The sequence below is a fragment of the Tachysurus vachellii genome, chromosome 11 (assembly GCF_030014155.1).
Source record: "Tachysurus vachellii isolate PV-2020 chromosome 11, HZAU_Pvac_v1, whole genome shotgun sequence".
NCBI classification, from domain to species: Eukaryota; Metazoa; Chordata; class Actinopteri; order Siluriformes; family Bagridae; genus Tachysurus; species Tachysurus vachellii.
In genome coordinates this window covers 22,730,673-22,791,620 of record NC_083470.1, presented here as the reverse complement: position 1 = coordinate 22,791,620, position 60,948 = coordinate 22,730,673, and the positions used below count along the sequence as shown (strand labels likewise).

At 38.6% G+C, this 60,948-nt stretch overlaps 1 protein-coding gene across 4 annotated transcripts; it reads right to left on the bottom strand.

Annotated features, from left to right (window-relative positions):
- Nucleotides 1-214: 214 nt before the first annotated feature.
- On the bottom strand, nt 215-40,890 carry vps13a (vacuolar protein sorting 13 homolog A). 4 transcript variants are annotated; one of them, XM_060880914.1, is made up of 72 exons: nt 40,665-40,890; nt 38,615-38,658; nt 38,429-38,471; nt 37,343-37,438; nt 36,784-36,885; nt 36,570-36,679; nt 36,404-36,463; nt 36,100-36,159; nt 35,051-35,131; nt 34,895-34,952; nt 34,682-34,809; nt 34,468-34,574; nt 33,201-33,372; nt 32,722-32,784; nt 31,960-32,092; nt 31,415-31,509; nt 31,048-31,190; nt 30,476-30,674; nt 30,267-30,381; nt 29,976-30,112; nt 29,500-29,632; nt 29,298-29,415; nt 28,075-28,219; nt 27,819-27,903; nt 26,632-26,807; nt 26,278-26,434; nt 26,111-26,190; nt 25,969-26,028; nt 25,484-25,676; nt 25,141-25,257; nt 23,932-24,035; nt 23,457-23,624; nt 23,016-23,323; nt 22,768-22,915; nt 22,531-22,672; nt 21,588-21,715; nt 21,257-21,426; nt 20,925-21,151; nt 20,445-20,776; nt 19,993-20,346; nt 19,725-19,826; nt 19,461-19,613; nt 18,707-18,968; nt 18,371-18,531; nt 18,091-18,194; nt 16,170-16,455; nt 15,622-16,041; nt 15,427-15,531; nt 14,974-15,120; nt 14,289-14,420; nt 14,062-14,195; nt 13,377-13,451; nt 12,276-12,405; nt 11,764-11,993; nt 11,203-11,356; nt 10,252-10,398; nt 10,074-10,155; nt 9,924-9,993; nt 9,700-9,814; nt 9,415-9,528; nt 8,403-8,548; nt 7,548-7,629; nt 7,350-7,463; nt 7,178-7,253; nt 6,911-7,074; nt 6,435-6,480; nt 6,217-6,340; nt 5,351-5,465; nt 3,403-3,488; nt 3,188-3,311; nt 2,579-2,653; nt 215-1,588 (listed from the first exon to the last, which is right to left on the bottom strand). In XM_060880914.1, exons 1-72 carry the CDS (start codon nt 40,762-40,764, stop codon nt 1,541-1,543), a joined length of 9,714 nt encoding a protein of 3,237 aa, XP_060736897.1. In that variant the 5' UTR covers nt 40,765-40,890; the 3' UTR covers nt 215-1,540. The 4 variants fall into 4 exon arrangements, with proteins under 4 accessions (XP_060736897.1, XP_060736898.1, XP_060736900.1 ...); XM_060880915.1 differs by having other exon boundaries at nt 21,588-21,712; XM_060880917.1 differs by having other exon boundaries at nt 20,445-20,773; nt 40,665-40,884.
- Nucleotides 40,891-60,948: the final 20,058 nt, after the last annotated feature.

Sequence of the window (60,948 nt, the reverse complement as noted above, 5' to 3'; positions counted from 1 at the left end):
AGGCTTATCATGCCAAATACTGACTTTGTTTAGTTTAGTTCTGTTATGCTCTTTATCCATGTTTTATTTTACATATAAAAAGTTTTAATTCGCTATTTTTAAAGGTATTTTAAAATACCTATTTTTCAGTACTGTTCACCACCAATAAACAAAATAAAAAATCTAAATAAATAGTTAATAAGTTTGTATGACTGAATGACTATAAAATGATTAATAATAAAAAGACATTTTTTTATTTTCTTGTTTTTGTTTTTTTTAACCCACTGTTCCAGAACAGACTCCGGCTCCTATATATATAAAATAAATAAAAAAAGTAAACAAAATGCTTCTACAAAATAAAAGTGTCCATGCTTGAATTTCAATCAGTATAACTGATCAAAATACATTTATTTATTATGTATATCCAATTTAAAAAACAAAAACAAAAAAAAATAACAGGAGACCGTTGTAATGATCGATAAATACTTATTAAACAAATTGTACATTAGTGCCGCTGAAAGGCTAATAGGGCTCTTATTGCATATTATATTTCAGAGTCAGTTTCAGTGTTAAAGGTTTAGAGAAGGAACAGTAGAACTTCAGCATGAGCTGCACAGAACGACTGAGAACAAAATCAACAGTACGTCCCAAAGTCACTCAATATTTACAGTACAATACTGTGGAGAAGCTGTAAACAGTTAATTATACACGCTCATGGCTGAAGGAAAGGCTTCATGCAAAAGCTACAGGTACAAAAATAAACTTGTTTGTAGAGGATGACATGCTGATATGTTAAGCTTTTTTTTTACTTAACAATTTATAAAATACATAAATATATTGGTCTTTTTTTTTTTTTTTTACCTATTTGACAAATAAAACCCATAAGATGTGCCTTAACCGGAGCAACAAGCAGCGTTTCCTGACAAAGCGTAAGATGAGAAATGTTTAATCATGGTAGCGGTGGAACGCAGCACTGATTTCAGAGATTACTGAGCGGACTAAAAAGTTTTTCTGTTGTAACGACGAGCAAAAAAGGACACAAACATATGCTTTTCCCAGATGGCTTTGGGAAATGAATGAGATGATCTGCTTCCATATTACACACTACTCTTATATATATATATATATATATATATATATTATATATATATATATACACACACACACACACACGGGTGAGGCATGTGAGGGAGCCACATGAGGCAGTGGCTAAAATGAAGCTGTAAACAAGAACACACACACACACACTTTTTTTATCAGTCACTATAACAGATGTTAGCTCTTCAGTCTTTTCTGAGTGACCGATGCACAACCCTATAAAGTATAGTGTTGTATAGTTTTGCATATATGTGAAGGCACACACTAAGGATAGGGGACTCTCTGGGTGTGTGTGTGTGTGTGTGTGTGTGTGTGTGTGTGTGTGTGTGTGTGTGTGTGTGTGTGTGTGTGTGTGTGTGTGTGTGTGTGTGTGTGTGTGTGTGTGTGTGTGTGTGTGTGTGTGCGTGCGTGCGTGCGTGCGTGCGTGCGTGTGTGCTTTTTTAAGGCTACCAGAGACACAGGCTTATTTCTGTAGGCTGTCCCTGGCATCCTGAAGCTTGGTCAGAACCCACTGTGGAGGGGACAAAAAGAAAACAAAAAGTTTGATTGATTATCACACAAAGTTGAGAAGTCACAGCGCATTCAAAATATCCACTCGAAAAATGTCATGCAGCGCAGGGTCTTTGCTAGAGTTGGAAGGGATGAGAGATTTAGCCCCCTAAGACTATGACTCACCAACAGTTGCATCATTATTACCTCAACAACTCTTACAATGAGAGAACGACAACTGTCCAGTTGCAGTATACTAACAACAGTGCCACCTGCTGACCACAATAGGTATTCTGTTTAACAGCTCGACACGCAAGTTTTAAAACTGCGTACGGTGGAATGAACTCATAAAACAAGCGCTAAACTGACAGACGTGTTTCTGGTCCTGCCGAGTCTTGTACATTACTTGTGGTGTAAAATGATTTCAGTCTTCAAAAGGGGCTTTTAATGGTACATGAGGGGTTTAAACCCCAGAAGTCCCACACTAGCAATGGAAGTGGTTCGGCAGCTCTAAAGGGCATCACAAAGTGCCAAGCATTTTGGGGTAAGTTTGTGTTGGCTGATTTTCTAACCACCAGCCAGATCTCTGACAGTGTAAAGACTTGCAGTCGCCCACGATCGCCTCGGGTCACTGTGATGACCATGAGACAGTGTGTGACATCCCTCTTCTCCACAGAAGCCTGTGTATTATATTTTTTTTTTACCTTTCTGACCTTCATAACTTTTAGCAGAATACAAGGGACCTAAAAGAAAATAAACTTGCGTGTTGGTTATTGAGCTCAGGAAAAGATTTGTGGACAATTTGTGGACAGTAAATGGTGTCTGCTAAAGAAAGTAGCCGGTTCTTAGCCATGTTAAGCTTTTGTACTCCTAGTTTTAAGTTGAAATCCGCGATGCCTTTGATGCTTGCATATTTTGTATTTAGCAACTGTTCTGTGTTTCTTTTTTGCCCCTTATTTAGCTGGATGTGTGGATGATTCTGGTCATGAGCACAACTGTTATCATACTGTACCTTGGCTATTTCTGGAGTCTTGAAGTTGATAATCTTCCCAAACTCTTTGGCATGAAACACAGACTTCACCCTTTCCTGTAAAGGTGATATTAAAAAAAAAAATAAAAAATCCCATCTTTAGTAACTTTCATAAGGCACGATCACAGTTTATAGAATGATTAGAGTGCTCATGTATAGATAATTTACTCCTTAAAGACAGAAAGTAAGAGTCATTATTCATCATTTTATATTAATAAGGGTTTTAGTGCATTTTGTTCAATTATCTTTGCTAATTCCCTTTACATTTACATTTCCGCCATTTGGCAGATGCCCTTATCCAGATCGACTTACAATCTATCTAATTTCATAAACCTGAGCAATTGTGGGTTAAGGGCCTTGCTCAAGGGCCCTGCAGCAGCAGCAGCAGCAGCAGCTTAGTGGACCTCGGATTTGAACTCACAACCTTCCGATCAGTAATCCAGCTCCTTAGCCACTAAGCTACCGCAATCTCCCTTTTGGTTAACAAATCTGTCCTGGCTAAAGGTCAGCCCATGAAGACAGGTTTGTAATGTAACCTTGTTGTTAATTTAGTAACCTGACCACACAGCCCTGGTGAACTGGATGCTGTACCTTTGCCTCAATGCGCAGTCGTCTGTCCTCTACAATCATGGGATCTTTGGTGAACTCATCAAACAGATACTGCCACTCGCATGTCAACTGCCCAAAAGTGCCTCTAGTAACAAAAAATATGCCCCTGCAGATAGAGGAGGTGGATGATGTACAGCTAGAATTATGCTTTAATTTGATAATAGGTACTGTTATACTACTTCAATTTATAGACAAACCTTTTGGTGATCATCAAGAAATCAGACTCGTTCACCTTGGCATGAGCAAAGTATCTGTACTTCGCAAAGCGTCCATTTTCAATTTTCTAAAATATAAGAAGGAAACTGGTTACACAAGGAAATTCGCCGCAAACCGTCGGAAATCCAAAGAAATCACGTGACACATTCAATCAGAAATGAATATTCGATCAGAATAAATCATGGTGTTGATTGAACATGGCCACTGATTAAGGAGTGATGGTGATATGGAGACCAGAAGAATGCAGAGAAGTGTGATGTCACACAAACAACAATCACAAACACGTGCATGAGAAAGGGGAAACTTTACGAATCTTCATTCATTATCAGCATTTAAAATGCAAGACAGCAGAAGCACACACAAAAGTTCTTACAGTCAAAACCAAAAGATTATCGCCTTTTTAACCCGAATCGGTTCACGCACTCGTATCAGACCCGTGTCGAGATATTCGGCATCTCGCACGGACTTATCTAGAAAAATTATCAAATGGCGTCACATTTCTTTTTTCCTCAGAATCCCATGGTTTCAGTCTGCATGAGAATCAGATTCAGGAAGGAGGTCAGAAAGCAAAACAGTACTTTAGAGGAGAGTCGGATAATAATAATAATAATAATAATAATAATAATAATAATAATAATAAAAATAATAAAAGCACTGGATACTTTATGAAACTAAAACTGATCATGTGGTCAATGCAGTTCGTCTGACACTAAACTGGAGATACAGTAAATATTGTCATACAGCTTGAGTGGAAAATTAAAGACACCAAACTTGTCCTGGTTGATTGACTGCCTTTGGTGTGTAGGAGAAAAATATTATATTAGCAGCAGCAATTTACCAATGAGGAATGTTGACATCGGGAAAATGACAAGACATGAATTTTGAAGTCATTTTATTTCAGAAAAGGGAGGGAGAGAGAGAGAGAGAGAGAGAGAGAGGGAGGGAGGGAGGGAGGGAGAGATGGATGGATGGATGGATGGATGGATGGATGGATGGACGAATAAAATATGAATTTAAAACAATCGGATAAAATCTTTAGAAAGGTTATAAAAGAACAAACATCATTTATAGGCTATTCATTATGTATCTAGTTCACTGAAAAGAATAGAATCAGTTTTAATGGCACTTGGTTGGCCTGGGTGACTGTCTAACAGGCCTAATAACACAACTTTAACTTCACTAGCTGTCCTGATTCTCATCCTCATCACTGTCAGTGCTATTCCATGCAGAGAGGGCCACTCTTTTCTGCAAACACGATAAGACAGAGGAAAGCTACAGTCAGGTTAGCTTCGAAAGTAAGATGTACTACTGTATTTCTACGCACATCAAGAACATTATGTGTAATCAGATTAAACTTCAGGAGAGTTAATGATTGGTTCGTTAAACATAAAATATTCAGAGGAACATCGCTAGCGCTACTAATGAATTTGCAAAATTAAATCATTTAATAACAAGAAAGTCAAAAATAATATTAAAATAAAACTATACTAATAATAATTATTTGCCACTTTCAGATCTTCATTTTAGAGAATGAAATACTAGTTCAAAATGTTTTGTGAAAGACTGTCACTCACTCATGATTAAAAATAAACCCTGAAATACAAACAATTTAAATCTAATGTAATCTACAATCTTAATATCATGATGCATCACGTGTTCATCTTTACCTCATTTAAGGGTCTTAACATAAATAAATAAATAAATAAATAAATAGCTCAATGCCAGCAAAGCAATAAAGGGTGTTTTCAAGATCATACTTTTAAGTAATGTAATTTGGATTTATTTCTAATTTAAAAAAATTTAAGCAGTTTGTCTTTGGATTTATTAATAATTTTAAGCAATGTGTTTTTGTCCGAGAGATTAGACCTTGAATACACCCTGTATGTGGGACACAGAGATTTTCAATGTGGTTGGAAGTGAAAGGGTCACCTGTAACATCTGGCTGCCGATGCCCTCTCTCTCTTTATAAGGTCTGATGACGCCGTCCTCATGAATGAAACGTGGAGGTCGCAAACTCTCCACGTCCTGAGACGTTTCTGCCGCTCTGAATACACAGAACACATTACCACAGTGGTGTTAGAACTAAATGAATTGAAATTAATTAAACATCAGTAATATAAAAATTGACTGGAAAGAAGAAGTACAACAACAAATTGAAATATGATGCATTTGGAAATTTCATTTCTATGTGAATAACACAAAGTGTTTAAAGTCCACTGGCTTTAGAGTCCTGATTTCTTCCATAGGCTTGAGGTGGACTAATTTACACAACAACCTACAGTTTACAGGAAACACAACAAACTCCTGCTGTAAAACACTGAAAATATGACTGTGGTACATAAACTAAAGTATTCCTTTAAATGGCTGATCTTTCGTGTTTGTGTGGCTTTACTAAATAAAACAATTCATTTATTTGTAATAAAAAAAAAACACTCTCTTGCGCACTCACACGTGCTCTCTCACTCTCTGTCACTCACACTCACTCACTCACTCTCACTCACTCACTCACTCTCACTCACTCACAATTACTCACTCACAATTACTCACTCACAATTACTCACACACACACACACACACACACACACACACACACACACACACACACACTCACATACTCACACACACACATACTCACACACACACATACTCACACACACACATACTCACACACACACATACTCACACACACACATACTCACACACACACATACTCACACACACATATACTCACACACACACATACTCACACACACACACACACACACACACACACACAAACACACACACAAACACACCTCTTGATGCCCTGGAAGGTGCTGCTTGCCATATCAATGATGCCACCTGTTGGTCGAGTCACAGCTCCTACAAGACCTTTACCAAAACCTTTAAAGAAACCTGCTGCTCCCTCCTTCTGTGCACCTGCATGCACACACACACACACAGACACGTTTAGCTATGTAGAGCTAGTCCCTTAACTGAAATATAAAGACACACTTTTTACACATTTTCCTACCTTTGATAGGTTTAGTAACGATGCCTGTAATACCACTCACAAAGCCCTAAATGGGAACAGGAACCAGAGAGTTACTCAAGAAAGTAAAAAGGACATTTGAACATCATTATGATTAAAGATGGAATCCTGACTAGATATCAACATCAACACTATGACTAGAGTTTATAAAAAGACTAACAAGTGTTTAAAGCTGCTATAAGTGATAAAAGCAACTACAAACGCAATGCTAATGAACAGATAAAAAGTATATATATAGAACAGAAAAACACAAAAGAAAATTGATGAAATGTGGTAAAATAGGAATAAAACACTTTGGGACATGCTTTTATAGAAAAAGAATGAACTCTGAGGTGGCAGGTGTAACTCTGCTTCACACCGGGCCTCATTACACATATCTGGTGTTGATTATCTTCCTATAGCTGCACTGATGTGTTTCATCCCTTACTTATTTTATTTCTAAACTGTATGTTACGCACAGAGACGAGTCCTTTCCCTCCTCTTGTGAGACCCTCTTTCAAGCCGCTCGGTTGCTTATTCATGGCCTCTCTCCTTTTCTGCTGATACTCCTCATCCATCGTCATGGCAGCCACGCCTTTAGCCATCGCACCCGTGATGCGAGATGCTGCTCCGGCTAAACCCCCTGAAACACAACGTATGAAGAAAACAAGTTAGAGGATATAACTGACTAATAAGGAGACATTCTGTCAATGTAAAAAATATATATATACACATAATACTCTTACCTACTGCACCTCCAACTAGAGCCTTCATACCCAAAGCCACACCCTCCATGAACTCCTCAGGTCCCTGAATTGCTCCCTGAGGAACACCAAAACAAATAGATATTTATAAATCATTTTAAGTAATCTCTGAAATTCCAATAGGACTGTTTCCCCAATAAAAGTAAAGCTTCACCTGATACGGCTCATAAAAGAAGGCCTCAACTCCCTCTGACAAACCCCGGATCAGACCAAAAGGGTTTCCAAGGACGTCTAACCCCAGCACCAGTACATACATTTGTTTGATTGCCTGAAGTTAACAAACAAAGCAGATAAGTGTACATGTTCACATGTGTTAGAAATGTGGAAGATAGGAGGTTAAAGGTTAAAATACCTGTTTGGAGTAATGTCGGATGACCTCCCACTGAAGCTGCTGTGTGGTGCGGAACTGGAATGTCAGCTCAAAGAAAGCCAGTCTGGAATCACACACAAAATCCTGAGATCTAACACTTTCACTATACTCATTAAATAACATAAATACTTGAGGGTTTAAATGTAAGTAAGCATGCCTGTAACGGGTTAATAGCATAATACATAGAAATATACAAGTTTACTTTCTTAACATCCACTAGATGGCAGCATTGCCAAAACTGCACCAAATCCCTGGGGTCTGGCTGTGACACCATGTGTGAAATCCAAAACTAACCGCATCTCAGTAGGAAGGAAGTGTAGTTAAAGAGACAAGGCAAATAAAGAAATTTGAAATACAGCCACCACAGCTGAAAGTTGTAAAACACACACGCACGCACGCACACACAGTCTGACTGTTCTTTATATCTCTTGCATATAAATTCATTCTGGTGACACCAGAATACCTGATTTAGAAGATACCTGGTTTATATTATATTCCGTCAGACTGAGGTAATTATTGCACCGTATTTTTCTCACTGGCAATGTGGAATGTAATGCACACAGTTCTAAACAAAATCAGGCGGCATGATTATTTACTTACCAGACTGAACTTATAGAGCTGTATTAAGAATATAACGAGTAAATATCGGAAAAGGTGTTGCATTTACAATATTTGCAGGTCTTATGTTTAATGCGAACTAAAACTTTCCACGATTGTCAGATTCCTGAAAGCGGTAATAAAATCAAAACAGTGACATTTTGCACATTTGATTGCACACTCTAATCAAACGAGCGGGTATTCTTCTGTAGTGAAGAAGAACCGAGCGAAGGTAATTACTTGAAGACGACGTCCTGCACGTCAGTCAGTGTTGCTCCTATGCTCTTCAGCAGCAGGTTAAGAGACTGCACAGGGATCATCTCAGTCTCTCTCTTCTCCTTGTTCCCGTCCTCACCGGCCGAACTCAGAGAGAAGCTCAGATGGAGCTGAGAAAAAAACAACAACAAACAAACCATCCTCATACATAACCGCATGAGAAGAAGCATGCAACAGATTGAGACTTCCTACCAAATGCAATGAGAATAATGAAAATCTAAATAGCTGTAGCTGCCAGAATGATCATGTAGCCCTTTCCTTAAGCATTAATAACTGTGTAATAAACATTAATACCCACTTATACAATAACACTGTTCAACCCAGCTTTTATTTGTCATGCTACTCAGCACCTATGAAGTCATAATGAAAGGAATGAATTAATAATTAACGATAAGTCCAAAGCAATTTGCAGACAATTCTTTTTAGCTATAAAAAGTGGGTCACTAGCCTAACAAAAGAAATACAGAAATACAAAATAGGATGCCACTTAATTTAAGATTGTATGAATTTAAAAAGAAACTGCAAAATGTAGAAATCCAATATGAGATAATCAGAGGACAATCTGGTAGTTTGATGAACATTTCAACAGAATTATTAAAGAAACAGCGAAAATGCAGCAAACAGTAAATGCTGTTTTTTGTAGCATAACCGTCGTAACCGTCTTCTTTTTGATTGCATTCTGAAAACCACATACACCAAAGCGTGTTCCATTTCAATTACCCCGGAAATGAGGTAAAATATATTTGCATTTTGGGCGGGAGTAAAAAGATCGGATCGATATCCGATTGGCCAAGACGCATTTATGTGGCCTAATGTAAATGGAAGAGTTTTAACAAATCAGATAGCTATCGGATCAGAGAAAACACATGAAGTGACCAGGTGTAAAAATGCCCTTAGATTGAAAATATCAGTACACACAGTAGTCAAACAGTGAAATGTGTTCTGACAGTCCTAATACCCAAACGTAAAGACTAACCTTAATGGGAGAGATGTGGAAGTATTCATAAAGGCTGATGGGGGATGTGTCTGTGGCGGACACGTGGTTCAATCCTGTCTTTAAATACTCGATGTCCTTCTCAAACAGCTCCACCTCAACCACACAGAGAAAGAGTAAACAGCTTAAAGATACACACAGCGATTACAAGTCTCAGTACTCCACTGTAATCCTTTAAACGAGTGCTCGCTATGCTATCACAGAGAACACTGACCAAATCAGGGACCGTTAAGAGATGTGTGCTGTAATAGTGTGGGATTATGTTACCTCCTGTTCCGAGGTGACGGTGGCAGCGTTCTCTGCAGTGAACAGATCCAAAATGGCGTACAGGAAGCCTAAATCCAAACGTAGGTCCATTTCCTGAATCAACACCTTAAAATACCTGCGGAAAACAACGTTCATCACATCAATGACTATTACGCACTGAAAATACAGTACAGTGCGTTCAATTACTCATTAGGTTAAAAGGGGAAAGAAATAGAGAAATATACTTGATGCGTAGGATGTCCGAGTGTCCTGCTGCTCTCGTGATGAGGCTGAGGTCAATGAACGGTTTTGCCTCTATAGAAAAAAAAAATGCCATTTTATTGATACAGCAGTGCGTCAATAAGCTTAATCATTGTTGAGTGTTAACTGCTGACCTGAGTCCATTCTGACTGATTTGGGAGGTTTGATAGGGTAGAACACAAATGGGAAAATAGCACCAGGAAGCTGATTTTGGATCTGCACACACAAAAGAATTGGTTTTTTTGAGCTAACAAAGCACGCAAGCATGTATACTGTGTCCTGTGTTCTATAAGTTGTGTTCGACAGACAAACCTGAATCCTGTTAATTTGCACGCGATACGCTTTCTGTCTGGCCGAGACGCTGTACTCAACCTTCAGAGCTGGAAGAAAGTTCCTTCGCAGAGGTGCATCGTAAGGCTGGAGCATCCTCATGTCTAATCCGTTAGGAGTCAAACTCAACTGAGAGAGACACAGACAGACATACAGACACACAGAGAGAGAGAGAGAGAGAGAGAGAGAGAGAGAGAGAGAGAGAGAGAGAGTGAGAGAGAGGAGATAGAGAGTGAGTGAGTGAGTGAGTGAGTGAGCGAGCGAGCAAGCGAGAGAGAGAGAGAGAGAGAGAGAGAGAGAGAGGCACACAGACAGAGAGAGAGAGAAGCACACAGACACAGAGAGAGAGAGAGAGAGAGAAAGAGAGAGAGAGCAAGTGAGAGAGAGAGAGAGAGAGAGTGAGAGAGAGCAAGTGAGAGAGAGGAGATAGAGAGAGAGAGAGTGAGTGAGTGAGAGAGATAGAGAGAGTGAGTGAGTGAGTGAGTGAGTGAGTGAGTGAGTGAGTGAGTGAGTGAGTGAGAGAGAGAGAGAGAGAGAGAGAGAGAGAGAGAGGAGATAGAGAGTGAGTGAGTGAGTGAGTGAGTGAGAGAGAGAGAGAGAGAGAGAGAGAGAGAGAGAGAGGGGCACACAAACAGAAATAGAAGGGTGTGAGAAAGATACACAGAGATACAATGAGGAACATTAGAATAAGACCTACAAACAGTTTACTGAAACATCCCGATTCCTCAGTGTAAACCGGATGTGAATCATTTTCTGTCCATAGAATGTATGAATCAGATTAACAATATGATGTGTATCATGTGCAAATTTAAACATTTCCTCACACCCCAGTTGTTGTTGTCTTTAAGAACCGGTCTTTCAGCTTCTATGCATTACACACATTAGTATTTCTACTGACAGAAGTGGTTGGATGAAATCGCTGTGATTTGTAACCTGGTAGCCGTTCTCCAGGTCTACGATGCTGTGATCCACTGGGTTGCTCTCTGTATATTCTCTGTAGTGCTGCTCTAACATCTCAGCTTCTTTCCCGCTCATAACCTTCCAGCGGCTCTTCTTCTTCGGCTTGGTCTCCCACACCACGTCAGAGCTGCAGGCGTAAACCGATTGAACATGTTTCTGATTTATTCACGTCCTTATACATTACTGTATAAAATCTATGACATAAAACGACATATTTTCTTACATCATCCTCTTCTTTTGAAGGGTGAAAATAAAAAAAACTATTCAAAATATTGTATGATATGAATTTTGACAGCAGAAATTTAGACTCTATATATATAATTTTTACAGCTGTATTAAACATTGCAAGCTGCAGATCTAAGAATTGTACACAGCTTTATAATAAATTACTAAGCACATTATATACCATGTTATACATACATACACACACACACACACACACACAAATATAAGTTATATATTAATTTATTTTGCACAGTAGGTTTTTGGCCATTTTGTGTGTGTTTTAGAACCTCATGCCCCACTATATACTACCTTTTGATACCGATGTAGGCCACTTCTTGGCTGGTGCTGTTGTTGACCAGTGAGATGCCCATATCCTGCAGCGAGAGGCTAATTTCCTGTTCAGCGAGCTCCACCTTCTCACTCTCACATAGTAACTTGTAGACACGACGCTCCGTGGTGAACAACGCCACCCGCTGAAGGCCTTCATAAAACGAGATGACATACAGCTTACCCTCGTTATTCATGTCCTTCATAAGGTCCTGCACACACACAAACACACACACAGTCAACGGTTAAATAAATAAATATTTTTCAAGTAGTTATTTGTTTACAATTAATTTTTGTCTGAAACTTTCTTTTTATGTAATTTGACAATACTTTCTTTTATTCAAGGAGAATTTTGACTTGCTGTCTCGACTGCTTAAGTATAAATTTTATGTCTTTATTTTGTTTTACCCAGAATTTTACTAAAAGTATAGAATTTTTGCTCTTTGTTCGCTATAAGCAATAGGTTTCAGGTGTCAATTCCTCTGTGTCCTTACCTCCTCGCTCTTCAGCTCACCACTGTAGGGTCCCCAGCTCCAACAGAGAACTCGAGATCCTGTGGGCTCGGCCCATGTGTAGTACACGGCCTGACCGGGACCGAGCTCGTCCATCTCCAGCTTCTGAGAGCTAACAGAATGGGACAAGCAGTAAGTTAGAATCCTCACACACACATACACACACCCCACAAAACAAAGTACCACTTCTCTGCAGAAAGTAGAATGCAATGTCTTGAAGACTGGCGAGTGCCGCTTCTGCCTTGCTGGAGCTCATTTGCATTTGGCGAAATACTACAGTCACTACGCAGCCTATGGAAAGAGAGATGATCTAGTACAAGCGAGATCAGTCTGTGAGAGAAGGTCTGAGTATAACAGCGTTCTCCATTTGATCCAGTCTTACTTTAACAGTTCACCTTGCAGTGGAAGGAAAGAGAGAAAGACATGCTGTATACAAAGAGGGGGTGGAAGATATGGAGAAAATATCACATCATGGTACTTTGGTTTGCTAACAAAATACCAACAATCATCAGCTCACCATCAGTCATTAAATATTTCCCTGCAACAGCAGAGCCTGCCATGCCTAATTTAATAGTAAGATTCAGGAATCAATACACATATATTTAACATCCAGTCAGACACGTGTACCACCGTAATATGTAGTCATTTACCATGATATTTATTTTGTCACATCACCCAGCCCTAATATATCAGACAGCATACATGATCTCAGATAACAGACAGCTGACAATTTGTAGCTATCGAAGAATCAAGAAGCTACAAAACCTACGACAGTTATTCACGGTTTTCATTTTGGAGTGGAAACACTGAAATAAAGTGAGGACAGAGAAATAGGCATGCTAGATATATATAAAGGAAGAAATAAATGATCACAGAATCAGATATAAAATATATTCGACAACATCGGCATCCTTCCAAAAGCTGCAAAGTGGATGCAAAGCAGAAGCAAACAGTATAAGAACAACAAAATTGGTTTAAAAAGTAGCCTGATTATAGAAGTCTGTGCAAGTAAATTTAAACATAAGGAGCAGTCCAAAGCTTGGAGAAAATGTATTGTTGCAATGCAAATAAATGTTTGTGTACCAGTTGGACTGACTGTCCTCCCCCCAAGCAAAGATTCCTTCAGGAACCGTAGTAGATGGTCTACGTTCCTTGTAGCTGATCATGAGGCAAAGGAACAAGAAAACATCAAAGGAGGTCAGTTAACAGCACTGACAGAAACGAACATAAAGACCGAGCAGCAGACTAAACAACAAATAGTAAACAAAAAAAAAAAAACATAGACTAAACAAACCAAACACATCTGCCAGATTTAACACAGAACAAAATGAAGCATTATGATGTTTCAGGTTCTCGTTAGGTCAATTTGCTGCTTAGAATCACACACACTGCAAAGAAATTAAAAACAATAATTGGAAGCAAGATAAATTTAACAAAAAGCTTGGATGTTAGAAAGGGGTGCATCCATACTGATACCGGTGTCTGCTGACCTGTTGATGAACATGAAATGACAGGCATCTGGGAGTGTTTCACTATTTATATTGTCTCATAGTGCAAAACAGAGGTAAATAAAATGCTTCTGTCGTACATGACTGAGAAAAAAACAATTATACTGATGCATCCTTATTTAAAAGTATAAGTAAATCATTAGGAACAGCTCCCTTTGTCTTCTATTCATTATACTCAGTTGAGTGTATATATCATATGTACTTCAGACAATTTCTCCATATCATGATAGGTTTTGCCCTGGTTTGGGTCAACGCCTCACCTCTGATGGAACTCCAGTTTGTTTTCCTTGGTGTGGTTGATGATAAGAAAAGGAGCTGCTCCAGCGTGATAATCAGAGAACCGGATCACAGCCGAATGCTCCGTCAGGTTCACGTCAACGATGATACCACCCAGCTGGAACACACAAGAGAAAAAGCACAACCGCATTAATCAGCGTTCTTTTCTATGAACGCGTGTTTAGGAGGATTTTATTTGTATTAAACTTACTGTGTTGTCGAGGTGCAGCAGGAGGCAGTTCTCTGGCTTATGGAAGGCGATGACTCGAGCAGTCGACTGGCAACCGTCCACCTTCACGCTGAGCTTCTTTGAATCTCTCTCTGGCCAGAATGGAGTAGCGGTCTGTGAAGGAATCGTTTTCAATTAAAGTCAATTTTCACTTAGAGCTATTCAAACTTGTTTCGTTATTCAATCACTATTCAGATATTCATTCATTTTCTACCGCTTATCCGAACCCTCGGGTCACGGGGAGCCTGTGCCTATCTCAGGCGTCATCGGGCATCAAGGCAGGATACACCCTGGACGGAGTGCCAACCCATCACAGGGCACACACACACACTCTCATTCACTCGCGCACTCACACACTACGGACAATTTTCCAGAGATGCCAATCAACCTACCATGCATGTCTTTGGACTGGGGGAGGAAACCGGAGTACCCAGAGGAAACCCCCGAGGCACGGGGAGAACATGCAAACTCCACACACACAAGGTGGAGGCGGGAATCGAACCCCCAACCCTGGAGGTGTGAGGCGAACGTGCTAACCACTAAGCCACCGTGCCCCCCCCACTATTCAGATATAATTTGCTAAAATTCACATTTGATGTCTGGTCTGTCAGTACAAGCAGGTGTGAATACATTTATCTGGTGATTTATTATTAACACGAGAGCTGACCTCTCCAGGTTTTGCCTCAGTCCAGTCATCCTGCCCCTCTTCGCACACTCGGATTACGTGCTTTGTTTTGTTCACAAGCATGTAGAAGGGTAAGAACGTCACCAGGCGTGTCAGACTGAAACTGCTCGTGTCGATCTTCACCCCCACCTAAAAACAATTAGATTCTACGTATCAGTATAGTGTCCTCACTCATATGTGGCAAAAATACGTTGTCATATATATTCAAATACAGCATAAGCATCAAAATCACAGTGTATGAATTAAACTCCTACAATTACCCAAGAATTATAATTTTGCTATCTCTAGATTTTGCTGTCATTGTTACAAATCCCACTTTGCACTTGAGGTACATCAGAAAAACTTAATGCTAAACACTTTATTAACCATCGCTGAAGTTAAAAGTGTAATATTTTGCCTGTTGAGCTATGTACACTATTTCAAATATTTACTCACTAGATAATCTTTGTCCCTTCCTTTACATTTAACGTCACCGTAACTACCGACTGTGTCTATCGAGAACTCGTCCGACAGCTCGCTGCCTGAAATCATCAAGCGGACCTGGGGAATGAAGGAAAGAAAGAAAGATCGGTTTAAATTAGAGTAGATTCAGAAAACAGCGGTGATGTTGCAATATGTCAGTGTTCACACCTTGTTGTTCTGCAGAAAGTTACGTGGTTTAAAAGAGAACAGCAGAGGCATGTCGTAATCTTTGGGATGCTTGCGATGGATGTCGTCGGCTTTATACTGCAGCAGCCTTCCGGTCTTGTTCACCATCCAATAAGGAGAATGGATGGCTAAAACAACTTGACCCACCTCCTTCTTCACGTGAACAGCGATATCGAGCTCCGCCTTCACGCCCTCCCCGTCTACCCCCTCGTCCAAACAGTGTGAGTGAAATGTGATGAAACTGATCTCGTCCTGGTCGGAGCGGAGCTGGTATTGGGCCTCCCAGTCTTGTTGCAGGTAGCCGAGGAGTTTCAGCTCCAGACTTGAGTGGTCCATGACGGCTGTGTGAAGTTGAGATGAGTGGCCTTCCTTCAACGATGTTGGGGCTGTGCTTCCGCTTCCCTTTCAGTCAAAAACATGCAGGCATCAGCATAATTGATACAACAGCAAATACTAAAGGGAACCTGTAGCTCAAATAGCACAGCATAGCATAAATCCTTAACCTTAAGTTTTAGCGAGACGACAGATACCATTAAGCTGTAGGTGATCGGGTAGGGAAGGAGGTTTCGGAGAAGCACAGTAGGCCACAGATGAAGGACGTATGGTTGGTCATATTCCTCCTGAGTGCTGTGGGACATCACAGAGTCTTTAACGGATACCATGTTGACCTTGAAAATGCAAGCAGCGTTGTTATGGTGATGGCATGTCTTCTCCACACATTCATCAGCTTTCTGACTGAGGTTTTGGTAGCTGAAGCTCTCAGAGCGCTCGTACTGCTCGTCTCCCTCCGTTACGGGCTGTAGTGTAAGCTCAGATCTGCAAGGACACCAGTTTTTGAGGGCACATGGGCAACTACTTGTACTAAAATGACTCAATAAACATTACGTACAGAAAACGGTATGTTTTACTCGTTCAACAACTCGTCATACACATCATGGAGGGCGACAAGAAATTACAGATCATGAATCGGAATTTCCTAATGTTTCCATGGTTTCAGTGGCCATGTGAAAGCGATAAGCAAATCAGCTTACTACCATCTCAGAAATATAGCCAGAATTAGATGTTTTGTCTCAAGACAGGACTTAGAGAAGCTTGTTCATGCTTTCATCACCAGCAGGGTAGATTATTGCAATGGACTCCTTACTGGGATCCCCAAAAAGACCATTAGACAGCTGCAACTCAGACAGAACGCTGCTGCCAGAATTCTGACCAGAACCAAAAAATCTGAGCACATCACTCCAGTCCTCAGGTCCTTACACTGGCTTCCAGTTACATTTAGAATAGATTTTAAAGTATTGTTACTCGTTTATAAATCACTTCATGGCTTGGGACAGAAATACGTTACAGATATGCTAATTAAATATAAACCAAGCAGACTACTCAGATCATTAGGATCAGGTCAGTTAGAGATACCAAGGGTTCACTCAAAACAAGGTGCGTCAGCATTTAGTTATTATGCCACCTATAACTGGAATCAGCTTCCAGAAGAGTTCAGATGTGCTTCAACAGTAGACACTTTTAAATCAAGATTAAAAACACATCTGTTTTTAGTCTTCAGGAACCATAGTAGATGGTCTACGTTCCTTGTAGCTGATCATGAGGCAAAGGAACAAGAAAACATCAAAGGAGGTCAGTTAACAGCACTGACAGAAACGAACATAAAGACCGAGCAGCAGACTAAACAACAAATAGTAAACAAAACAAAAAAAAAACATAGACTAAACAAACCAAACACATCTGCCAGATTTAACACAGAACAAAATGAAGCATTATGATGTTTCAGGGTCTCGTTATACGTCTTTCCACGCAGGAACTCGGTGTGTGTGAGACCACGTGAGTAAATCAGTAAGGTTGTGCTCTGTGTTGTTAGTGTAGTAGCCACTTATTTTTTTTATTTTTTTAATTATTTTTATTTTATTTTTTTTTTTTTTGGGGGGGGGGGGGGGAATTTGCTGCTTAGAATCACATACGTTGCAAAGAAATTAAAAACAATAATTGGAGGCAAGATGAATTTAACAAAAAGCTTGCATGTTAGAAAGGGGTGCATCCATACTGATACCGGTGTCTGCTGACTTATTAAAAGATTAAAAACAAGATTAAAAACACATCTGTTTAACTCTGCATTTACTGAATGAGCACTGTGCTGCTTCACACTGACTGCACTTTTTATCCAAATCACTTTTACTCCTGTTTTATTCTTTTTTAAACATATTTAAACAAGCTTTTATTGAAATCACATTTATTTTCTTTAATTGTTCTTTGTTTTTATTATGATTTTATCGTGTGTCTCTTATTTGTACATATATTTTTTTTTTCTCTTATAAACTGTTTTCTAATTTCTATGTAAAGCACTTTGAATGACCTCTGTGTATGAAATGTGCTATACAAATAAACTTGCCTTGCCTTGCCTAAAGCTGACATAAGCATTTAACTCTATAATGTATGTTATACCTGTAAGAGCCGAGAGGGACACAGAACTCCTCAGTGGGTGAAGATAGGCCTAGACACGTAGATCCCTCAAACACCCGGAATGGCAGTGAAAAGTGATTAATGATCTGGGTACAGGAGAAAAGTTCAGCCCACTGGTTATTATTTCTATCAAATCAATAACTCAACAAAGCTTCCAATCATGTTGTCTTTGTTCGGTTGTACATGATTTCAACAATATTTTAATTGGGCTTTGTTTGTATGTACAATATGATACATGTTTGGTGTTTAAGGTAGCAGATACCAGAAAAGGTGATCGGATCTTGACAAACTTGCTGCCCTCGTTGGAGTAAATCTGACAGACAAAGAAGCGTGTGACTCCAGAATCCAGGTGCATGACGCTGTACATACCACGGCCAACTTTGATTAGCGGGATGATGCTGGCTGAGGTGTGGCCGACAGGAGCTGGAAGCATCCATACAGGAAATGTGTGCAGCGGTTAGAAAAGCAGTTGACTATATTTGCTAGTGCATTGACTAGTTTTCTATAACAGCACAGCCAGTTATGTTTTTTTTTTTTCTTATATATATATATATATATATATATATATATACATACACCTGAAAACATGCTATCTTACTGGGCTGGATGTAGTTTTTTTTGCTGCTTAGGCTGGTCATAGCTGAGAACTGATCAGGGTCTGCAGCAGTAAGTGTGTAGTCCATGTTTAAGCTCTCTCCATCCTGCAGCTCCACCACGCGGTCTTTAGATTCCTTCCCGATAGGTTTAAACACTTCGCTGTAAAGAACGGACACCGGTAAACCTAACTGGTTCTTCACCACAAATGGAGCCTGGTCTTTCTGGAAACGGTCCGCTGTCTGCTTGGCGGCTTCCGCAAATGCCTGGGGTGAGAAAATGAACAAAGTGCTTTGTGAGAAACATATAGAAATATTTGACAAAATTCCTTCTCTACATTACCAAAGCTTATATAGCACACTGGAGTGGATTTCTTGACTCTTATGGGTTAGAAAGTGTTGATTAATAAATCGATTACGGTAACTTGTGACACGGCAGAAACTCGCACGTTAGTCGTTAACAATAAACAGATTTAAAAAGAAAAATATTTATATGGTAACGTTTTCTGTAATTAATTATTTAGCAGTATCTAAGAAGTCTCGTTCGAAGGAATACTTAATTAACGTGCTGTTTTATTCTCGTTAACTTCATGCGAGAGAGAGAGAGAGAAAAAAAAAAAAGAAGAGGCTGGTGGTGTAATTTAAGTAAGAACAGGAATTCGCTCATGTCACAGATGTTCCACAACATAATAGTCAGAATCTCACATTACATTTACATTAGAGTAAATCATTCTAATGTCAATCTGAAAATATTCATACCGTTCCCAAATTACTGAGCATGTTCAGTCCACATTTGGAGAGAGTAATGTTTAGCTGGTCTTTGCTATTGATGCTGATTACTGTTTTGTAATCCGGCACAATGTAGTCCACCTCGTCGGAAACGACAGACCGTTTCACTGGCTTTTTCTTCATCTGTGTTTAAGGAAGAACACGACTTTAATAAATGGCATTTGAAAACATTAAGTTTGCATCAGTATTGTTTAAAAAAAAAAAATTTTTTATGAATATTTATTAGCCTGTGACCTTTAGTTCCAGTGTCCATGGTCGGAAACCATCTTTAGTTTCGTCTTCAAGTGGCTCCAAAAGTGGTTCCCACACACCCAAAATCTCGTTATAATAATTAACCTAAAACATAGATTTTTGAGGCTTTATTCATATAGAGATATATGATAGATATAGTTTCAAAGTATATTACGGCAGTAATACGTTAATATATCAATTATATTTTCAAAATGAATCACTTTTCTAAATTCCTTTAAAGGGTATCTTCTAAACTGTAACTCAGACAAACCTCCATGTTAAGGTGACACTGCAGGTTGATCAGAGTGCTCCAGTTCTTCACATCTCCGAAAAAAGAGGATTTGGCAAGCAGCATGGGGACGGTACGATGACCCACACCTGCCTCTAGAGTCAAGCAAATGGAGAAAATACTAAGCTTGAGTGACTCGCCCTTGGGGATAAGCGGGGCCAAAGACTGAACATCTTCCTCTCCCTCCTCCTCCAGAAACCAGAATTTGGGGTCCCGGCAGTCCCTGCGTTCCCACAATTCGGGAGGCACGGGGCTCTCCAACTCCTCGGGGGTCTCAGCTGCAGGGGTCAGCGCTGACTGGATAGTGATGACCGTGTTTATAATGATGGGTGACACCTAGAAGTGAAAAAAAAGTTAAGATCTGATAGGGGTAAGATGAAGATAAAAGTTTTCAGATATGCACTTTACAGTATGTTAGAAGGACCTGATATTACCTTCAAGGTGAGGGAGTTCATGGAGAGCTCTATGGTTTGAGGCTGAGTAGGGGACTGTGTTTGTTTGAAGAACACCTGGCATGGTTGCAGCACTGTGGTGACATTGCTCTCATCTTCACCACACACAAACGGACATGCTACCACCTTCAGGTCAGTGATGGCGGCCGTCATGTGCTGACTGGCAGCGTCACTTTTCATCACCAGCTCACACTGCATAGTCATTACAAGGGCCGGGGCATCGGCACGGCTCAGATCGGCCACAAAAACAACCTCGGGGTTCTTCACCATCACGTTCATCTCTGTTTTTGCCACTACGGGCTGAGGAGGAGCTGCTGTAGAATACACAGTGTATTAAAATCTGCTGAAATTTACTGCCAGGATTCACAAAAATAAAAAAAGCAATAAAAACAATACCATCTCTATATGTTACTTGGAATATAATTTACAAGTTAGCGGATAAAAGTTTATTAGCAAAATCACCGGAGTCTTTGGTGGAGGTAGATGCTGGTTTGCTGCTCTTAGGTTGGCTGGAGAAACCCTGATCCATAGATTTCAGAAAGACATCAACCACCGTGAGTAGGAACTCCATGCTGGCGCAGAGGTAAAGATCCTGGACTACAGTGTCGAGGGTGGTGCCATCCCGGCCTTGGCGATAGTTCACCTCCACCATGACATTCTTCTCAGCACCCTTTCGCATCGCCATCATCCTGACATACACAAAGGCATACACATGAAACACATACACACGTTAGACTTGATACAGCGTATATGTTTGCACATATATACACGTTTATTAATTCATGACGTCTGACCTGGAAGTGATCATGTTGACCCTCTTTCTCTTATCATCCAGCAGGCATTCAGTGAGTTTAACAGAGGCTTTCATGGAGCTGTCGGAGAACATGTGAACTGCAGTGGAGATGGTGCCCAGGGTGAACTCCGCCAGCTTCAGCTGTTCATCATGAGAGTCCAGCAACGCAACCTGAACATAAACTCACTCAAATGATTTAAATATTTAACTTTATTATACAGTATGCTGTATTTCCAGAAGCGTCTCTGCCGGTTATGAGCATCTTATGCTGGAATCTGTAAATTCAGTGCTAGGTAGATGTGGTGAAGTTCCTAGAGATCATGCTGTGTTACCTCACTTCCACTTGAGCTGTAGAGGACCAGAGTCATTGAATCAAACTTGAAGTGGAGTTTTAGAGTGCTTTTCAGTTTGGCAGCCTTCTGTCCTTCCACGACTGCTGCTGTTACCACTGTGTTCCCTGCTGATCAATTACAAATGACAGACACCTTACACTTACATTCACTTATACAGCCACTATACATTTGCCGTTAAAGGTGGGGTGCACGATGTATGAAAGCCAATGTTGACATTTGAAATCACCAAAACAAACACGCCCCTAACCCAAATTGTTGTCACCCCTGTTTTGATAGCTCCGCCCCACACATACATACGTAACCCAGGCAACTATTATGGCGGAACCTTCTGGGGCAGCTGACCGAGGGGATATTTTTATCAATAAATGAACTCAATGAGTAATACTATGGTAATACAAATGTGTTTTTGTAGTACTGTGTGTTGTTCTATGTTCATGTGCCCGCATATTGAAAGACACGCCCCTTTCTGCTCATTGGCTACACATTTGTTTTGTTAGTCGGCCCGACTCAGTTTTCTAAAGCATTTTTCAAACATCGTGCACCGCACCTTTAAAGTCTCCTGAATTTTTTTTTTATGTTTATGACAAAGATTGATGAAGGTGAAATTCTCAATGGATGTTAGTAACAAACAATTGCTACTGGGTCATAATTATATTAGCGGGAATCACGATCCAGTATGCAAATGTGGCTCAAGTAACACTGGTTTACTTGAAGAAAGAAGTGGATGCGGTCTTTTATTCTGTAATAACATAATGTTTTATTCTCCATTTCCATTACCAATTCAGGAAGGTCTGCGGTTTTCAGAAGCACATAGTAACAATTTCAGTTAAAGAAAAACAACAAAATCTCACCATGTAAAGATTTTTCCACGATGGTCATACATTTACTGTAACAAGGTGTGTGTGTGTGTGTGTGTGTGTACCTCCAGATTCCTGGGAATCTTTGCCAGATGCAGTCTCCGCCTTATCAGGACTTTTAGGTGCAGGACCTGCATCAGAAGTCTCGGACAGGTTGTCAGTGAGAGTTCGCAAAACCACAGTGAGGTCGTCCTGACTCAGGAGTAGCTACAGTGTAAAAACATAAAAACACACACACACAATTAAAAATACCTTCACAAATTCAACACACTGGCTTTCTGGATAAACAAACACCCACTTACAGTCATGGGTTTGAGGTGTGCGTTGATCTGGTTGTCAGGGATGCTGTAATACCAGGAGGCAGAGAGATTGCGCTTGATTGACAGATCCATATTTACAGGCTTTAGTAACTGAATCTCGCTCTGGAACTTGCCATCCTTAAATGTAGTTCTAAAAGACACACACAGCAAAAATCATTCTTCATCGTTAAAGTTTGATCCATGTGAATAAATAAAATAAATCCAGTTTAACACATGAACCAGAGTCACACCTGTACATCTTCAGCTCACTCAGAGCCACAGTCATGATGTCGAGGATGGGAGGAATCTTAGTGTGTGTTTTAGAGGGCACAATCTCAAAGACGTTCTTGACTGTCACCAAACCCAAATCGGCGACAATGACGTCAGTAGAAGTGGAGGATTGTGGGAGGAAAACGACAGGTGCTTTGATGTTCACATTCAGTGAAATGCGAGTGCATTTCTCAGCGAGCTCCAACACGCCCGTGGCCGCTTTCTCTGCCGCCTGCACTGTGACCTCGGCTAGAGCGTCTTTAGCTTCCTGGAAGTTATTGATGAAGGCCTAGAGAGGTAGCAGTGAGCGAGCGAGAGATATAGAATGAATCTGCCAATTCACATGTCCTACTATCTATGTGATATAAACTCTTTCACGCATTGTGGTAGGTTTGATTCAATTTAAATGTTAACACACTCACCAGTATTGAGGAGACAAACTTGTTGAGGAAGATGACCTGGATACAGCCCACAGTCAGAGTGACACTGGAGTCCACTATCTGCATATCTGTGTAGGCGTCTCCATCTGTGGCGTCCACGTAATTCACCATGTGGAAAACAAACACGTCCTTATCCGCTACAGACACTGCCTGGAAAAAAACATTACAGAGACACCGTCTTAAGACTTATAACTGACTGAGGATTTTGGTTATTTGAATATTTGCGAGGTTCTGCTTAGCTGAATCAGTTCAGACCTTGACATTTGACTTTTAAAGCTGCATAACAAAACATTAAACAATGTTTATCTTTAATTAACACGTAGCACGATACACAGCATAAAAATAAAAATAACACAACTGGCTTGGTGCTGGTAAGAGGACTCTTAGGGCCACAGTCTATGGATCGTATGAGATATTTTCTAGACTGAAATGTGAATAGATCTGACACCAAACTCACCTTTTTGTACAGAGCATCTTTGTCACAGTCCAATATGACAATATTCTTCAGGTTAGCCAGAATCTCGACTGATTTCTTTTTCATCTGTACTTCAGATACCAGACCTAAAAAAAAGGAGGGAAAAAATAACGAGAGTGCATTATTCTGTTAATTGAGTGGATTCTGACTATGTAGAAAACAAAAACAGGGAAAAAAAAAAACCACCTGTGATGACATTAGCTGCTAAGTATTAAAGGTAGGGTCTCAGATTTTTGAGAAATGCTTCAGAAAACTGAGTCGGGCCAAAAAGTAAACAAAAATCAAAATAAACGCGTAGCCAATGAGCAGAAAGGGGCGTGTCTTGTCAATATGTGCGGAGAGAGTGTTCAGTGCGCATGTGTGACATTAGCAGAAAGCGGTTTTAACATTGACATGGAGGATAAAAACAAAGAAAGCGAAGAAAGGCTTGCGATAAGGTAAGAAGTAGGACGTGTTAATATAGGATCAGCTTTCCAGCGCTGGAGAGAACTGAGGGAGCAGGAAGTTGGTGCATATTCACAGATTGGAGTTTCCTGAGTCAATAACTCCTGAGCTAAACGCTGTTACTACACAAATAACACCTCTTTTCTATCGTAGTAATGTAGAGACGCAGCTACAACCGCGTTTTGTGTAGTAACAGCGTTTAGCTCAGGAGTTATTGACTCGGGAAACTCCAATCTGTGAATATGTGACCAACTTTACTTAAGACGCCGAGGCGCTTTTTTCCTTCTCGATAGGTGAGTAACGTTGGTTTTGCTTTGTTACACAGAACTAATATATGCCGTCCTTTGCATGATTATGCTTGTGTGTCATTTTTGCTTGTTTGTTTATCTGCAATCGTATTGTTCTTCCCTTCAGCTATGATAAAGACAAATTTCTTTCCATTAGTTGCCTGGGTTACGTATGTATGTGTGGGCGGAGCTATCAATACAGGGGTGGTACCCATTTGTTTTAGGGGCGTGTTTGTTTTGGTGATTTTATATGTCAACATTGGCTTTCAAAAATTGGAGACCCCACCTTTAATATTAATATAAAATTACTTCTGTTTTAAAGCTGAAAAATATACAATTTACGTCCTTTCTGAGATCACGGTTAGGGGTAAATTAATGATCAGCTGTAGACATTTATAATAAATATAAGTAGGTACATATGTTACATGTGTGTGTCTGGTGTGAGTGTGTGTTTTTGTACCTTCTATACTGATTTCAGAGATTCTGGCTTTCTCTCCTCTGATGAAGACCTTCAGACAGGACAAATCTGCTCTGATGTGCAAATTAACCACATCTTCAAACTTTGACTTCTTTGTAGCTGCAGTAAGGAGGAGGAACAAACATAAATCGTGAGAACAAAAGAGGACTTATTAAAAAAAAAAAAAAAATTATTTAAATTGAAAACGAAAAAAAAAAAAATCAGGAAAGCCGAGTAACGTAATGGAGTCTCAACAGCAATACAAGCCCAGTGAAACCGATGTATAATGCATTATAACTACACAAATCTCCTCTGATACTGACAGTCTGAATTAAAGCAACATTACAGGATTTCTTGGCAATTGTGGACTCCTCTTTCTTCTCCTCCTCGCTGTCTCCTTCTCCATCATCATCCTGTTGGGGTGCAGGCTGCTCAACAGGCTCCTCCTTCTTGCTAGGAGGAAGGAGGCTGTTCAGGAAGTTCATAGAGTTGAGCAGGGCTTCAGTGTGGAGGTGCACATCCAAGGAGGAGAAGTTAACCTGTGATTTACAAAAAAAAAAAAAACAATTTATAAGAAATATATAAAAAAAAAATATATATATATATATAAAAAGAATTAATAATAAATAAATGAAATATATATACACGTGTGTACACACATTTTATATATTTCTGGTACTATATATATATATATATATATATATATATATATATATATATATATATATAACATACATTTTACATACATTTATATACACAACATTCCAACTGACCCATGTTTCAGCACAGCTTCCAACATCTTAAGAACTATTTTCGTAACCAGGTGCTTACCTTGATAAGTTGCTCTGTGTTGTTATACTGCGATTTAAAATCTGGTGCGTTCTTGTCCGCCTAAAAAAAAAGAAGAGACAGATTCTAAGTGTGAGTACTCGGTTATCCTAATCCACCAAACGTAGTACCAGAAAGCACTAACCTTAATGTACTCCAGTGTGAGCAGGTCGTCCTCCGTGTTATCTAGTGTGGTGATGAGGTGAACCTTTTTATCTTCTCCATCTTTAAACACAAAAAGACAAATACATCTTTCTGAAAAGGGTGATTATGACAACAACAACGTACGTGTGTGTGTTTGGGTGGACATACCCTTGTATTCTGAGCACTCCAGGCAGATTTCCCGCAGAAAAGTGTTGGAGGACATATCAAAGGTGCGCACTTTCAGCTCTGTGCCCAGACCCTCGATTTCCAGACGCAGGACCGGAGCCTCAGAGCCTTCTGAAAGGCGGCATAACTGGACGGACAACTACAGAAAATAAAGAAAAGGAAAAACTCTAAGGAAGTAATTCTCTACTTGAAAATAATAAGGAGGTTCTTCCAGGAGAGTACAAGGAGAAATAAAAAAAATCCTACTTTCTTTAAAATAAATTAAAGGAAATAAATGACGAACATCGATGGACAGATTTGTACATAACATGCTAAAGAATGATAATGTTTTCACACCATGTTTATCTCAAAATTCAGCAGAAATTCTGTCATGTTCTTCTTGGGGTCATGTTTCACCATCGCCTTCCTCTTTACAGAGGTTGATCTCTCTAGGGAGCCAGCGCTGGCTTCGAAGAACGGCAGGTCCTCAATTGGTGAACTGGGTGCATCGAAGAACAAATCCTCCTCCGATCCTGATAAACACACACGCGGAGACACAATTTATTGTACACTAAAATACCCAACACTCTAAATATCCTACAGAGCATCATCAAATAAGTTATTAAAAATGATAAGAATATGCCATCCAACAAAATTCAGTGACCACGTAAGGAGGAGAAGCAACAGAGTGGTTAAGAATACGTCTGAAATGTCTAGAGAGATTCACAGATTAGACAGGAGAAGAAACTATAAACAAGAAATGTCTGTAAGGGTGTCAGAGTCATGGTTGTGTCATAATCCTTCCACTATTTCTAATGGTGCAACAGGATGTTGAAAGGTTGGGAAATATTTAAGTAATCAAACCTAAGCTGGTACATTTCCAGAACTGGTTTTGATAGCTCCTTGCTGTTTGTTCAGCCATGTTCTCTGACAGACCCACAGGAACAGGTGTAGCAGTGGTTCCAACAAATTATGTGACTTCTAATACACTAAAACTGATTTACAGGTGTCACAACCATTCATTCATTCATTCATTCATCTTTTACCGCTTATCCGAACTACCTTGGGTCACGGGGAGCCTGTGCCTATCTCAGGCGTCATCGGGCATCAAACAGGATACACTCTGGACGGAGTGCCAACCCATCACAGGGCACACACAAACACACATTCACTCACGCACTCATTCACTCACGCACTCACACACTACGGACAATTTTCCAGAGATGCCAATCAACCTACCATGCACGTCTTTGGACCGGGGGGGAGGAAACCGGAGTACCCGGAGGAAACCCCTGAGGCATGGGGAGAACATGCAAACTCCACACACACAAGGTGGAGGCGGGAATCGAACCCCGACCCTGGAGGTGTGAGGCAAACGTGCTAACCACTAAGCCACCGTGCCCCCCGGTGTCACAACCACAATTTTGCAAATTATATTAACTTTTCTCTCTCACAATATTAGATATAAATCATGCTTGACTGACATCCTTCTATCCAGCTATTCTATGTGCATATGTGTGTGTGCTTGTGTGTGTGTGTCTAACCTGAGTCAAATATTATTGAGGAGCGCAGATCAACCAAAGCTGGTTTTCTGGGGGTCAGCTGAGGGGTGTCTCTTGGTTTGAGAACCTTAAGACGTACAAAGGAAACACATTGTCAGACATATGCATAAGACTACATAAACCACACACACACACACATACACATATATACACACACATGCCCTCACTTGTCATGCAGCAATAATATTAAACAAACACTGCATACTAACTGAAGGTGCAGTTAAACACACACACACACCTTGGGTGTAGTTTGCAGAGCGGCAGTCCGAGGGGAGGGCCGACTCTCAGGCAGTGGAATGCTGTTGATTAGCTCTAGGATGCCACGGACTTTGTCGTCGGAGATGCGAAGGGAGAGCAGGCGAAGCTCGCCAAATATCTTAAACCTACCAGGCAGGAAATCAAAAACAGTTCCACATCATTACATCATTAATGACTGAAAAACAAAACCACCTGAAATTACTATCTGAATTAATAAACAGCATGAGCGCCACTCTAGGGATTTGTTGGTGAGGGTTGGGGGTTTGTTCATTGTGATACATACTGAAAAAAAAAAAAAAAATCGATAAAAATATTAAAACCAAAACTGGTCTAATTCTATGTTTTCTTCTGGGCATTAAAATCCGCTGGAAACACTTGTTTTCTACAAACGTTAAACAAACATTTGCTTAGAGAAACTTCACCAAAACAAATACTAGATTATTCTTCTTTATTAAATAAGTTAAAGGTGCGGTGCACGATGTTTGAAAAATGCTTCAGAAAACTGAGTCGGGCCGACTAACAAAACAAAGGTGTAGCCAATGAGCAGAAAGGGGCGTGTCTTGTCAATATGCGGTGGAGAGAGTGTTCAGCGCGCATGTCTGACATTAGCAGAAAGCGATTGATACATTGACATGGCGGATACCTGCCGTTACCTCTGCCTGGGGTTCTAGGTGTTGAACGTCGTCTTCCGTGTGAAACGGAGCTAAACCTTTCGCGGTACAACACACAGTGCTACAAAAACACATTTGTATTACCATAGTATTACTCATTGAGTTCATTTATTGATAGAAATATCCCCTCGGTCAGCTGCCCCAGCAGGTTCCACCATAACAGTTGCCTGGGTTACGTATGTATGTGTGGGGGCGGAGCTATCAAAACAGGGATGACACCCATTTGGGTTAGGGGCGTGTTTGTTTTGGTGATTTCAAATTTCAGCATTGGCTTTCAAACATCGTGCACCCCACCTTTAAGGTTAAAGTTATATAGTTCATCCACCCTACGTATTCCTGTGTACCAGTCGTAAATATAAAAATTAGAACGTATAGGGATGAGAACTAAAAAGCTTGCATCTAAAACTACCCTCAAAAGAGCGCTGTTACAGAAAAAACAAAATGACTCAACATTCACCAACCGATCAGAATGGTAAATGAAACAGCATTGTAGGACTACATTACTTGGACATGTCAAGGACAGCACTCTTACTTTGGCATCCTTGAGTCAGTAACCACCATTGCTCTGCTGAAAACCACCTTCAAGTCAACAGGCTCCAGAATATGAAGGGAAGACTGTCTGAGCTTCCGAGCCTTCTGCCAGTCTCCATCTGTAAAGAACTCAGCCACTGAGTTTTCTGAACCGTGTGTATAAGAATGTGAGATTAGGCGGATGGAACGGATGGAGTTCATACCTGGTTTAGAATATAACAACTGCAGGCTGGTGAGTTGGACGTCAAAGCTGTCATAGGCTCGAGACATGATGTCCTCGATGGTGTGCTTTCCCACCGAGAGCTGTGGCAAATTGGCCCTGCTCTGACTCGACATCTGCATGATGCATGCTTATGATGGTTAGGAGGACATTTCTTAAAATATTCCAGGTACGTCAGCTTCTATAGGCTATATCGTATAGTTATTTTCCTGACTGCATACGTAATAGCAAGGACACAAATGTAATTTTGTGAATCACAAATTTGTAAATCTGCATAAAACAATAAAAGATCGCAGCCCCATATTTCAGATTTGAATCTAATGAATTCAGACCTAATAAACCTAATAATTTTCATTATGATGCTACAAACCACAGTCTATTATCACTGAACATGCTGCAAAAAGTATCTAAAACAAACAAATAAATAAATAAATAAAGTAGAATGTGGCAGAACGTTACCTGAAAGTGTCCAAGATCCAGAATGATAAGGTTGTGCTTGGGGTCGTAGAAGCCCATTTGGGGCACGATCACATAGGAGGCCATCAGGTTGATCTTCAGGTCAAGAACTTTCTGTGTCTCGATGATGTACATGAGTCCTACATTAAAAAAAAAGCACTTTGTTTTCTATTTCTAGGGTTGCTTTGGTTATTGTACGAAGCATAACAAAGCCCGTCTGGGATATAAAAACACACGGTGCAACAAAGCTCTATTTTTAACTATTCACACAATGTACACTGCGCAAACACACACCGGTTGAGGTTCTGTCTCTGAACTGCTCCAGCTTCGTGCGGGTAGCGTTAGTCAGTTCGTCCAGCTGCAGGTCGTTCGGAGGCATGAAGAACGCTGACATGTTATTCACTGTCATCTACGGAGAGAAAACAAATAAACACACGTTAGAAAAAAATAAAAAAAAGAATAACAGAACTGACAATTTCTTTATTAAAATTAGTCTCACTCACTGCATCATAGATGATCTCCAGTGGCTGCGATTCCACATGCAGTCTCTGATCTGCCTTGGCATCCAGTGGGTTGGTCTCAAACATCAGGCTGAGCAGAGGCTTGTCTTCCTCCACCGCACGTCGAGGGGAAAGCAGCGTGGGAGCGACGCCATTTCTCGAGACACCGGTAACTTCAAATGAGGACAACTGAGCCGTGATCCTGATTAGAAAAACAACAAGAGGTCACCTACAGAAGAGATACGATATGATAACTGTTTAAAGCTAATGGATATAAACTTTGCAAACATCTACAGTGGAACATTTCACGGTACTATTTAGAAGACTTTTGTCACATATACATTACAGCACAGAAATTCTTTCTTCGCATAGCCAACGCTAGATGTTGGGGTCTGAGCGCAAGGTCAGCCAAGGCCCCTAGCCCTCACTGCTCAAGAGGCCTTGCTCAAGGGCCCAACAGTTAACCCAGAGCCTTAACCGCTAGAACCAACACTGCCCCAATTTATTAGATATCTTGTGCTGTTATTACTGTAGAATAAACTGAAAAGAAAAGGAAAAATAAGAGAAGAGGTTACATTATAGCCTGAGCGGAGGATCTCTGTGTCAGCATGGTTCTCAGGTCGATAACGGACAGTTTGATAATCTCTGGCTTTTCTTTGCTCTCTTTAATGGACACGGACATGCTCACCAACTGGAACCGAACCTTCATGTCTTCAAACTGCAAAACATCAGTGTGCTTTAGTATGAAAAATGGTGCTACCTTTTTTATGAGAAATTTGTAAGGCATAATTACAGTTTAGCATTTAAAATCCATTATGTAGCTATAAATAATGAATGATCGTAATTAGGGTTACATTATCCAGCACTCAAGTAATCAATGTGTAAAATTTTAAGCATTAAATTTAGTTTCGTTTCTGAAAGAATGGACATAAAAACACTCACATTTTTGGGCAGATTAGGATTTACAGCTGTCTCGCTGTATCCAATGGCAGTGTAGAGTTTGGCTTTCTCCGCTGAAGTCATCAGTGTATCAAACCCTGGCATTGAGCAAGGACAACATCAAGCACCAAGATTACATCACACAGGTTTAAAAGTAGACAATAACGTGTCAGAAAGTGACAAAATACCTCGTCTGGTATCTCAATATCTTAATTCTGCAGACCTAGAATGCTGACATTCGACACTTCTTTTAAAAATTCCAAATGACCGTCCCCTCTCAAATAATTTGTCCCAAAATTACACACATTTTTATGTGTTTATGTGAAATATCCATCAATCAGGTTCCTGTGATTTGGTTGAAATGTTAAAGTAACCGTATGAAAATGTGAACAAATAGTAAGCGCATTACTATAAACATTGCACCTGGTACTACGGTCAGAGATGCTGTTGAATTAACACCAGTCAGAAATAAGAGATTATCATAAAGAGGAGTGGGTGTGAATTGATGTATCAGTATTTGTTTAGTGATTAGTGACTGTGTTCAGTACCTCCAGGTTTGATCTCTTTGGTCGGAGCAGAGCTGTCCCCAGACCAGTTCCACATCCAGCCGAACCAGCCCTGCGACTGCTCCTCCTCCATCTTTAACCCAGGCCGATAGATCCTCAGGCCAGCTTTAGAAGCCTGGAGCAGCAGAAATGGATGGATATAAAATAAAATAAAACAAAAGACTGCATAGTTCATAATACTTAACGAGCAATGCAGTGTTAAAGGTGGGGTGCACGATGTTTGAAAGCCAATGCTGAAATTTGAAATCACCAAAACAAACACGCCCCTAACCCAAATGGGTGTCACCCCTGTTTTGATAGCTCCGCCCACACACACATACGTAACCCAGGCAACTATTATGGCAGAACCTGCTGGGGCAGCTGGCCGAGGGGATATTTTTATCAATAAATTAACTCAATGAGTAATACTATGGTAATACAAATGTGTTTTTGTAGCACTGTGTTGTACCGTGAAAGGTTTAGCTCCGTTTCACACGGAAGACGACGTTCAACACCTAGAACCCGAGGCAGAGGTAACTGCAGAGGCTAATTTTTAGACATGCGCACTGAACACTCTCTCCGCCGCATATTGACAAGACACGCCCCTTTCTGCTAATTGGCTACATGTTTGTTTTGTTTGTCGGCCCGACTCAGTTTTCTGAAGCATTTTTCAAACATCGTGCACCGCACCTTTAAGATGTCACAGTTATGTGTATGGTATAAAATTCAAATGAAAGAGTGCATGTAAAATAAACCGTACACTACCTCCATCTCGGCTTGTTGTCTCGCGAGTGTGATGTTAAAAATATCCAGGCATTTTTCTGTCTCCTGTAAATGAGATTAAACGGAAGAAGCTTATCGAGCTTAATTTGGCTTCTGGGGTTTTTCCATTAGAGGTACAAAGCTAATATAACTCAGTAACATTAGCCACTTAAAATGTCTTTGTCAAGTGGTTTAAGAAACAGTGACAAACACAAACACAGATTCACTGTGCATCTAAACGTGTATTTAAATAGACCTTATTAGCCTGTAGCTTAGAAAAAAAAGAAAATAAAACACTAATGATATCAAAAGTGACTGTAGAATTATAGTTAGTGGATAATTAGTGGTTAATTAATCCTCCTTTCTCTAACCTCATACTCTACACTTCCTTGCTCCTGAACACACACACTAATCAAAATGTAAAACCAATAAACACTTCAGAGCAACTGTAAGAAAGCTGTTTTCCAAGTTGTCCCATTTACCTCCAGTTTCTTCAGCAGGGTCTCTGCAGGCTTCTTGCTGGTGATCTTGGTCTTATAAAGCTCTTTGCACTGTTTTATTTGTTGCCGATGGCATTTGATGTGCTTCCAAGACCACATGTGCAGGGATGGTTTTACGTTCACCTCCAAGATGCCCTTGATGACATAACGCCACCTGGGAAACAGGTAAATAATAATAAAAAAAAACTCATACAATAACCGGAGAAAACTCAGATATCATAAATAATAAAAACCAGTCATTTTAAATGCTAGACTGTAATTAACAATCAGGTTCCTGTGATTGGTTGAAATGCAAAAGCAACCGTATGAAAATGTGAATAAATAGTAAGTGCATTACTATAAACATTGCACTTGGTACTTCGGGCTCACCTTTTTTTCCCACAATTTTAATGAGACTAATAAGTAGGGTTGGGAACCGAGAACCAGTTCTTATTCAGAGCCGGTTCTGTTTTTTAAAAGGAACCGGAACCGCACAGAATTTTTAAGTTTCGGTTCCAAACGCGGTTCCAATGTGATGACGGGCAAAGCGCTGGGAGCGGTCACTTTAAATAGCCATGTCTTACCTCATGAATATTAATTGTTTTACAGTCACGCAACCAAATTAACGCAGCTTACCACAGAAATCAGTCACTCGTGCTGCTGTGCTGAGGTACGCTGTGTGTTAAACATGTCTAAAAAAACGTCTGGATTCATTTCCAAAGCTACAACAATAAAGCAAATCTCCCCCCTATGAGAGGGTTTTCTCCACAGCTGGAGATACAATAAGCCAGGAAAGGTCTCGTCTTCTCCCAGAGAAAGCAGACATGTTAATGTTTCTTCAGAAAAATTGCTAGCTGTTTTTCTAAGTTATAATTCTGAATTATGTTGGATTTATTTCAATTTAAATTGATATGAATTGAAATGCTCTGTTTAAAATATTTAAAGAGTGATTAATAAACACAAACGGAATTGTTTAAGTTTTGTGCATTATTTTTCACATTTCTTTTATTATGGAATCGGAATCAGAACCGGGAATCGTAAGGCAGAACTGGAACCGGAAAATTTCTTTTGATACCCAACCCTACTAATAAGTAATGCCGCTCAGTGCAGTGGTTAAAGACTAAACCATACGGTTGAAGAATTGAAATGTATTCAGGCCGACTTAGAAATAAGTTTGTTAATCACTCACTTAAAAGAAACTGAAAAAAAAAAGTGGATTCGTGACGTATGTAAATAAAAAAATAAAAAAAAGGACTGTAAGAACCCTTACCATTGGTATGCATTGGTGTGGACAGGCACATCTGGGCGATACTTCCTGTATGGAAGATTACGTGACATCATATCCACAGAGCCCAATAGCTCCAGAATGCTGACATACTGCAGATGAAACAGAGCAGACAGTGTTTAAAGCTCATATTTTATTCATATAATTCAAGCTCCATATAACTAAACAGAAGTAAATCTCTCTGGCAGCTTTTATTCACCTGTGGCCTGCTGAGCTCCACAGCCACTTCAGGCAGGTTGACCACAAGATCCACCTTTGGCGAGGAGAAGTCCACATCCGAGCGAGGGTTCATACGAAGCTTAGCGTTGGCCGATATCGGACGGAAAACTGAACAAAGCAAAAGAGGAACGAGTCACGAAAGTCTGAAAACTACATCCAAGAAAAGATCAATTATACACCAGCAGCCACTCACTAAATTGATAGTCATGAGGGATGGAGTTCTGGACAGCCACATTTTGCTGCAGGTACCGCTAAAAAAAAAAACAAGCCATAGAGAGAATAAGAGTTACATTTTTATTTTCCTCTTTGTGTAATTTTCCATACAAGATATTATAAAATGATGTCTTACCAGGGCTTCACTAGCAGAGTGAATCGAGTAAAGTTCTGAGTTCACGTTCCAATAGGCAAAGAGATTATCCAGACGGACAAGCTGAATAAAGCAAAACGCGATTAAGACTGAATTAATACACCTGATGACTTTGAATGATCAAATCCGATTGGTCAGATTCTAATTCATATATCACAAATCACATGTTTATATTAATGTGCTCTAATACACTGTCACCTCTATAGTAGTGACCTGTTTACAGGGACTTTATCATCTATACCTAATAATAAAGGATACATTAGAAGACATGTTGTATAAATCTATTAGCTAAAAAATAAATACTGATGATTTCTGTAAAGAGCTGTTTATGAAATAGAATAATTTAATAATAATGGAAGGAGTCTCTAATGTCAAAACACTTCATAACGCTGGAAAGTCTTCATACCTGCTGAATGTCTATCTATCTATCTATCTATGAGATATATCAAATGGTCACGCTCTTTTTGATTAAACAGTCTGTCATAAACCGGCTTATATACTGACACTGAACATATCCAACAGTGTTTATGCATCTTTCAACAACATGACATGTTTCCACAGTCCACATGAATGGAATATAATAAAGTGACAGCATAAAACAGAGGCCTAGAAATCATTGACCAAACATCACTAAACCCTCCCTTCCAAATAAAGTGAGAGTAAATGGAACGAGCAGATAGTCTATAGAAGGTCTAGAGATGATTTCCTAACAATAAACAACCATAAACTGCTGGCATATTGTTGAGGATCACTTGACTGTCTGGTGGATTGGAGTCACCTGACAGGATGATAACAGTCTACATCGCAGGATTAATGTGCGTCTCTGATGTAGGACATCCAGACAAAGTCATCGAAATATTTATGATGTTAAATTAAGATGATAGAATCTATGTATCCGTAAATTAAAAATCTGGATGGTCTACCTGAATTTACACTGAACTTTTAAATATAACCCATGAGATATGAATGAGAACGTGGATTGTGCAATGTAGATGCAGTGTATTAAGGCTTTCTTCCTTTAGTAGGTGTACCTTGAAAAACAGCTTGGATGTCTCATCCAACAGGCAGGGTTTCCAGTTTGCGTCTGCGGTCTGCAAAGGGAAAAAACAGATTTCATAGAGGAAAAAATATCCCCTACTGCAGATAGGCCACCTATCTGCCATCTTAGCTCTTGAATAAATATATAAAATACACCTAATCAAAATGATAGATTTCATTTACAACATGTCACTTATGCTTCAACAGTTTTTATTTATTTATTTACACTGAACTGTTTTTCACTTGCAGTGGAAAAACAAAGGGGAAAAAAAATTAAAAACCAAAAATTTTTCCTACCTGAAGACTAAGGTTTTGTAGAGACACTCCAAACGAGAGAGGCGAATTCTGATTGGTGATCTGTGATGAACAAAACAAAACAAAAAAAAAAAAAACTGCATGTTGAACAAAGAAGCTAAAAATAAAAGCAGGAAACAAAATGACATTAGTGAAAAAGAGTACTTACGCTATCTTCGTAGCGAACGTGAATATTGGAAATTTTCACCTGCAGGTTTTTAATCACCTGCGTGACCAATTTCTCTACAAAAGTGTCTTGCTTTTCCGTATTGGGATTTTCTGCACTCACAAAGTAAACAGGGTTCAAGCGTGAGTGACTGTGTGGATTTTTTATTTTTATTTTTATTTAAAATCTGAAAGAGAGTTCGAATCCACATCCTAACCTTGCTCTGCAGCTTTCAGTTTAGTTTCCTCGATCCTCTGAAGCTCCCGCTGTCGCGCCTCCTGCAGCTGCTTCTCCTCCTTTTCGGCATCATACTTTATACCTGAAGTACACAAACACACAGATTATTTATTTATTTATTTTGTAAAAACCATGGGCTAAAATTCATACCGGATCATTTCCGTATCTCTTCATTTTCACGTTCAGAGGCTGTCTGACATGCTTTAAAGCCACAGACTCCTGTGTTTACGTAATATGTGATATGCTGTAGAAGGAGATTGTAGGAAAAAAAAACCATGTTAAGGTGTGGAGAACGAATGGGATCCAAAAAAGTGCCAAAAGTTATTCAGCTGCAATATAAACAGCCAGGATATAAAGTATCCCTTAGTGGCTGGAGTTATACCGTGTTTGTGATGTCAAATGTCTTTTTAAAATTTCACTTTTGATACTGATTAGGACTCACAGAGATCGTGTTCAAGGATGTGAATGACTGCTACTGCTTCAATCAAATATATACAGTGTGTTAGATCTGAAACATAGGAGTGAATAGCAGCTCTTACTGGCCGTGGGGACGATGAGCAAGTAGACCTCATCCAGCGTGGCCTCCACTGACTGCGTGTACAAGTTCTTCCAGGGGATCTTCAGCTCCAGGCGACCTGATGGATCCGAACATCACAAAACATTTTAGATTATAACATTTAGTTTACTAGTTATACTAAACAAAAGTAGAATTGTTGATATTGACGGATATGGAATAAGTCTCCGGTGTCAGTTTGTGAAAGTTTTTGGCTGTGGAAAATTAAAAACATTTTTTTGCTATAAATGGATAAAGTTAAAAAGTAAATGTAAATTTTTGCCTAATTGCTGTGGTTACAGACAAAGAATGCTCATCTTTATCAGGAAGACGATCGACTTCTGTTTTTTTTATTTTTTTTATGGGTCCACGAAAGGATTTTTGGATGAGACACACCGCCATTACTTACTAGCAAACTATACTCTACATTCACACTAGCAAGTGACGAGTGGTTTGTGCAGCTTGGAGTTTTTCTCTTGTGCGTGTTTAGTGACTGTTGTTTGGATAAATACACTGATTAGTGTTTTCTGTAGCTTTGTTAATAAACTGTAGTAGCATTATATACCTCAGAAAGCTAATCAGTTTAACCCAAATTCAATAACCAGAGTAAAAAATGAGTTGCAGATACTCTCACCAGATGCGAACTACGATTAAGCTACTTCTTTTACAGCTTCTTAATAACGCCTCGATATGCACTTAACGATAAGATGTCTATAAAAGGTTAAGATAAAACCATGACTTTTCTTTTTCTTTCATCTTTACGCATCAAACCAAAAATAGGAACTAACTGTACAGTATGTAGAAAGTAAAGTCACAAGTGGGGAACTGACAAAAACATCTAACTATTTAAGCCATAGGTTAAATGTGAGGAAGAGTTTAAGCCAGTCGTTTGGATGATGTCATTTAACCGTGTTATACCTAATTTGCATAAAAGTCTAAACTGGAATAGAGCTTGTGGTGCTGTCGATGAAATCGCTTTGTGATCAAAGGGAAAGCTTCACAGCTTCTGTGCAAAGTTAAAGCTGAAATGTGAGAATATTAGCTGCCTCGAGAGTTCGTGATATTGACTCACCTATATGTCCCGCTTTGACTTTAAAAGGAATGTCCAGCTGACTCTGATATGCAAAGACAAATCGGTTAAATAAACCATTTACATCGATTTGAATTGAAATGCATTTCAGTGAGGCAGCACAGATAGCACACGCCCAAACATAGGCTGTCAAGATACTGTACTTTTCAAAAATGGCCGACAACTTACCAAGGCATTTTCCTTTATTTCCAGATTCCGCAGAATGGCATCACCTACAAAAGACAGAACAGTCCTTTAGGCACCGCAGCAGGTGACGATAAAATACTGAAATATCATCACATCGTCGTAGAAGCGTGCCAACATCCTAAACACAGCTCACAGCATAAATTCTCTTTGTTTCAACATGCACAATAAAAAGCCTCCGGTAATTTCTGCATTATTAATGAGCATATTTACTACACAGTGACTTAGTTATAGAGTCAGGCTGTCATAACAAATTTACTACACGATGTACCCTGTCAAAGATAAGCGATTGCAAAACATTTCCTTTGCTTTCCGCGGATGTCTTATTAAAATGTGCAGAGAGAAAACACCGCTTATCTACAAAAACATGTGATCGCTTTGCACACGATGAAAAGTTCTGAGGTAACAAAGCAAACCTCAAGATGTCTTTATGGAATTATCGCTTTTGTCCTCCCAGATAAAATAAAGTAACCTGTTTGTAGGTTAATAATAAACACCAACAAAAGCTGCTACATAGTAGGTCTGGGTCACGTGACGATATTATACAAATAATAATCCCAGTATTCTGAGAGAACGATGGGTCTCAGCTGTAGTTTTGACTGACTCTATTTCTCTGGAAGTTAAAAGTCAATATTTGTATTTGATGTTCCTTGGACTTTTGAGCATGCTAATCAGGACTGACATGACACCATCGTTTTGACGTCCATTCATATGATTGTAATGTCTACGATACTGATTGGTGTTCAATGGTCATCAATGTTACTATAGTAAGGATCGAGATAAAGACGGTCAGAAAAAGGGACTGAAAAACATGAATAATTGATAACAGTCTTGAGTCTCAGCACTTTGTAAGAGGAAATTCTTCACAACAAACTGAGCACTTTATGTTTCTTTGACATTACAAGACAGAGAAACAATTTCAAGACAGAGAAATAAAGAGAGCTCACTGAGAGAGAAACATATCACTCGCATTTATAACATAACATATCTGGATGAACTTTTTGAATGCTGATTATTTAACAGCCCATTTTCAATATGCATATATATATCAAAGCAAAAGGTATAAGCTGATATCTGAGAGTGACATACTGTCATTAACCGTCAGGGATCGAGTCGTCTCTCTCTCTCTCTCTTTCTCTCTGCAGGCTTGTGCTGCCAAGTTATGCAAAACATCAGGGCTGCAATGTCCACGCTTTAGGTTCACATGCAACATGAGATATTCTTTGCATAAAGAACATCAGTGAATCAGACTGGAATATAGTATAGGTCTGATCCAATCCGATGCTGATTCAACGTTTCAAGTTTAATCCTGATAATAGTTGTATTGCTTATGAGATATCTTTAGGGGTCTTTTGATAAGTCATCTGGTAGACATATAAAGTAAAGAGCAGGAATCTAGAAGCTTCTCAAAAACCATGCAATATATTCAAGCATGGCAGAAACATACAAATGAATCCCAACTTGACATATACACACACACACACACACACACACACACACACACACACACACACACACACACATACATACATACATACATACATACATATATATATATATATATATATATAGGGATTCCCATTACCATAAAAACTAACTAAAGAAATAAATTGGAAACAAATGATTTCTTTCACTTTTGCAATTTTCCGAATGAAACAAACAAAATTTATAGTGGGTTACATTCCAAATGCTTCCATACCTTATCGACAAGTGCACTAGATAGTGTGCACGAGCCATTATTGAGAACCCTAGGTAGTGCGCGTGGGCAGGTAGTAAAAATCTGTTTGGTATTCGACCACAGCTACAAGCTAACTAACGTCAATTACAACACTGGCTGTGTGTCCCAACTTAAGTGTTCATGAACTTGACACGCATCAGCCAGCTAACTAACTAACTCACTCACTCACTCACTCACTCGCTCGCTCGCTCGCTCACTATCAGGGTTGCTAACAGAATTAGCATGCTGTCTGAGACACAACATATGAGAAGCACAGCGCTAATGTTAGCTGTGAAGGACGCGACTGGCAGTGTTTACCTCCCCAGATGCCCAGCTTGAGTTGGGAGCTGTCGAGGTTCACCACGTAGTCCCCAAGGAACCTGTTCAGGACGTCCACCACCAGCGACTCGAACACCATTTTACTTGCTATTCACACACGCAGCGCCATGTTTCCTTCGGTTTCGGATTGAGATAACTGCACCCGTTTTCTTCTCCCCTGAAGCTCAGCCAGACCAGTTTCCTGAAATAAACATGTATTAGAGGAGAGTAGGGAGGGACCGCGTGCACACACTGAACAGCGACGTCACGGAGAGAGACACGCACGAGCGCCATCCGGAGGCAACAGCGGGACAAAGCGCTGACCTGAGTTCGGGTTTCTTCGGGATTTTCCGTTGGAGCGGTGTGACGTTTTTTAGTTCTTTTTTGTTTCAGGGGTTCTGTGGTAAATGAGTGAATGTTCTTTACACGATTTTTGTGGTGAACGTGTTAATGTTACAAGATTTTTGTGGTGAACGTGTGAATTTTACAGGATTTTTGTGGTGAACGTGTGAATTTTCCAAGATTTTTGTGGTGAACGTGTGAATTTTCCAAGATTTCTGTGGTGAACGTGTGAATTTTACAAGATTTTTGTGGTGAACGTGTGAATTTTACAAGATTTTTGTGGTGAACGTGTGAATTTTACTGGATTTTGTGGTGAACGTGTGAATTTTACAAGATTTTTGTGGTGAACGTGTGAATTTTCCAAGATTTCTGTGGTGAACGTGTGAATTTTACAAGATTTTTGTGGTGAACGTGTGAATTTTACTGGATTTTGTGGTGAACGTGTGAATTTTACAAGATTTTTGTGGTGAACGTGTGAATTTTACTAGATTTTTGTGGTGAACGTGTGAATTTTACAGGATTTTTGTGGTGAACGTGTGAATTTTGCAGGATTTTTGTGGTGAACATGTGAATTTTACAGGATTTTTGTGGTGAACCTGTGATTTTTACAGGATTTTTGTGGTGAACGTGTGATTTTTACAGGATTTTTGTGGTGAACCTGTGATTTTTACCGGATTTTTGTGGTGAATTTTTGACTTTTTACAGGATTTTTGTGGTGAATTTGTGAATTTTTACAGGATTTTTGTGGTGAATTTGTGAATTTTTACAGGATTTTTGTGGTGAATTTGTGACTTTTTACAGGATTTTTGAGGTGAATGTGTGAATTTTTACAGCATTTTTGTGGTAAATGTGTGACTTTCTTCAGGATTTCTAACTTTTTACAGGATTTTTTGTGGTGAATGTTTGACATTTTTGTTGAGATTGTGTGACTTTTTTCTTTACAAGATATTTCTAGTGAATGTGTGACTCCAGATCTATGACCCCTACTTGCTATGCTACTCTTCTGCCCAATAAAAGTCATACATTTTGAAGATGTAAACATTGTTGTTCCACATGTATTTTATGTAGCCATGACATGGTGAACCTCTTTACTCTTCTTTTTTTTTAATTCTTTCTCTTGCACATACTTTTTGAGTTTTAACAACCAAAGTTCTGTTCAGCATTTTGTCACAATATACAATATTTTACTCCTGATTTGACCTTTTTAACAGAGTAAATACAAACTCGTGCCATGTTTCTCCCATGGACCTTTAGAAATTCTTCCCAGTGAAGATCAAACGTCACTGATATTACAGAGGAAATATATTAAGTACATATCAGAATCAGAATCAGGTTTATTGGCCAAGTGTGTTGACACACACAAGGAATTTGGTTCCAGCTGTTTGAGACTCAAACGTACAGACATAAATAACACTATATTATACAAACTATACAAGGCAATGCAGACGATGAGATACAATATAGACAGAATGAGTATTAAATATGAATATAGAATATGAACGATCAGTTATGTACATAAAGTGTGGGAGTGCAAATAACAATATTGTGCAATATTATGCTTTTTGTACAATATATAGTAGCAGTAGTGTGAGTAATATATACAGATGATTTGATGACTGACAGTCCTGATAATGCAGTACTTATAGATATGAAGTAGTGAATATAATTATGGTGAGTTGTTGATCAGAGTGATTGCCTGGGGAAAGAAACTGTTCCTGTGTCTGTCAGTTTTAGTAAGCAAAGTTCTGTAGCGCCTGCCAGAAGGGAGGATCTGAAAGAGGTTGTGTCCACGGTGCGAAGGTTCAGTGGTGAGTTTTCCTGCCCGATTTCTGGTTCTTGTGTCATATAAGTCCTGGAGAATGGGCAGGGCAGCACCAATTATTTTTTCTGCTGTCTTTACTGTGCGTTGCAGTCTGTTCGTGTCCTGTTTTGTTGCTGCACCAAACCAGATGGTGATGGATGTGCACAGGACAGATTCAATGACTGCAGTGTAGAACAGCATCAACAGCTCCTATGGTCTATTGATGTTCTCGAGTTGCTTCTAGATAGTTTTCAGGAAACTCAGCAGACAAAATGTGAATGTTTCTGATAAACAGTGTTTACAGTGATACTGTGATAGCAAGGTTTCCCTGTTATTTTAACTACAACACACTTTTCCCTTCAAACAAACATTTCCCATCATAGTTAAGCTCATAAACTACAGGTTTAACTACAGGTTTAATACTACATTCGAAATATTTACAGCTCACCTAGAATAACTGAAGACATGAATGCTGAGGGCGACATCTAGTGGCCGAAACACAGCTGTTAGTGCTTTTTTACATCCCACATGAGCTGCTCTACGTATATTATATAATAATACAATATAACAAAAAGTTACATAAAAATATGCCTTACTGTATTCATTAATTTATAAACTTATCATGATAGTCTGAATTCAGCTTTAGAAAAAAAGACTACAATGAATAAAGTATCATTACCAAAGGATCACCAGCAGGTGGCGCCACAAGTCTACTTTTACGAAGGTGTGACAATAATAATAATAATAATAATAATAATAATAATAATAATAATAATAATAATAATAAGGGGGGCACGGTGGCTTAGTGGTTAGCACGTTCGCCTCACACCTCCAGGGTCGGGGTTCGATTCCCGCCTCCACCTTGTGTGTGTGGAGTTTGCATGTTCTCCCCGTGCCTCGGGGGTTTCCTCCGGGTACTCCGGTTTCCTCCCCCGGTCCAAAGACATGCATGGTAGGTTGATTGGCATCTCTGGAAAAATTGTCCCTAGTGTGTGAGTGCGTGAGTGAATGAGTGCGTGAGTGAATGTGTGTGTGTGTGTGTTTGTGTGTGCCCTGTGATGGGTTGGCACTCCGTCCAGAGTGTATCCTGCCTTGATGCCCGATGAAGCCTGAGATAGGCACAGGCTCCCCGTGACCCGAGGTAGTTCGGATAAGCGGTAGAAGATGAATGAATGAATGAATGAATAATAATAATAATAATAATAATAATAATAATAATAATACAATACGTTTTAGCCATTACTATTTATTTTTTCTATTTATTTATTGGTATTACTTACACTTAATTTTGAAAAAGGGAATTTAACGTTTAACGTTAAATCAACATAAATTGTTGATTTAACGTTGTCTATAAACAGATACCCAGAGAATATAAGAATTTACTAGGACGGGCTAAGGAAATACTTATCAGGCTTAAAATGTCAGTAGTTGTAAAATCAATCAAAAAGTTTGGCTGTTTAGTCAAGTAGGCAGCCAGATCGATTTCATCATAGTGTGTATTATGATCTTTTATGATTTATATTCTTCCCATCCATGTACAACAGACATAGATCAACCAAAGGTGTTAGATAAGTTGAAGGCCCTAAACATGTTATCCAAATTATGACTATATATAGTATAAAAACAAAATAGATAAAGATTTTTTTTTAGCTCTATGTGGTCATCCCAGTGTATTTGAATTCCCAGCATGCCCGTCATCTGGTACACACTACACCCTTACATTATTGAAAAACTGCTATAAAAAAACAAAAGATAAATAAATTCTGAAAGGCCCTCTAGTATAATGACTACTACTTAGTCTGAAAATGTACACAAATATTATTTTATGTGATGTAGAAACTAGACATTCCTTAAAAACATGACAATACAGATGTATATCTATATGATTATGTGATTACATATATGGGAATATGAAAAAAACTAATGTGGTGGGTTACAATTGTAAAATAGACATAACTGAAATAAAAATAAAATACTTTTTGCGCAACAAGGAATAAACAATTATTGTGTTTTATGAGGGAAATTGATGTAATGGATTTATTTGTCTTGACGATGGAGTAGATGCATTTAGATGCCTGGTATTTTATAATAAAACTTATTAATATATTGAAATGTTAAATATACTGAACCTACTGAACATACAATACAACTGTATGTATAACATTTATCTGACATCCTGGGAAAACTACATAGGGAACTTTTTAGCTGTTTGGCAATATCTGTAACTGATCTATAAAAGATCCTTTGGGTTTAAATGTGTAAGGAATGAACCTTGAGTGAATACTCTTACAGGAAAATAGTCAACAACAGGGTGTTGGATGTGAAACAGAATAACGATTATAACAGCAACCAAAAGAGCACATCAAATAATTTTATTAATTAAAGAACAGCATAAAATTTCTTTGTCATGTCACACTTCACGGCCCTTATGACAGTAGACACTGAGGGCTTTAAAAGTTTGTAGTATTTCAGAAGTATTTCAATAAATTCTTTTATTTTTTCAATACAAATGTTTATATCTAAAAATTAATCTGTAATATCAAAATCTCTGGTGAAGGAAAAACATCAGACGGGATGGATGACACACTTTGCTGTATCATTTGTTTTAGTTTGTGTGGTCTTCTACTCTCTGAGTTCCTGAGAGCTCTTGAGCAGGTTTTCCTTAAGAATGACTCCATCCATTTATCTTTCTTTTGATCCTGAGAAGACTCTCAAGACTCTCTTTCAGTCATCTACACAGCATGAAGAGCCATTGGGCTTCATCTTGTAAACGTCCAGGTATTGAGTAGCCTTGTTTCCTAGAGATGAAACACTTAGTATCTTGGATCTCATATCCTAAGAGTCCTTATAAAAAAAACTCCATAAATGCATGATGTGCCTTTTACTGTAAAGTGACTAGATGCCCTATCATAAAGGTCTGATTGTTAGAGGTCTGCTGAGATGGTTGTCTTTTTGGCAGGTTTTGCAAACTGGCTTTTACAGCCCTTGGGTTCTTCCCTTTGGGGGTTTTGACACAAGCCTGTCTCAGAGATTTACAGCAGATTATTTTAATCGAATAACCAAACCATTAAATCCCACCCCCTCCCCTGTGACAGCTGTGGGATTTTTATAAAAACAGAGATGTCCTTTAACAAATCCTGGCAGATCATGAGAATTTGCCATGGGTGAACTTTAATCAAGATGTTGGAGGTGGTCAGTGGAAAAACACGGACGTGCCGATGAGGTCAGATTTGAGTGGAAGACCAAAAACAAAACAAAACTGTAATATTTTTGCAGATTGAAGCGTGAGAGTGTCTGAATTGAGTGTGTGAGTTTTCTTAATCCAGATTTTTCTGAATCCAGATTTTTCTGTCATTGAGGAGAGGACATTAGGACACTAGGTGGTGACGTAGTGCTAGTGTTCAGTTTTTACACAGCAGCTGTTTGCCCTATACCTGAGTGTTCCCAGGAGAGATTTTTAATCAGAAATACTTCATACAAAATAGTATGCAAGACTTTAATAGCTATTACAGATTAAGTTGTCAATAAAATAATAATTGAGTGGTACTGATTAAACTCTTCTGTCCTGGATTACTAAATTACTCATAAGATCTTGATTAATCCTGAATAATTCTGTACTTCTTGTACAAAAAGCCCTTCAGCATGCATTTGCCCCAAAACATCTATTGAATAAATACATAAGCTACACAATATGAAAATGAATTAAATTATTTTCAATTTGTTAGTTTTACATTAGCTGTGACAACATAGTAGCTATCAAGATTTCTAATATTAGCTAACTTGAGTCACTTGCCAACATTAATGAGAAAACATGAAGTAGAAAATCTGAGAAATACACACCCAAGACAAAGCACAGCTAGCTAGCTAGCTAGCTACAATTCCACAGCATATAGCTAGGACATTTGTATTACGCTGACTATAGCTAAAACGTGCATAATAAAAAGGAAATTGTGGCAAATTTCTTTTATTCTGTCCAAATGAGCTTGCTAATTCACACTTCACAGCAGCATTGTGTACATTTATGAGTAACATTTCTCAGTGTCCAAAGCCTAGCAACATTGCTAACATTATAACATCGTTCTGGCTAACAAGATAGCTTACCTGAGTCACTCACAATGATAGAAAAGTAGACAGTTACATCAGGATGATCTTTTTAATGAAGGGAAAACAATGTTCTGTGCATTAAACTGCTCTTACACACACCAAGGCAGAAGGTTTAGCTAGCTAAGATAGCTAGTATATACACAGGATTTACCTAACACTGAAGCATATAACATTCCTTTTTTTTTAACTTTCAAATGGTCCACACTGCTCTCAAATGTACAGAGAAGACAATAACAACAACTGAGGTGATTACTGATAAATACTTCAGCTCTGATTGTATAGTTTGACACTTTATAGGTTAGCTGGAAAAGGGTCATATTCACATATAGGATTTAATTAAAATCCTAATTAAAATCAAAATCTTTGTAATAGAAAGCAATCACAGAGGCACCGTTACTCCTGATATATACAACAGCCTTTTATTAACATGCTTATTGGAGGTTTATCATTTAGCTTCAGGGTTAATAATCTTAACATTTTATTTTAACTAGAAAATTGGGACAGCTTTTGCTAATAGAAGAGAGCATATTCCACTGAATAGACCTTTATCCTATTATAAAATAATTATCCATAAATTACCTACATATATCACATCCACGATACAAAGGGATTGTAATACGTCCTGTACAGACCAAACACTGCAATCATATGACCCCAGATCCATTTAATTACACTGAATCCTCTTCAGAGCACATACCCTAATTATACTGAATCTTTTCCAGTGAGTAATTGTACATGTATACCTTTTGTGCCTTATTCAGGTTTGTTTCCATTTATGTGTGTTTTTTTTTTTTTTTTTTTACTTCTTTTGTATCTTTTGTAACTCGCTGATTTAAATGAGGGCTCGACCCCTACATGTTTTCCGAGATCTGTATAGATGAAATGAATCGCCTTTTGAAGTGAGGGACCTTTTATTCCACGTTGGAGCGTGAGATAAGGAGATCTCCAGTGACAGGAAGCCTTTGAGAAGCTAAGTGGGATGCAAAGCCTGGAGTAATCCTCAGAGTCTCGTGGTTGGGTTGATACTGTTAACGGTGGACAAATCTCAGTGAACATGACAGCTGGATATGGTGAAGAGAGTTTAATTAAGGGTTTTATCTGAGTGTGATACAGTAGATAACAGTCAGGGAAATGAAAGTTGGAAGGAGTTGAAAAGTTGGAAACTTTTTATTTCTACATAATGTTTTTACTGGATACAGTTGTGGACTGCTGTAGAGTCAACGACTCTACTATATCCCACTTTTTAGACCACATTAAACTCTTTTTACCAGAACATACCGGAATGGAAATCAAATTATGGGACATTTTCAATCAGTATAAACAAAGCAATTATTTAAAGTCTGATCTAAAATAAGTCAGGGCTCTGTTGGCTTTCAGTGTGAGACATGTGTTCCTCCTTCTGTTAGACAAACTGAAGATAACACCAAATTTCAGAGGCTTATGAATAAGCACTTGAGGCATCACACAGAGCAGATATGGGTTTGATCACCATTTACTTTGAAGATAGAAAAAAATGAACAGTTTTTTAGGACCTTCACCGGACTTTTTGCACTTAAAAATGTATTTTAAAATTTGATTTATTTTTCTTTAGTTCCATACAACTAATTCCATTTTTTAGGATACTATTTGTTTTCTACTCCTTTTCTATCTTTATAACACGGACAATCGTATAAAGCATTTCACTGCGTGTGAATCCTAAGAAAATCCTAAAGCTGTTCTTTTGGCTGCTCCCTAATCCGCATCACCACAGTGGATCTGATCCACATATTTTATTTGACATAGGTTTTATTCCAGATGCCCTTCCCGATGCAACACTCCCATTTTATCTGGACTTGGGACTCGCACTGAGAGTTAACTTCTTAGTTAAGGTAAAAAATATATATTTTTTAATTTAACAAAGGCAAGCATCCTAAACACATTTTATATGTGTCATATGTGAATTATTAATTGTCTATAACTATTACAATACAAATTACACCATGCATTAAACACATAAGCAGTTTTTCAGCTCTAAAAAGAAATAAAAGCACTTGGAACAAGGAGAGAAGTCTGATAGAGGCAAAGCCAATGGTAACTTATAGATGCTAACTCCAGCCAACTTAAACACAGTCGTTCATAGATCTGCTGTAAACATGACTATGCATAACTCAGTATTCTCTAGAGTCAGAATTCCTGGTACGAATACTTGGAAAACTCATTCGCTACTGATGCGTCTTAAAGATTGAAATCAAATGTGAAGGTTCACAGCTGCAGCGGGTTGGATATTTTGATGGCAGCGGCTGTTTTGTTTCACTAGCTGGTGCACAAGTTAATGACATGTTTTTTATGCTGACAGATTTCAAACACAGTTACAATCCTTTTAAAAGAAATTCTCTGCTTCAATGATGTTAAGCCACAGAAGTGGATTGTGACTAAATATCCAGAGTGAAACTTTGCCCTGGGTTCAAACTGTGTCTCGGTGAGAATCAACACGGCAGCACTGTTTTGTCTGGGTTGTGTAATATTTCTGTGTATAAATTGTGCTGCAGTGCAGAAGATTCTAAACAATGGAAGTGGAAACGGAGAAATCCGATTTGATATAATATTTCGTTAAAATATAGGTGGTATGGTCTGAGACGGTATTCTTATACCAAATTTTGTCATTCAGAGTGAAAATTCAAAGTCACAGCTAAATCACTCAATGCACCAAACCTGAAATTTTTAGAAACTTCATTATTGATATGGAGAATTTTTCTGAAATAGGATACGTAATTCTTCTTAGATTATAATTGTTGTCATGCCGCTGCAAAATCAGAAAAACAACAACCACTGTGGCACAAGGCATACTCATAAGGGCTAAATGCAGAGGCAGGCCACATGCAGAAATATTGGCACAGCCACACAAAAAATAACCCCAATGATGTGCAAAAGTATTGGGACATTCAGGAAAATTAAGGACATTCAAAAGAAGAAAATCCAAACTAGCAGGAAAAAAACAAGCAAAGGTCAACAGGAAATACTCAGATAGACAAGATAAAAATCAGTCAAAAACAGTGGAAAAAACAACAAAAAAAACACCCGGATTAGTAACATCACAACTGTGACACACTGGACCTGCTGTTTCTGCTGATTACACAATAAATACCTATCAGATTAAATCTTGATTAAAACTCCAGAATCTATTTTTGACCGAACGTCTGATTACCGCAATCCAGAGAAAACAGCGGAAAATCCATCTCTTCCAGATTTGCTTATGATACATTTCTAAGGCCAGTTGTCGAGTCAGTCGGGACACATGTGCTGTATGTTTGTCATATTTTGTAGAGTTTTTTCATAATTTTGTCAGTCAAAAATATTTGTGTATAAATCCAAGACAGGAGCAATTTTCCTTCCCAGGGGAGGATTTATGGTTATGCATTACCTATAAAGTAAAAATAGCTCGGATAGTACTGTGACTCACTTTTAACCTAATTGCACTATAATACCACGACTAAGTAGCATAAGTAGCTGTAATTTTCTTTTTTTTTATAGTGAATTTATCTATGTATGTTTGGTAACTTGGTTTGGTATGTTTCCTATTATGTACTTTTCATCCTAAGACCTTTACCATAGGAACAGGATTTTTCCCTCAATCTTCAGCGGCCCAGGTTTAAATCCAATTTTGTGTCCACTGTAGCCAGAGATTCCTATTCTCAGCTAACAGGAGTTGAACATATTGTGGCCGTCCTCTTTTCTAGGCCGTCAGTTTCGATGTTTGCCATTTTCACGTGCTTTTAGATGCTTTTCTGCTTAGCGTGGTTGTAAAAAGTGATTCTTTGAGTTACTGTAGCCTTCCTCCTTGAGTCTGGCCATTCTCCTCTGTGTTCTCTCATCAGATTCCACTCACTGGTTGTCTCATTTTTTTTTGTTTTGTTTTGTGTGTAAACTCTAGAGACTGTCATGCATGAAAATCTCATGAAAAAGAGTAAAATTCTTCTAGGAGGAGAATCTGACACCAACAATCATGCCACAACCTGCAATCACATTTTGTCCTGATTCTGATCTTTGATATGAACTGACTCTCTTGAACTTTCATAATCAGTGATTTCCCAGTATGCATATTTTGAGTTCTTAGGTGAACGGTGTGTCCCAAATGACATACTACACACTATGTACTTGCATTATACGGTATAGTGTATGAATGTTAGAATGGCGATATCTTTTTATTTTTTAACTGTTGTAAAATAATTATTTTATATATTATTTATTTTATATATTTTAAATTATTAGACGTTTGTAAGATGTATCATCAGGAGAAATGTCAGCGACCGGTAGCCCCACCCTTTTGCACTCCATAAATTTTATATATATATATATATATATATATATATATATATATATATATATATATATATATATATATATATATATATATAGTTACATTTGGGGAGATTATTTTCTAACTTAATCTTTCCTGCAGCCATTAGCATTATCTTGGACTTTGTTGTGAGGATCGTAAAAGTGATATTTTACTTTTTTATTATATTTGATATTATACTATTTTTTATGCTGTGAGGGATTTGCAGAGAGAACTGCTCTTGTTTGGCAGCAGTAGCTCAGTGGATAAGGTGTTGGGCTCTCAATCAAAAGGTTGTGAGTTTGAGTCTCAGGTCCACCAAGCTGCCACTTCTGCAAGGCCCTTAACAATCAATTGGTCAGTTGTATAAATGTAAGTCACTCTGGATGAGGGCATCTACCAAATGTTGTAAATATATTTGTGGGTTTTTTTCTGTAATTATTTTCACCTCAACCAATTTAGTATTTTAGATTGTTTAAGCCTATGAGTTGGGTTATTACATCAATAAACTCTACTTAGGAGTTAAATTTAACTCTATATGTTGGTAGAATTTTAACATTTGTTAGACCTGCAGTATCTCAGTTCAAGCTCTACGTACAAAACTACATGTTAAAAAACAAGAAAACCTACTTTAAATAATAAGACCATTCTGTAAGCGTGAGTACGTTCGGTCAAGAAAACGTCTGCTACTACAATCTGGATGTGTCAGTCTTCTCACGCTATCAGATTTTAAATGAGTTATGCAGGCAAGAAGCATTATCATGCCATAACCATGAGCACAATTTTAATGGCCATCAATTCAGAAACATTATACAAGTGTGAGGTTGGGTCCGAGCATTTGTGATGGATTTGTCTGTGGATTGATGACGGTGTGTGTTCCTCATATCGGATGAATTCTTTTTTCTGTGCATGTGCGTGCACGTGCACATGATTACAGCCAGGAGGAAAGGGGTTGCTGCTGGGCTAAACCACTGTTACGTGTGTGTGTGTTTTCTTAGTTTTCTAGTTCATCATTCTCCTAACTTTAGTTACACGTGTTAATAAAAAAACACATTAATATAAAGTTTTTCCACAAAAGATGGTAGTATGTTTTTCAAATACACATCTGGTACGGTAGCTTGGCTGCCTTCCGGGTGCCGGCGAGATGCGGAGAGTACTGTAGTTTGTTGTTCTCGCCTAGCTTGTATTTATCATGCTCAGAAAATGACTTCTCAACAGCTCTCCAGACAGAAATCAGTGGAGCAGAAAACTGACGGCAGACTTCTCTCTTTACCTTCGTCTCATTCTGTTTCCTTTATATACAGTAGGTTTGTTAAGCCAGCGTTGGCTCCGCCGTGGTCCCTTTAACCACCTGAACGCTGCTCGCTTTCTCCCACATAAGACAGCGCTGACTTCATTGCGCAGCACATCTGGACAGCGTTCCCTCATTTGAATAAACCAAGGCTAAGCTTCAGCACATTTCTGAGAATAAGAAATAAGCTATTCCATATGGGAAACTGTTGAATTTTCCATATCGGACATTTTACATGTTGGAGCGAGTATTTTGCTGCAAGTCTTTAAATGAGTGTGTAATTGGAGAGAAAAACGTTTTCCACAAACAAGATGCTGGAGTCTCGTTCTGAAACGGGATGCCCATACTTTTTTCCACTGCATAAAGAGTCAGTTATTGGATTGGTTTATAGGATTAGCGTAATTCCAGCAATGCTCTACAATGCTTTTGGACTGCAATCAAGAACTGCTCATATTATTCTCGTTGCCACGACAAACAGTATTATATCAGATTTGATAAATAAGAATATGACCATGAAGCACTGATCTGTGAGGTTTATTGGTCACTGCAACAAACCGAATGATGCTACGGTCACTGCCAGGATTAATTATTTGCTTCATTTGCACAGCTACACACTTAAACAATTACAAAATCATCTATTGTCTGGTAAAATACAATCCCAAAGATAAAAAAAATGTAAAACATGTTATATCAAAGCCCACACTGGATTATATAATGATCTCTCACAAAGATTTGCAGGATAGCAGAATCTTTTTTTTTTTAGGTTTGTGGGTTCCCTACAGTATATACAGTAAGCACTACATCCATAGAAAAGAGAAGACTTACTCTTTCACCAATGAGTGCATGCAAAGGAAACCCCCATGATTTGATACATAAAATAAAAGAAATGCCTAACTATAATTAGCATATAGTATAAATAGACTTAACATAATATAATAATGTTATCAATACGTCATACTTTAAAAAGCTGTACAGTCGAATGAATAAATACAAAGATGTCTAACAGTTTAAAATGTTCCATTACACTAATGACGGTGATTTCGGAAAAATGGCAGACAATCGTCGAAGCTAGACGTGTGTGTGTCTGGATCCTGATCCAGTGTAATAATTTTTACCGATTTACATACTCCTGATCAGTTGAGGAACCGTAGAGTAGAGTGGTTTTTGTCTGTCAGGGCTTTTATCAGCCGAAACAACAAAAGAAAGATCCAAAACCTGGGCCTTCGATAGACAACGATGAGGAACTCAGCATGGAGTCGAACGCTAAATTACTAGAACAGAACAAACAGGCCCTCTTGTCAGACTTTAAAGCTGTCACCTCGTCACTGGAGGCTAAGACTGACTTCATTCATTCCGCGATTTCAGATCATATTTCAGTCTATTTCTGACTGTAGATTTTTTCCAAAAATAATATAAAAAAACCCCATTTACATCGTTATATAAACATTTTTTTAAAATCAATTCATGTGGCACTATAGCTATAGACACAAACGTATATTAGAGTGAATGCAATAAATAAATACAGTATAATTATATGACTTGCTTTTCAGATGGAACTAGTACCAGAGCTGCTGATATTAAAAAAGAACCTTCTGACCTTCTGATTCAAGAATTCAACAAGTTTTATCCAAAAATTATTAGAATTAACAAATAATAAATGATATCCTTCAGAACAAATGGATTTTTTTATACATAAGGAAATATTCACTTCAGAAAAGAGCTCTCAAAATATTTCTCAGTGTTTCCATGCAGATGCAGTGATTATTGAGATCAAGAAGCATCTTTAACTTCTCTCCATTGTATCAAAATCATAAAGAAACTTTTGCAGTTGTATTCCTGTTGCTTCATAGAGTCTGTTCCACACTTACAATGCTGCCATGAGTAAGTTTAAGAAGCATCAAGTTGTCATGTCTGACCGTATCGAAACCTGTGATCCATGCGTGAAGTAAAATTAGGTGAGATTTATGGTATCTTTTAACACTTTTGTGTTGGGAAGCGAGTAAGATAGCATCGCCACCTGTTCGGAGCCGAGCTACAAATCTGTTAACACTCACTACACTGAATACGGCTAATTCTGTTAGAACGGTATGCCAATTGATCTTAGGCCCCAGACATGCTGCTGTATGGTTCACTTAACGCTAATGTGATAAAAAAAAAAAAAAAAAAAAAAAAAAATACAACCGAAAAAACTACAGTAGATACGGTCAGGTCCAAAGATCCGAGTAAACCCAAATAAAAAAAAAATAACTAAAAGCGTTATGAACACCGGCAGAAGTTCCTATTATCAGGTGAATAAAATATTTGATTCACTAGAAAGTGAATTGCTTTTATTTTATTTTTTGATATAGTGTTTGTGGGGGCACGGTGGCTTAGTGGTTAGCACGTTTGCCTCACACCTCCAGGGTTGGGGGTTTGATTCCCGCCTCCGCCTTGTGTGTGTGGAGTTTGTATGTTCTCCCCGTGCCTCGGGGGTTTCCTCCGGGTACTCCGGTTTCCTCCCCCGGTCCAAAGACATGCATGGTAGGTTGATTGGCATCTCTGGAAAATTGTCCGTAGTGTGTGAGTGTGTGAGTGAATGAGAGTGTGTGTGTGCCCTGCGATGGGTTGGCACTCCGTCCAGGGTGTATCCTGCCTTGATGCCCGATGACACCTGAGATAGGCACAGGCTCCCCGTGACCCGAGGTAGTTCGGATAAGCGGTAGAAAATGAATGAATGAATACAGTGATTGTTTTTGAACGAAACAGGTTTTCGCAAACCTAAGCCCTTATGAGTCTGGTTCCTCTTAAGATTTCTTCCTCATATCATCTCAGGGAGTTTTTCCTTGCTGCCGTCACTTCCGGCTTGCTCATTAGGGATAGGGTAGATGTTAGAGATACATAGTAACTTAATTTTATTCTTCTTTTATTTCTATACTTGAGCATGAATTGTTAAAAGTGCTATACAAATAAATTGAATTGAACTGAAAAAAAAACTGTGTTGAGAGATATTGAGAGAAACCCTTAATTAGTTCTGGTACAACCAGCCTGCCTCATGAAATCTAAAATGAATTTAGAATTTGTTGTATATAGTGATGCTGCTGATTGGAGACCAATGAAAAGGGACTTGCAGTAAAGTGTTGATGAAAGAACACACCATTTTCAATTGTTTTTTTTTTCTTTTTTTTTTTTTTAATATCGACAGTAGACTATAAAAGCAGAGTGCTTCCTGAAGTATCTGAAAACAAAAGTAAGAACAAATGCAGTGCAATAAATCTAGTGTTTGTTTGAATAGGGATTCAGTGTTAAAACTAGTTTCTAGGAATTAATTTAGATAAATTCTTAAATAAAGATGTTTCTAGGAATGAAACATAGCTGTTTGGATGCTGCTTTAAGGCTGTAATGTGACTCAGTTCAGCGGGAGTTGGTGTGCTCTGATCACTCAGCTTTTTCACTCCTTATCATTACATGCCAGTCCAACAGCAATTAACTAAAATCAGAAGCAGGGGAAAACAAGAGGAAGGAAAAAAAGAATAAACTTCCTGGGGAATGTGCCCACTTCCTTCAAAGGGGAGACCAAATGGTGCCCAAGAATGTGTGTGTGTGTGTTTGTGTCAGTCAGAGGACTAGGGAAAGCATCTTGAGCCTTTGAGTCTAATGCCTCGAGCTATTGTCAAAAAAAAAAAAAAAAAGTAAGCAATGACTTCCTCCTGCCTTTGGAATCCGCAACCTATTCATTGCATCTGATCTGCTCACGCACAGCCTCGACGCTGGAAGACATCCAGTAGCAATTGATTGAGCTGAAGCAAAAAAAAATAATAAAATAAATCTGGGAAACCAGTGATTGCAAGCAGCTGCAGTGATATTCAGACATTGATTGTAATACTAGAATGACATTTCAGATTGATGTTTTCATCACAGCCTTGCATTTTGGAGCACAAGCTCCTAGTACTTAGAGGATATTGATATTAAAGACCTGTCAATTTTTAGCTCGGTGGTGACTAAAGCAAAACCTCCGGATGATAGATTGAACTGTCTGTCTTTAGCCCTGTCCACATGTTCCTACATAGACAGTCCACAAACAGTGTATTTAAAAATACTGTATCTCTGTCCACACACAAAAACAACTCGCATGGTGGTGTTAGTAGGTCAACAATTAACAGATATATGAGGAAGTCATGCTTAAAGGTGCTTCGGCTAACTTTCGGATTGATTAGGTCTGTAAAGGTTAAATAGATGGAGGTTTGAATGACAGATGAAGATCGAATAATTGTTTACACCCCCAGAGCCCAACTAGTGTTAGCATGCTCAGATACTTAACAATTTGAAAACCAAATTACAAATGTATAAACACGCAAAATGTGGCTCATAAAGATTTATAGGGATGTTTACAAATACAGTTACTGTCCAAGGTGCAGTATTAGCAATGTTAGCATTGCTTCCAATAAGATATTCCATTCTTTGTAATAGAAAAAGAAACATACTAGATCTAACGCTTTGATTTGTTATGTATGTAAAACATTAAGGAGTTTCTATATTTGTCTGTATAAATGACTGACAAGAGACAAAGCCAAACACAAACACACACGCCGTGTATATTAGATCAAGCTTCAACCATTATTTTTTATTACGCTCCACACATAATATTCTTTATTTGTACTAGTAAGAATTTATTAAAAATCTACAATTGCAGCTTTAACACATAACATAATTGATTCTTGGAATAAAGTTAAATAATGTAATTATTTTGCATTGGTGGAATGATTAGCTACATAAAAAACAACTGTGAACATACTGTAGCTACTGTTATGTGTTGATTTAGCAATGCTAATTATACATATTGCTAGTTATTTTTTTTACAATGAAATGACAAAATTACTTCAGCTATATTTATCTACACAAAATCCAGCTTCTCACTAAAATGTTGGAATTTTGCAATATAAAACTTTTAATTTCTCCAGAACATGTCTGCTGTCTCAACAAGCACCTGATCACCGCATCAAATTACCTCATAACCCATCATGCCTTTGTTATCTAATGTGTGCACCTGTTCTGAGTTTGGTCCTTGATTTGTTTGTCTTTAATAACATTCATGTCCCTTTATCTCATTGTCTAATCTTGTTTATTGTAGATTGTGTTTCTGCGTCTTACTTTCCCCGTTCCCTACTCTTTGTATACTACTTTTTCAGACCTGTGCCTGTGTTATCATTTATGATTACGGACATGCCCGTGATTACTCTGTCGGTTTTTCTACCTTGACCCCTGCTACTGTCTGTATTACGCCTCTGATTCTCAGGGTTTCCCTCAATATTTTAGATGCCTTTTAAACCACATATCCAACAAATAAACAGTTAACCCTGACTGAAGGCTTGTTTTTTTTATTTCTTTCTATATATGGAGACAATTGAAGGCACACTTGGGGTGAATGTCAATTTTGTTGAGAATGGTCTAAAATGGGAATATACCAAGCTGCCACTACTGGGCCCCTGAGCAAGGCCCTCAATTGCTCAAGTCGCTGTGGATAAGTGTGTCTGCCAAATATGTCTAACCTCAAAAGAACACAAATAGCCACTGGTTAGAAATGGCTGACATGTTGATCAGGCAAATGGAAGTCATAGACTTGACTTTCACCTCACTGTGAATAAACTGCTACTTGTCCCACTGTAACACTCTTCCTGCTTACTATTTTTTGCCATCATCCACATAAAGACCACCAGCATCGCACTTCCATCTAAGAGCATGCACGAATACATTTTTCTCAAAACCTCCCACCTTCCCTTGCCTTCCCTTCCCTTCGCTTCCCTTCCTTTCCTTACCTCAGAGATATTTATCAGCTCTGGCTCCAATCACCAAAGTTGTTTTCATGTTTTTTGCTTTTGCACTCACAGACCTCAGATAACAAATCCCCATTCTCTATTCAGCAATCATCAGATCTTCTCATCTAGTCAAGAAAAAGTCAAGTTACTTAGAATAATAGCCTTGTATGGAAAAAAAAAAGAAAAAGCAGATTTAAAAAAGGGACAGTGAAGGAGGATTAGGATGAACTTTGGATGACTGCAGTGCCAGAACAGGGGGATTCAGAATAAGTGAAAGACCGCCGATGGAAAGATTGGACAGATTAAATAGACAGTAGCATCAGTGATGCATAGACTTTGTGTGCACCATGAAGAGAGAAGAAAGGAGCTGATTTCTTTATAAACTTTATAGAAAGAGACATGTACAGTATATTTGTTGATATGGTAAAGTTTATGGAGGGAAGGAGTCTCCAGTGTCCAGTGTTTCCTTTTCCAGCTTTCTCTGTGATATGACTAGTGTTTTTTTTGTGTGTCTTATTAGCCAAGAGACTTGTGATGCAAAACGTTTACAGCTGCTGTAACATAAACAATAACAGGAACTAACTTGTCTTGTGGATGTTCTACAACATGGATATAACTGGTTGTACAGTACAAAAATATTTACTCCTTCGCTCTGTATTCCCTCCAAAGCCATTCCCTGAAATATTCGCACACACTAGACAAAGCTCGAGGCAGAGATTTCTGAAATGACACACAGGAAGACACGCCTCCTTCTTCTGATTGGCTGGCGGGCAATATTTTTATTATTATTATTATTATTATTATTATTAAGAGCTTTTTATTATTAATTAAATTAATTAATTAACTCGATTTTCCTTTTGTTTTTCTTCATTAAAAAACATCTTTTTAAAAAGTTTATATTTTGTTTAAAGCTGACTTCATTTTTTAATGTTGACATATATTTATTTATTTGTTTGTTTATTTAATTATACATGTCTTTGTTCTTGTTTTTTTTAGCTACCTTGCCCTTCAAAAGCACAATGTAATTTCATTTTTTTTACTGCCAGTGCTGAAATAATTGAAAACATGGCTAAAATATTAAAAATACTGAAATTACCTTGCCCTTCAAATCCACCATTAAACTGATGTTTTTTTTTATATTGCCAGCTGCTGAAATATAAGCCAAATGTCACCAAATATCACAAAAACTTCATCCACCTCACCTTTAAACATAATGTTTGCCTTTGTCAGCCCCTTCACCGTGGCATAAGCCCTGTTCACATAATCCTGCTTTTCTCCCATCATTTAGTTATTAGTGTGTAATTACGGCGAGTGTTAATGTGGCTCCGTGATTAACTACATAACCGCTGACATTTTTAAGAAGCTTTAAAAGAGGCTTCCAAAAACACTTCAAGCTTAATTACGTACAGTATCACATTGCCAATAAAACTCTCAGCTGGTTCACACACACACACACACACACACACACACACACACACACACACACACACACACACACACACACACCCACACACACAGTAAATCATGCTCTGTTCTTACGAGCTGAAGAGCGCTCCAGCAGTCGCTCCACTCACGTCCTGCTCGTTATCACATCCTGCTGCGGCGGCAAGGTGGGTGACAGCTTGGAGGCCGCTTTTTGAACATGCTCCGGATGGAAACGATTGCTTCTATGCGCGAGAGCCAAAATCGTAAGGAAAGCAGTTATTTGTGTTAGCATGGGCCAGCTGAGAGCAGATGTTTCACACACTGTGGAAGACCATTGAAAGCCTAAATAAATACAAAAGCAAAAAGAGACCAACTGAAGTCAGTAATAATCAAAATGAATGGAAACAGGGCTTTGAGGAATATCAGTGTTGTGTTGTTTTGTTAATACAAGTGAATATGATGTATTTGCAAATGATGTCAGGTTCAATTTGATCAACATCCATCAGCATCCCACCATAGTGTAAAATACAGTAAATATGACACACATACAGTACAGAACAGTCAACATGTTTATAGGATCCTTGTGCTTCATATGCAAACCTTTACTAGTACAAAAAGTCTGACAGTTGTAAGAAAAGATCAATGTACCAAAGTATAAAACTAGACTATGATTAAACTAATAAATGCATCACAAAATATTTATCCTCCTACAGAACAGCTGCTAACTGGAAATCCCAGGAGATTAGCGCTTTCTGAAATACTTTTTTTTGTGCTCTTTTGTACTTTTTTTGTGCTTCATATGTGAAAGTTTGAAGACTTCTGCAAGTAGGAGTTAGTGTTAAGTCTGCAATGAACTCAGAAACGCTGCTGATCTATTACTTCCTCAGCTTCCTCAGCAGTTATATCAGCACTGAACGCTTGATCGATCGAGTCTGACATTTATCTCAGGAGCTGAGAATTGAACTGTTTATTCTATAAATACATAAATTAAGTAGCGCTTTGATTTTTTCTGTACTGGAAACAAAAGACATCTCCTCGCTATCGTCCGGCTTGTATGTGAAACTTGACCTAACAGGAACTGCAAACTTTCATTGTGGGTGGCATGGCTTGGCGTTTTTCATCCTGTCACATTCGCACTGGCCCGAGCATGCTCCAGAAGTCGACTGGGCCCCTTAGGAATCAGGGGGAAGGAAGACCCTTGTGTTTAATATGAC

What these genes read in the sequence shown, in the direction of transcription:
- vps13a (XM_060880914.1), bottom strand. Translation starts at nt 40,764, where the DNA reads ATGGTGTTCGAGTCGCTGGTGGTGGACGTCCTGAACAGGTTCCTTGGG. An exon ending in GAGGACAGTCAGTCCAACTG is followed by an intron (nt 12,406 to 13,376) that starts GTACACAAACAT and finishes CCATTCTGTTAG; the next exon opens with CTCTCAGAAGCTGGAGATGG. An exon ending in ACCTTCCAGGGCATCAAGAG is followed by an intron (nt 5,466 to 6,216) that starts GTGTGTTTGTGT and finishes CTGTGTATTCAG; the next exon opens with AGCGGCAGAAACGTCTCAGG.